At 47.7% G+C, this 70261-nt stretch overlaps 3 protein-coding genes across 3 annotated transcripts; 2 read left to right on the forward strand and 1 right to left on the reverse strand.

Annotated features, from left to right (window-relative positions):
• Window positions 1-2503: 2503 nt before the first annotated feature.
• Atp6v1b1 (ATPase H+ transporting V1 subunit B1) lies at window positions 2504-28157 on the forward strand. Its single transcript, XM_048352695.1, has 14 exons — window positions 2504-2729; window positions 9484-9539; window positions 20584-20682; window positions 20884-20977; window positions 21516-21593; window positions 22492-22631; window positions 23500-23601; window positions 24115-24212; window positions 25236-25359; window positions 25553-25703; window positions 25975-26057; window positions 27434-27538; window positions 27715-27844; window positions 27917-28157. Exons 1-14 carry the CDS (start codon window positions 2612-2614, stop codon window positions 28078-28080), a joined length of 1542 nt encoding a protein of 513 aa, XP_048208652.1. The 5' UTR covers window positions 2504-2611; the 3' UTR covers window positions 28081-28157.
• Window positions 28158-31304: 3147 nt separating this feature from the next.
• Window positions 31305-37144, forward strand: Ankrd53 (ankyrin repeat domain 53). The gene is made up of 6 exons (XM_048352211.1): window positions 31305-31464; window positions 31506-31753; window positions 31999-32198; window positions 33913-34077; window positions 34503-34623; window positions 36473-37144. The coding sequence occupies exons 1-6, from the start codon at window positions 31305-31307 to the stop codon at window positions 37142-37144; spliced, it is 1566 nt and encodes a 521-aa protein (XP_048208168.1).
• A 558-nt stretch (window positions 37145-37702) lies between these two features.
• On the reverse strand, window positions 37703-46555 carry Tex261 (testis expressed 261). Its single transcript, XM_048352696.1, has 6 exons — window positions 46377-46555; window positions 45409-45488; window positions 43794-43947; window positions 41683-41750; window positions 40495-40597; window positions 37703-40336 (listed from the first exon to the last, which is right to left on the reverse strand). Exons 1-6 carry the CDS (start codon window positions 46444-46446, stop codon window positions 40221-40223), a joined length of 591 nt encoding a protein of 196 aa, XP_048208653.1. The 5' UTR covers window positions 46447-46555; the 3' UTR covers window positions 37703-40220.
• Between the last annotated feature and the right edge of the window lie 23706 nt (window positions 46556-70261).

Consider the following 70261-nt stretch of genomic DNA (forward strand, 5'->3'; position numbering starts at 1 on the left):
CAAGTGGCAGAGTGCTAGCCTTGAGCAAAAAGGAAGCCAGGGACAGTGCTCAGGCCCTGAGTCCAAGGCCCAGGACTGGCCAAAAAAAAAAAAAAAAGTTCAGGGAAAGAGCCCATGTCTTGAGTTCAAGCCCCAGAACTGGCAAAAAAGAAAAAGTTAGGCACTATTAGCTTATACCTGTAATCCTCAGGAGGCAGAGGTCTGAGGATCCAGGTTTGAAGCTAGCCCTCGCAGAAAAGTCTGGGAGGCGCTTCTGGTGTAGTTCAAGTAGTAGAACTTCATCCCTGAGCAAAAACAACCTAAGGGACACTGACTGCCCAGAACCTGAGTTCAAGCCCCAGTACCAGCACAAAGCAAACAACTTAAAATACTTCAAGAGGGTGGACAATGCAGGGTGATAGCAGATTCCAGAGTGGGAGAGAAGATAGGTAAAAGGAAACAAACCCAGGCTCCAAAGTTTGCCCATTGCCAACACTGCCATACCAGTCACTCAAAAACTTTATTTTTGCTCAAGAGATTTTCTTTTAACTTTTATTGTGTAGATGTGCAGAAAGTTGCAAAGCTAAGGCAAAGGAAGAGACCTTTCACTCAATTTCTCCCAATGGCTACAACGCCACAAATAAAATACCAAACCAGGAAACATACCTTTGCATGGTATATCGTTCCATATCATTTTGTCATATGTTGATTTATGGAACCACCATGCAATCAGGATTTTTTTTCCTGTGCCAGGCTTGGGGCTTGAACTCAGGGCTTGGGAACTGTCCCTGAGCATTTTTTTTCCTCAAAGCTAGAGCTCTACCCCTTGAGCCACAGCTCTACTTCTGGCTTTTTGGGGTGCTTAATTGGAAATAAGAGTCTCATGGACTTTCCTGCCTGGTCTGGCCTAGTGCCTGGGTCTCCTGAATAGCTGGTATTACAGGGGTGTGCCACCAGTGTCTGGCAAGATGCAGAACTTTTGCTTCAACAGAAATACCACCCTAGTTGCATCCCTTCATATCTAACCCCTGCCGCTGCCTCTTTGCTTGCTTGCTTTCCTTCTTTCTTCCTTTTGTGGTACAGGAGATTGATTCAGAGCCTCTGCCTTGCTAGGCAGGCACTTTAGCTCTTAAGCCACACCCCCAGCCTCTTGCTTCAGTTATTTTACTGGATAGGGTCTCCCATTTCTTTGCCCAGGCTGACCTCAAACCTCAACCCTCCCAATCTTTGCTTCCTGATTGCTGGGTTTACAGACTGAGCCAACAATCCCAGTCATCAACAGATTTCTTGGACCTAAATCCAAGACCTAGAATGGGTCCTTGGCTGGCAAATCCAGGTGACACTGGGACTGTATGGTGGGAAAGCAAGCGTCAACTGCCCCAATGTGCCCTGGGAATACACAGCTGTCACTTGCATTTCAGATTGGCTTCCCCATCTGAGTCACTCAGAATGGAATTTTGGAGAATAGTGATCCCCATAGCTGTGCTGCACCCTTCCCTCTGCTCAGGTGGAATAGTTTGGGGAGGTGCTTTGAAATGCAGTGTAGCTGAGGCACAGGGATGGCTGTGGGACTGGTCCAGCCATCTCAGCACCCATTTGGCCTTGCTTGCCGCACCTGTGTTATGCTCCACTAGCCCTGATGAAAGCACACCTGATGAAAGTACACTGCTTTGGCTGCCCAGCAGGAAGAGGGCTCTGGGAAGCTGCAGTGAGGCCCAGGCTGCAGGGACAGGCACAGTGTGATCAGTAGTAGCTTGGAATATTTAGATACACAATACAAAGGCTGAAAACGTCAGCACAGGGGTCCTTGTAGGGAACCCAGCAGAGTTTTGTAAGTTGAGTCAGGGGAGAGAGAGAGAGAGAGAGAGAGAGAGAGAGAGAGAGAGAGAGAGAGAGAGAGAGAGAGAGACTAGAATTTTCACTGTCAGGGTCCAGATAGAGAAACTAGCCCTGCTTAGAAAGTTCTCACTAACACAAGGCATAAAGGCTTACAGAGATCCAGGCTGATGGGAGAGACACAGGTTCCACTTGGGGATCCACAGCCCAGTGGCAGACACCCGCCCTAGAGAGACCAGGGGCATGGTGAATTGGAGCTGGAGGAGGATCCAGGGAAGACTTCCTGTAGGAGATGATGGAGACATAGAAGCTGACCTGAGCATGCTCCACAGATGATGAAAAAGATGATGATTGAATAAGGAATACCCAGGTATTGGCAGGCAAAAGGGTGCAGAGGAAGGACAGGTTGGAGGACACTGAGGAGAGAAGGGGGAGGAGCTGCAGGGAGTTGTGGGCTGCAGGGCTGCCACACACAGAGGTTAAAATGTTACATTTCCCCTCTGCTCTTCTCCTTTGCCAGCCTCCAGCTGCCTGGTGGCCAGCTACCTCCAGTCTGTCCAGCCTGTGTGTGGAGGAAGCTTTGGAGCTGGCATGCAGCCCTAGGCTTCCCTGTTTACAGTCAACCTAGGGGAGGAGTGCAGGGGGAAAGGGAGGAGAAGGGAGAGAGGGGAGGGGTGGCCACAGGCACGCAGGCTGGGCAGTCTGCTCCAGCTCCAGCTGGAGCTTTAGTTATTTTGCTATAACTGCCACCAGCTTGCTCAGGCACCAGACACCGAGTCCCAGACCACCTCACACCATGGCCACGAAGGTAGACAGCAGAACGGGGGGCCTCCCTGGCAGTAGCTGTGATGTGGACATGGCCCGAGAGCATATTCAAGCAGCCACTCGCAACTATATCACCCACCCCCGCATCAGTGAGTATGAGACCAGCATGAGCTTGGGGTGGGAAGCTGGAGTGGAGGGCTGGGACACTCACTACTTGCCTCAGGAAGAAAAGGAGAGTTGAGGAGACCAGAGGGCTCTGGGACCGCCTGCACAATAGCCATCCAAGTGGGTTGAAGGGTAGAGGTCTCAGCCTAGGCTGTCCCAGAGAAAACTCCAATGAACATCCCCAAAGTGAAAGAGTGTATGTGCACATGCTCTTGAGTGTGCATGAGTACATGTGTGTTTGTATGTGGCGTGTGTGTGTGTGTGTGTGTGAGAGAGAGAGAGAGAGAGAGAGAGAGAGGAATGGACACCAGAACATGCAGCACAAGGAAGAGTCTGATCAAATGTGGTGCTATGTGGAACAGTGTAGGACATATAAGTGTTCTTGGCATGAGGAAATTGGTGTCCCGTGTGCCAATGGCTTCCCACTGTGTGTGGACAGGGAGGATGTCTGTGGGAAGTAGTGGGTGCAGGGACATGCACCTGCCCTTGGGAAGAGGAAGTATTGATAGTGCTTCTATATGCAGCATGAAGGGTCTATATCCAGTGTGCTTGGATGTGTGTGCAAGGAGAGACCATCTGAGCTAGTGGTCAGACAATACTGCATGTCTAAGCAGTGTGTGTGTGTGTGTGTGTGTGTGTGTGTGTGTAAAATTGGAATAAGTGAATGTAATATGTAGGAGCACCTATATGCTTACAATGCAATGTATAGATACACCTGTATGCACCCCTGTGTGTTGCTTCTGTGCCTGTTCTGCAGGGGTAGCCGAAGGCCAGATGTTTGGGGCAGAGAACACAAAATCATGACAAGGTCTAGAAGACTAAAGGGAGGGGAATTACCCCTTTGTGTCTCCTTGTCCAAGGTCACTCTCTGGCCTGGTGAATTCTGATGGTCCAGTTCACTGGAGTAAACCAGCCTGACCAGCTCTAGCTAAGCAGAGCCAGAGGCTCTCAATAGGGTTTGGGAATAGGAGGGAGTGGGCCTGAGTAGCCACCCTTCTGCCTCCCATAGAGATGGGGTGAACGTTGAAGGTAACACAGAGCACCCAAGCTGGTCCAAACAAAGGGAAGAAGAAACATGGGTGTGCATCCCCTGCTGAAACTGAGACAGGCACAGGAGGGCAGAGCAAATTCCAGTAAAGAAAAATAAGAGGGGGAGAGGGAGAAATGGGAGAGGGTTGGGCTGTGTTTCTCAAGAAAACGCAGCCTACAGGCCCTATTCTATAGAGGTGGGAAAAAGTCTGGACCCCACACACAGACACCTAGAATGGGGTCATCAAGTCCCAGTAGTAAGTGGTGATGAGATGGGGGGGGGGGGGGAACTCTGTTGTATCCAGAGCTCAGACCTGTAGTGAGAGCTGGGAGGCTGACCCCTGTGATAACTGACCCCTCAGGCTAGGTCTCCCACCCATGGGCCCCAGATCTCCTCCCCATGGGGGAGGGACATTGGATTGGATCTACAGGTTCTGCCTTCCTTCTTCTGGAATGTACCCTTGGATCCAGCCTATGCCACCTCACTGGCCCACCGCTTCCTCTGGGCAGAGTGCTCAGGCCAGGAGCAGCCTCCAGCCAGTTCCTCCCATCCAGTTCCCTATTTACAGTCAACACCCTGGATTCTGACCCCAGCTGGAACTCAGGGATTGGTAGTAACTCTCATCTGCAGGCCTCCTGCATGGAGGCTTCAAGTGATGGCTCCGTGTGGTTCCCACCCAGGCCCACACATGCACCCTCCACGGCTGACCCGGAGCAGAGGTCAGGGGGCCAGGCTTCACACTCTGCTCCACCCCCTGCCCCCGGCCCTTCCCTTGCTTAGTGTCCCCACAGCCCTCGAGGATACCTGCCCTTAGCTTTCCCAGGTAACTACTTCTCCAGCCAATTCAGGTAACTGCAGGACAAGTATGGAACTGGGCTGGGTCTGGAGACTCCCTAAAAATGATTTGATCCTACTTAGGATAAAAAGGAGGCTTTTTGTCCCTTTCTGACCTCTTGCCTTATATTCCCCGGCCCTCCTGGGAGTCTAAACACTCCCCCAGGCTGAGAAATCCAGGGACAGAACCCAGGAGGAGTGCTGCTGGGGGACCAGAGGGCCCGGCCCTAGCTACCTTGGGTGGAAGTGAGCCCTTGGCAGCTTGAGAACCCTGCTACTCCCAGAGAAGGTGGACTCACCTTAACAGAGGCTGTAAGAGCCTTGTCGCCCCAGTGGCCGAGGGAGAGGAGTGGCCAGAAAGGAGGAGTAGAATAGAGTTAAAATGGAGAATGGCTCGATAAATATCCATCCCAGAAAAGAAGGATCCTCTTTGTCCCCATGAAGTTTCCCCCGGGGAATTGAACCCATTGGGGAGAAGGTGGCTTGGAGCCTCATTTGGTGGCTGGACTGGGGGAGATGGGAAAGCCCAGCCTGGGCAAAGGTTCTGAAGGACAAGCTGGCAGCCTGGTTGGAAGCATGGAGCCAAGGCAGATTTCCTCGGGGCTGGGTACCATGCCACTGGCTTTGTTGTCCTGCCAGATCCCTACACTGAAAGGAGAGGAAGTTGCAGACCCCCAGCTTCCAGTGCCTGTCCTCCTTCCCCTAATCCTTCCAGCTGAGAGGAGGTTGAGGACCTGCTGCCCCCAGCTCACCCCCACCCTGGCCTCACGCAGGGGTGCCTGCTCCCAGACGCTGCAGGTGTGGCTGGGCCTGCGCTAATTAGTGGGCCTTGGAGGAGCCCTGCTGGGTCTTTGACAGGGAAGGCGGCAGGGAGGTGGGGGTAGGGAGGCCTCCACCAGCCAGCAGCCCAAAGCACAACCTAAAATGTCAGCTAGGACAATGGAGAGGGGGTGGACCGAGCAGCTGGGAGGAGTGTCTGCTAAGTCTGGAGAAAGCCCATTGAGGGAATGCCCCTTAGGTCATTTGCCCAACTCTCTGCCGACAGCTCTGCACCCTCCCTTCCCTCTCTGAGGTCAAGGGGGACATCCTGGGGGCTGGGCAGTGACTATAGTCCCTTAATATCACAAGATACTGTCCTGAATTATGGTGTATCATAGGAGGAAGCAGTCAAATTTCCAAGCCTAGGTTTGCCTCTCCATGCAATGGACACAATCAGAGTCAAAGTTTTACAAATAATCAACTTGTCTGTGTCCAACGAGGTTGGATAAATATGAACCTGTGTCAGTTAGCTGACTGTGTCTATGCTCATGCTCCTGTTCTTCTAGGGTACCAGGCTGTGGTGCTGAGGGGTCTTGGGAGAGAATAGGGAAGAAAGGCTGCAAGAGGCAGCTCAGTGTGAGGACTTAAAGTATGTGGACAGGCCAGTGCTGAGAAGAAACAGGCCCAAGACTGGGGTTTCTGCAACAAAGGCTCCAAGCAGTGGAGCAATGGCCTCCTCCAACCACTCTGTTTCTTGTTTGTTTGTTTGTTTGTCCAGTCCTGGGGCTTGAACTCAGGGTCTGAGCACTGTCCCTGGCTTCCTTCTGCTCAAGGGTAGCACTCTGTCACTTGAGCCACAGCCCCACTTCCAGCTCTTTCTGTTTATGTGGTGCTGAGGAATTGAACCCAGGGCTTCATGCATGCTAGGCAAGCACTCTACCGCTAAGCCACATTCCCAGCCAGCCTCCAGCCACTCTGAGTCCTACCTAGAGCTGGGCACTGGGCAGCTGAAGCTGGGGAAGGCAGCTCGCAGAAGAGCACCTCGTGCTGGCCACTGTGTGGTCTCGGCTGGTGGAGGCATCGACCTCCCATCCTGACTCTCATTTGGCCTAGCCTGACCACCAGCACCAGGCAGCAGCCTTTGGGCTCCTGCAGGAGCAGCCCTTCCTCCTCCCGAGGGAAGGGTGTGGATCTTCTAATCCCATAACCTCCACCACCTCTCCCCTGCGCCCAACCCCCCCCCCCACCACTTGCTGGGCGGCTGGGTGAACTGGGATTTCACATGACTGGGGTGGGGAAGTGGAGGTGCAGCCTTGAGGGAAGGGGAAAAGTTGAAAGACCTGTCTCCCTAGGCAGTGAAATTGGAAGTGATTTCCTGGGGCCCTTTCCCCCTCCCATTCGGCCCTCCTTCTGGCCCACCCACCCTGTGTCTTTTTATCCGGGTTCACTGCTTTCTTCCTCCACCTCCTCTTTCTTCTCCTTTGGCTGGAATTTCCTCTATGAGGCCAGCAAGAAACCATTTCTTCATGATGCTTTAGAACATGCAGGTCTCTCCTGAACTTGTGCCCATCCCCCGTGACACAATCTATTTCCTAACCTGCTTCTTCTGGTCCTGTCTCTGCCAGGATCACTTGCGGAGTCTTCAAAATCCAGGCAATCTGATCAAAATACCATGTATACAGGAGGTAATAGATGGAGCCTGGTGATTTATTCCACCTTTGGGATCTAAGGACGCCCAGTCTATGTCAGCCATTTCACCTCATTGGAGATCTGTTGATGCCTGCTCCCTGCCCTGGCACTATGCATTCTCTTTCTCATCTCTTCCACCACTCTGTCACAGAGGGGGCAAGAAGTAGGTGTGTGGCTCCATGGGCTGGCCCTCAGGACCTTCATTTGGCTTGGGGACCAGGAAAGAGGGGGCACATATTCTAATGGGATCTAGGGACCTGAGCAGAGAGAATCAGCTAATGCCTTCCATAAGCCATCTGAGTGTTCCCTGAGTGCCTGCCATTTGCCAGCTGTGTTCTGAGAGGCTGGAACAGCAGTAAGCTCCACAGCACATCTCCTGACAGTGTCTTTTTCCAGCACTGAGGCTAGGCTATGTGTATCATAGGCGGGTCCCCCAGGGCACCAAGTGAGGGGTTCTTTCACCTCTCTGTTTCCTGTGCCCTTTCCCAACTCCCTGGGCCTTCCAGGAGAACTCTCCTGAAGGAGGGCACTCATGAATGGAGAATGGCCTTCCCATCCAAAAGTTTCCCTTCTGGAACACCCAGCTTTGTCCTGGGCCCATCTCTCACCCTCTCTGTTCTTTCTCTTCTTGGCACCTTCTGCTATTTTCTCTATCTTTTTTTTTTTAATTGAAAGCTCGGCATTTGATGTATCACTTTTATTTCATCCCACTGCCTGAAGACAGGAAGGGAGGAGGAGGGAAGAAGGAAAGCAGATCCCAGGAAAGAATGGGAAGTGAGGGGAAAAAAAGGAAATTAGAGGATGTTACAGAGGGATATTGGGTAGATCTTCCATGGAGCCTGAGGAAGAGAGAGGCCTCCCCAGAAGAGAAAAATGCACCCAGCCTCAAGTGGAATGTCAGGATCACTTTAGATGAATCCATTGGCTGCCTAGAGAGGTCCTGCCTAGAAAAATCCATTGGTGGCCTAGAATGCAAGCAAGCCTTGGAAGCCAAGAGTGGAAGGGGCTGAGGCTAGGGTAGGAGTTGGGGAAGGGAAGAGAACCGTTAGAGACCAGCCAATGCTGGGGAAGAACTGGAGCTGAGAGGTTTGGGGAGATGAGGGAACTGAGAACTGGCTGGGTGGGAAAAACTGGTGAAGCCTCCTTCTTGGGCATCAGGAGGGAGGAGAGAGTGAGGCTGAGAGCACTGGGTCTCTAGGTAGATGTCTAGGCAGGGCAGATCTCCCTGTCCCTTGGCAATCCTCATAGAGCTCTGCACAGGGATTGCCTTGCCTCCTCTGGTTTCATGGTCTGTATCCCAGGGAGGATGTGAGTTCCTAACAGAGTGGCTTGGGGCCAGGTATGCTCAGAAGCATGAGAGCGATGGAGCTATGGAGTCAGTATGGGCTCATGGGAAGCCAGGATGGGCACCCAGCTCCATCTCTACCATCAGCTGACCCTGGGCCAGGCTAGTGCTCATTTTCCTTCCCTTTCTTCTGTGGTGTTGTGCCTGTAAAAGGACCCAGCTCCCTCACAGCACCCTGCCTGTCTCCCCTCTGTAAGTTCCATTGTTTCAGTTGTGTCACTGGTAAGCTATAAAACCCTAAGGAAAGACTAGGGGATCCCAGTCCTACAGGCAAAGGACCATGCCAATTCCCTCAGCTGGTCCCTGGCAGAACCAAAGCTTGGCGTCTTGACTGCCAACCCATGGCTGCCTCTCACAGAGTAATGTTTCTTGATATCTAAGCTAATCCAACATTGTAAGCTGAGCTCATTTCTCATGTGTGAGTCTCTCCAGACACTGGATCTGTGGATATTTCTTCCTCCTTCCTTTTCACTCCCTCCCTTCCCTTCCCCTAGCTGGGGAAACCCAGTGAGCCAGGGAGTCTGGGAGCTTGCCCCCACTGCCTGACCAGGGCCTGGTGGTGACAACAGAGGCCCTGCTTATGTATCTCATCCCCTATGGTGCATGACGAGTATAGGGTGGAAGGAGGATCTGGAGAGGGGCAGAGGAGGCCACTTCTCGGCCACATCTGGGGCCAAGAGGCTTTTAGGAAATATGAGTCAGAGAGGCAATTGGGGCTGCGGTGCTGAGGCCAAAGGGGAAACCACAGGAGGAGGAGAAGGGCCTCAGCCGGACTGGGGAAGACTTTGAGGAGGCCTCTGCCCTTGTCCGCCCTCCCCCAGCCTCCTGCAGGTGTCCAGAGGCAGCAGGGGCCCTGCAGGCAGGGGCATGACCCTTACAGCAATGGTGGCTGGCCCTGTCACAGCTAATGACCCTGACGGCCCAAACTAGGGAGGAGGTAGGGGTGGGTAGAGGAAAGGCAAAGGATGCCTCTCTCTCTTTCCCGGGGGGCGGGGGGGGGGCACACATGTGCATGTGCTCATGAGTCAGAACCTGAGGGAATGTAATAGGTGAGACCCTCATTACCTTTCTAATCTCTCAGCCTACAGGACCGTGTGCAGTGTCAATGGGCCTCTGGTGGTGCTGGACCAGGTCAAGGTAAGACTCATGCCACTTTGCTGATCCCAAGGCTGAATTCCAAGACTCCCTGCCCTCCATAGGCGTTCCCCTAACTAAGCTCCCCCTGGGTAGCCCACAAGGCCTGTCTTGCTTTTTCTGGCTGCAGTCACATCTCCAACTTCCACTTTCTCCTGCCCTTCCTATGCCCCCAGGTAACCAAAGTGTCCCCTTCCTGCCTTTGTGGCTAGAGAAGGACTGTGAAAAACACAAACAGCCGGGTGTTGGGGCGTTTATGCCTAAAATCCTATTCAGGAGGCTGAGATTTGAAGATTATGGTTCAAAGCCAGCCCACACGGGAAAGTCTGAGACTCTTATCTCCAACTAACCACCAAAAAGTCATAAGTGGAGATGTGGCTCAAGTGGTAGAGCACTAACCTTGAAAGCGGACATTCAAGGACAGTGGCCAGGCTTTGGGTTCAAGCTCCATGACTGGCATGTACAGGTGTGCACGTGCACACACACACACACACACACACACACACACACACACACACACACACACACACCATAGGAGATAAATAGCTCTGGGTCTTGGGAAACATGCTTCTACCCTGATGGGTGGGCCAAGCTGGTCTAACTGTGCTTCATTTAGAGTAGAGTGCTTGTGCCTGACTTTTCCTCCAGGGCCGGGCTCTCACCGGGAAGAAGGGGCTAAGGCCAGTCTACGTCTCAGGATCTTGGTAGTCTTGGCCTAGCTCAGTGTCACAGACAGCCCTTTGGGTGGGAAGTGAGGACCTGTTGGATGAGGGCTATTTCCTTTCCCTCAGGAACTGCAGGGACTGGCAGACATCAGCAGTATTTTGAATCCTCAGGTTGGGGACTTAGGAGTGATTAGGAGCCTGGCAGAGATCAAGGATTGTCAGCACACTTCTTTCTTTTCTTCCTTGGCCAACTGGTTCCAAAACCCAGGCCTGCCACCTCATTCCCAGCTAAGTAAACCAGAAACCTAGGTGCCACCCTTGAACTCTCTCATCCTGGAGCCTATGCTGCCAGTGCCCAAGTTTTGTCAGCTCCATCTCCATCTCTGTCAACACTACTTGTCATGGCACTGGCCTGCGGGTCTCAGTCCCATGCCCTCCCATCCTCTCCATTCAGACCTGAGCTCTTGGACTTTATTCCCCCAGCCCCTCCTTGCAAGCTTCCTCTCACAGTCTCCAATCTCGCTTTCCATTTAGATAGCCACAGGTCTCTGCCTAGCACTGCCTCGTGATGCCTCTGGGCCTTAGCACTTTTTTTCCCTCGGCTTCCTGCATCACCTTGACCCTACTTGATCTCTGCCTTATCCTTGAGAGCTCCCCTTCTCCTAGGTGCCTCGCCTCCTCAGCACCAGCCTTCCTCTTCTCCACTTTCTGTAACTTTATCGACAACAAATATTTGAGGCTCTGGGTCGGTCATGAGCTCGTCACAAGTCTCCTCCCTACTCTTCACATTGTACCCCCTTGTTGGGCACTGCATTTTATTTCTTAGTTTTAGGACCCAAGATACCATATTTTTAATGAACATCTAAGTCATAATAGGTGCTCAGTATATTAGTTTAAAGGAAGAGTGAATGGCCTGAGATGAATGCATGAATAAATATTAGCTTGTCTTGATATAGATCATAGCAAAACCTGAGTGAACTACATTAGAAAAAATAAGCCCCACTTATTGCTAGAACACAAATTCCCAGTTGAGATGGGCACTACTGTCCTAGAAGGAATTGTAGTGGAGTAATAATTTGAGGATACACTAGGGTCAGGGAGTCAGACTTTTTTTTCCCTATTGGTAATGGGTCTCTCTCACTTACCAGCCCCACTTGTTAGGCAGTGTTCTACCTAAGCCCCTGTATCCTCCTATTTCTGTCCTCCTCTATCCTCCCCATCCTCCTATCTGTGCCTCCCCAGAAGCAGGGATTATAGGAATATAACTCCACAACCAGCCCTGAAGAATCAGACCTCCTGAGTTTTGTTTTGTTTTTGAATAGTTTCTTTTTTTTCAAATTTTTATTATCAAACTGATGTACAGAGAGGTTACAGTTTCATACGTTAGGCATTGGATTGTTTTTATTTTAAATATTTTTATTATTTAAATTGTGACATGGAACACAATTTGGTTTTTAGATCCAAATTGTTATAATAACGATTATAATTAATTATTGCTATTAAAAAGACAAAACGGTGGTTTTGTGTTTTTGTGGTACTGGTATTTGAATTCAGAGACCTCATTTTCACTCAACTTGCTTGGTTGCTTGGCTGGTACTCTACCAATTAAGTAATGCCTACAGTTCTGTTTTTTGCTGATTTTGGAGATGGAGTCTCTTGGACTTTTCTGCCTGATTCAGACCTTGATCTTCTATATTAGAGCCTCCTGTTATAGGTGCAAGCTGCAAGCTCCCAGCCAATTTTATTCTTATAAGAGATATAATATTTGGCTTTTTAAAATTGATGTATACAATTTGAACTTATTTAGAATTCAAAATGATCAAATTAGAGTAGGTAACACTTCAATTTCCTCAAATATTATCATTCCTATGTATTAGGAACCTCTGCACTCTTCTGCACCCCTCTCCTCTGCCCACCCGCTCTCCCTCTTTGAGGTCTTGGGCAAACTGTCATGGTTCTATCTCTCTAGCGCCACCTTCTGTCCACACTTAGTCACATGGGTAATTTAGACCTGTTTCAAATGGAAATTTAAGTCACCTTAGAGAAGAAAGAAAATGTCCATCACAAGTTCTTAGCCAGGAGAGTAAGGCTCTTGGACCTCATGCAAACTAACATTTTTGGAGGAGATATTTCTAGGGATTGTGACTCCCAGAAGTGTAGAACCGACCCTCTTGGGTCATGAGACAGCCACATCCCAGCCCTCAGCTCACAAAAGTACACATATATGCTCATTTATACACATGAACACACTCACATACATACCTTCTCAGAAGCCCACACACTTGGACACACACCCATACTAACACATCCTTCTATGCTCAAAGCCTCTCAAGCTCACATACCAGTTACAAACAAGCATGGAAGAGGGATCTGGAGGTCAGGCATCTAACTGCCTGGGGTAGGATGGAGAGATTTCATTAAAGCATTAGTTCTCAAGGCATCTATTAGAATCCCTGAAAGGACCTGTTAATATGCAGACTTGGCTCTACCCAAAGCTCTGATGCAGCATGTCTGAAGAAGAGCCCTAGAGTAACAAGTCCCCAGGTGTTGCTGCCACTGGTTTGCAGACCACACTTTGAAAACTACTGATACAGATGATCTTCCATCTCGTGTGTTCCACCATTTACACTGGTCCTTGTTGAAACTTGGAATAAATACCCATCGTATCTACTACATTTGATCCCAAGTATCTGAGTCTGATTTCAAGAAACTGGGCATCAGCCTGAAAGGTAGTTTCTAAAGAGAGATCTCACACGGTCCTGTTGTAGGCAGACGAGGCACTGGTGGCCTCAGCAACCTTTAACAGTCTTGGGAAGTTTGCTCAGAAAGCACACAGTCTCCCCTGCCTGTGTCCTTGCTGCCTGAGAAGTCAGTCATCTCCTCCTGCAGCGGGGATGGGCTACACTGAATCATCTTCTCTCCCTGAAATCTAGTAAGGGTAGCCAACAGTGAGAGCTGATAGGATCAAGCTAGCTCCATTTATGCCTGAGTAATGGAACTTCTTGGTGTATAAGCCCATTATTGCCACAGGAATTGTCCTCCTGCATTCACTGCTATAACTAGCAATGAACAATCTTTCGCCTACACACACACACACACACACACACACACACACACAGAAAGAGAGAGAGAGAGAGAGAGATTGACATTATCTTACTAAAAGATTCCAGATCCTACAGCTTCCATGACAGGAAGTGATAGGATAGATAGTTCTTCCTATAGGCTATTGAAAGCCTATTCCAGGTTGAGGGCATGACTCAAGTGGTAGAGCACTTTCCAGGACAAGGCCCTGAGTTCAAACCCTAATACTGTCAAAATGAAAAGTGTCATTTGCTTCGACATCCTCCTTCAGGGACACAGAACCTTTCCCTTGCTTCTATCAATGCAAAGATTCACATTTGGTCTCACCCTACTACTTAATTTAATTGAGCCCATTGTCTGATTTCTTTTGAGCTCACTCTGACCTATGTAATCCAGACATTTTCCTCCTAATGTTAATAGCCCACATTCACCTGCGGTGAGATGATAAATGAGGAGACCACTGGCAGCTTCAGATAGAATCCAGGCCCACAACAGAGCCGCACTCATTCTCCAGCTCTCACTATCATTGCTCCTGGGTTCCCCCTTGTGGTTGACAACACACGTTGGCTAGGTATTTGCAGCTCCTAGGAGCCAGACTCTAGAGGGTGTGTCAACTCTCGAAGAAATTAACCTTGTAGGGACTGGAGGTAGTTAAAGGGAAATTATGTAGTTAGAACATCTTCCCGATTTCTTCTTCCTAGGGCAAGAGGGCCCCAGGCTGGATCTTCCATCAGTGAAGTCAGAGCTGCATGCTAGGGATCCTAGCTTTAACCCAGCAGGAGTGGCCTAGGGGAATGGCCTGTAACCTGGTCACATTTTCTTGGAGAGTTAAGCCATCTACCCTTTCCCCTAGTCTGTGGATACCTGGGGTTATAATGACAGTAATGATGAGGATAGCTTCCTACATTTCAATTATATAAATAATAAATATTCCTGGTAACAAGTGGGATATAGAGCAAATGCATTTAACCACCTGCCCCTAGAATCTTAACCGTAGCCCCTGAGATAACATGAGCTCCTGCTGAATGGGATTAATACAGGAGAATACACACGTGCAGGGTGCACATTGGTGCTAGTTCTTGATGTCATGGGGTCCCTCCAGGTCCCTAGATACACATTGTACTCATTCTCTTAGGTAGTAACATAGTAGATTGAAGCAAAGTGTACTGTGGTTTGTTCAGTAGTCTCATAGTTGATAAATGCTCAGCAGATTTTGCTATTAGAAAAAACAATGATATGAAGTATATCTTTTGTATGTGGATTTTTTATTACTGTAGGAGAGATCTGCAGAAGCAGAATGGCTGGACGATTTAAAAATAGTTACTGGAGAGCCAGGTGCTGGTGACTCATGCTTGTAATCCTAGCTACTTAGGAGGCTGAGATCTGAGGATCCCCGTTCAAAGCCAACCCAGACAGAATAGTCAGAGAGACTGTTATCTCCAATTAACAAGCAAAAGCCTTACTGGGCGTGTGGCTTAAGTGGCCAAAAAAAAATAGTGGCTTAACCTGAGCAGGCAAGCTAAGTAGGTGAAAAGCCCTGAGTTCAAACTCCAGAACTGAAAAAAGTAAACAAAACAAATAAAATAGATATTGGAGCTGGACATCGTAGCTTATGTCTGTAAGCCTAGCTACTCAGAAAACTGAGACCTGAATGACTAAGATTTGAAGCCAGCCCAGGTAGGACTTTGAGACTATTTCCAATTACCCAGCAAAAGACAGCATTGGAGACATGCTCTGGTAGAGTGCCCGCCTGTCAAGCATAATGCCTTGAGTTCAAACCCCAATACCACCACTACCAAAACAAAAATGTGACTGGAGAGGTATCTCAGAGTATGTGCTTACCATACACAAGGCTGTAGATTTCATCCCAATGAAAGAGAGGGAGAGAGAGAGAGAGAGAGAGAGAGAGAGAGAGAGAGAGAGAGAGGAAGAGGGAGGAGAGAGAGGAGGACAGAGAGGAGAAGAGAGGAAGAGAGAGGAGAGAGGGAGGGAAAGAGAGAGGAAGGGAGGGAAGGAGGAAGAGACAGAATTTGGGCAAGCTTGCTTGCTCAGAAGGGTTGGAGTAATTCCCATTCACATCAGTGATGCATAAGAGGACCTACTTCCCAATACTTCTTCCAACTCTGAATATATTCTTTCCTGTAATGTTGCATATCAAGTAGATGAAAATGAGTTCTGTCTGACTTTATTTACATTGCCCTGATGACTAATGAAGATGCTTGCCTCTTTACCATTTATTTTTCTCTTCATTCTCCTTGAAATCTTTCCACATATGGATGCCTACATACTGAGTTGTGGCAGTTCCTCTTCATCTTCCATATCTGACTCTTAATTTTGTGGGGGTTTTGTGGGTTTGTTGTTGTTGTTGTTGTTATTGTTTGGCCAGTCTTGGGGCTTGGACTCAGGATCTGAGCACTGTCCCTGGCTTCTTTTTGCTCAAGGCTAGCACTCTGCCCCTTGAGCCACAGCGCCACCTCTGGCTTTTTCTATCTATGTGGTGCTGAGGAATTTAACCCAGGGCGAGCACTTTACCACTAGGCCATATTCCCAGCCCCACATTTATGCTTTTTATATAGCTATGGTGTAGTTGTGTTTATGATGTGATTATCTTGAAACCCAGTTGTGTTTGCATCATTTATTGCAATAGATTCTTTTCCACTGTAAGCTAACACAGCACATAAAACCTGAGCATTGTTCCTGATCTCTCTCATCTGTTCCACTGGTCCATTTGTCTACCTTAGAAAAATATATTGCTTGATTTTTTAAAAATTAGCTAGTTTTATTACCTGATCTGGCAAATCTTTATTTCTGATCTTTTTCATATCTGTTTTTTGCTATTCTCGGGCATTTATATAGACTTAAAAATCATTTTAATACATTCCAAAAGAAACAGTAATCCATGGAGGATGTATTTATACATTTTTGTTGTTTTTTTTTTTTTTTTTTTTTTGCCATTCCTGGGCCTTGGACTCAGGGCCTGAGCACTGTCCCTGGCTTCTTTTTGCTCAAGGCCAGCACTCAGCCACTTGAGCCACAGCGCCACTTCTGGCAGTTTTCTGTATATGTGGTGCTGGGGAATCGAACCCAGGGCTTCATGTATGCGAGGCAAGCACTTTTGCCACTAGGCCACATCCCCAGCCTATTTATACATTTTTGAAAGGATTCATATGTTTATGATAATAACCATTCTGCCTTGGAAGAAAATATTGTTCTCCATTTTTCACAGCTTGTTACATGCTCTTAAACAAGACTATTCTTTCGTGTGTCTTTCTTTGTTGTATTTCTTACCAGATATTTTACAGGCTTGGGCCCCTAAAATATGAGATATGCAAAATACTGGATATTATAGTTTTCTCTATTATCTCACCTAAAGATTATCATTGGAATAGGGAAGAAGCAACTCATTTTTATATATTTACATTGCATTCAGAGTTCTCAAATACATTTAAGGATGTGTGTGTGTGTGTGTGTGTGTGTGTGTGTGTGGTGTTTTAAGCACAGCTTTTTTCAATGTTTCTAGATTTACAATATCATCTACAAATAAAAGAGGTATGTCTTTTTTATATCATCATACTTTTATTTTGAGACAGTTTCAGGTTTTTATTTGTTTGTTGCTTTGTTTTGTTTGTGGTGTCAGAGATCTAACATCAAACCCAGCACATCACACAGCTATAGTCAAGTGTTCTGCCACTGGGCCACATTCTCAGCCCCATTATTTCTTCTCTATGCAAAAATAAAAACAGTATCAGGATGATCCACATTTTATCTTGCTTTCCCACTTTCTCTGTGTATGTATGTGAGTATACATTTTTTCCTGAATGTCTCACACATCAATTATACCCTGATACTCCAGTATGTATTTCAAAAAATAAAGCTATTCTCTTACACACGCATACTAGAGTTACCAACCTCAGGAATTTACACTTAATACAATATTCTTATCTACCACCCATATTCCAATTCCTAATAAATTTGTCATAGCCTTCCCCCCCCCAGAACAGGATCCAGCCTACAGTTACAGGTTGCATTTGATTACCAATATTTTTCTATGATTTATGAATCTTTTCCCATAGCCTTTCTTTGATATTTTCAAATAATATAGCCCCTTCCATCACTACTCCACAAAAATACAATATTTACATTTAACCTTATTGGCATATCCAAATGTTTTGTCTTATTATATAAATTAAGACTTCTAAAACAATGCTAACCATAGTGACAATAGTAACAATAGTGAAATATCTGTATTTCTGATGTGTGGCAGAATGAAAAGGGCTTCAGCATTTCCACTGTTTTGATAAACAGTGTGTAGGCAGTTGCTTCTTGTTCCAGTTCAACATAGAACTATATTAGAAACAGCTGCTTTGGAAATGTTATCAAAAGCATTTCTACTTCTATTCATATGAAGATATTCTTCTATTTTAGGGGGGTTTTCTTTCTATTTTTGTTGACCAACTCCCTATTGCTATGAATTATGTCAACTGTTGACAAATTTTCTAGCCTTACTTTATTTTTTTTCAGTGAATAATATTTATTTATATTATTTCAATAATGTCAATGTTCTCCAATCTACAATCCAAGACCTAGAATTGTGGGCTAGATTAAAAAGCAAGATGTGATCATTTGTTGCCTACAATAAGTTAATGCAATCAAACTCTGGAAATTAGTCTGGAGGATTCTCCAAAATCTAAAGATAGACCTACTTTATGACCCTTCTATAGCCACTCTTTTTTTTTTTTTCCTTTGTAGGTCGTGGGGCTTGAACTCTGGGCCTGGGTGCTGTTCCTGAGCTCTTCAGCTCAACTAGCCTTACTTTATTGAAACAAACTCTACTTACTCACATGTATGCTGCCTGACTAGATAAATAAAATTTCTACAGCCATATTAACAAGAGAAATTAGTCTCTGACTTTCTTTGGAATACTCTGTTTTTTGACTTGGGCACAGCAGAACTTTTAAGTACATAGGGCTTGGTTTTTTTCACCAAATGAGGTTTTTGTTGTTGTTGTTGTTGTTGTTGTTGTTGTTGTTGTTGTTGTTGTTGTTGTTTGCCAGTCCTGGGCTTGGACTCAGGGCCTGAGCACTGTCCCTGGCTTCTTTGTGCTCAAGGTTGGCACTCTGCCACTGGAGTCACAGAGCTACTTCTGGCCATTTTCTATATATGTGGTGCTGGGGAATCGAACCCAGGGCTTCATGTATACAGGGCAAGCACTCTTGCCACTGGGCCATATTCCCAGCCCCACCAAATGAGTTTTTATTAATATGTTAATTTTACAAAGGGAAATTTCATTATAACATTTTCATATGTGCATATAATTTACTTTGATTACATTCACCCCTCTACTATACTTTTTTTGTCCACCCTCTGACTTTTCCCTCTCTCCTTTTACATCCCTAATAGTCTTTCTTTTCCCAGCATGCCCTTGTCATTCCCCTGGCCCACCTCCAGATCCTACATAGAGAGAAAACATGCAGTCCTTGTCTCTGTGGGACTTAACATGATGATCTCCACTTTCATCTATTTTCCTGTAAATGATGCTTTTGTTTCCTTTTAATATTGATTCCTTTTATTGTCCAGAGCCATGCTTTATTCAAACAATGATGGCAGATGTTCTTGTTTGCCTCCTAATTTTAAAGGGAAAGTTTTATATATCATGTCATTGAAAAGGACATTTCATATTCATATTCAAAAGCATACATTCATGAATATTTATATTTAAAAGCTTCTGTAGGGAGCTGGGAATGTGGCTTAGTGGTAGAGTATTTGCCTAGTAGGCATGAAGCCCTGGGTTCGATTCCTCAGGACCACATACAGAAAAAGCCGGAAGTGGCACTGCGGCTCAAGAGATAGAGTGCCAACCTTGAGCACAAAGAAGACAGGGACAATGCTCAGGCCCTGAGTCTGACTCCAGGACTGGCAAAAAAAAAAAAAAAAAAAAAAAAGCCTTTGTAGGCTTTTTAAGGATACTCATTTTCTTTTCTTCTGGGTCTTGAGCTCAGGGCCTGAGCACTGTCACTGAGCCTCTTTGTGCCCAAGGCTATCTCTCTACCACGTGAGCCACAGTGCCACTTCAGACTTTTTCTGAGTAGTTTATTGGATACAAGGGTCTCATGAACTTTACTGCCTCGGCTGGCTGGCTTCAAACTACAATCCTCAGATCTCAGCCTCCTGAGTAGCTAGGATAAGAGTCACTAGTACCTGTCGATTTTTCTTTTCTTTCTTTTCTTTTAGGGGAGGGGGATCAAACCCAAGATGTTGTACTTGCTAGGCAAGCACTTTGCCACTGAGCTACATCCCAGCCCTGTTTTTATTCTTGATGTTTAATAATATTGAGTATCTTATTGGGTGTCTAGTGATCATTCATATATCTTGCTTGACAAAATGTCTATCAATCATTTGCTCAAACTTTTTATCTGGCTATAAGAGTTCTTTGTGTATTCCGGATATTAAACTGTGTTGTTGGCTTCCCCCCATCCCCCAAACTACTGATTCATTACACACAAATCAATCCTAGCTCTACTGGGAAAAGTCCCTACCTAGAGACATCTAAAAGCAGAGAGTCTTTCTCTTGGAGTTTGGGCAAAGGAAAGTGTTTTGTCAGTGTGCTTCCCATTAGCTAACAGAAGCACTGGGCCTTCCAGAAGATCTGGGTGCCTACAATAGCTATTCTATTTTATTAAGTTTTTACAAGGTGCTATGCTAACAGATTTATCTGTACTATCTCACCTCCTGACTACAGCATCCCTGTGAAGTAGGTCTTCTTCTTTTTATTCTCTCTTTTTTTTTTTTTTGCCAGTCCTGGGGCTTTGACTCAGGGCCTGAGCACTGTCCCTGGCTTCTTTTTGCTCAAGGCTAGCTACCCTACCTCTTGAGCCACGGCGCCACTTCCGGCTTCTTCCGTGTATGTGGTGCTGAAGAATGGAACCCAAGGCTTCGTGCATGCCAGGCAAGCACTCTACCCGCTAAGCCACATTCCCAGACCTTTTAATTCTCATTTTAAGGAAGAGAAAACCAAGTCTCCTGAGTTAATAGCTTAAATACTCAATGCTAAAGTCACTAGGCAATTCCCACAAGGCCATGCAGCTAAGTAAAAGAGCTCTCATTCTAACATGGTCTTTGACTGTAATTGCGTTGTCCTACTATCCCAAGCAGAATCCAAATGTCCTCTTTCCAGCCCTTCAAGCTTATTTCCACAATCTAGGCACAAGAGCACAGATAGTAGCTCGAAACTGGATCAAGGAGGAATAGAGGAGCTGACTTGGGCTTTACCTCTGGTCTCACTACCACTCTTCCCCTGCCAGTTTGCCCAGTACGCTGAGATTGTGAACTTCACCCTCCCTGATGGGACTCAGAGGAGTGGCCAAGTGCTTGAGGTGGCTGGGACCAAAGCCATTGTTCAGGTATGTGGTGTCATGGAGCTGTTGGCTGAGTGAATACATGGATGGGCTTACAAAATTACCATACTCTCTTATAAGTGCCAGTGGGAAGAAATGACCTATTTCCCTGTTGGCCTGCCCAAACCTGGACACAAAGAATGCCTGGAGTGGGGACCCAATCACTCCAGCAAGCTTTCATCAGAGTAACTATACCTTGTCCTCTAGGTGTTTGAAGGGACCTCTGGCATTGACTCCCAGAAGACAACTTGTGAATTCACAGGGGACATCCTACGGACTCCAGTGTCGGAGGACATGCTGGGTGAGGGACATGCTAGGCAAGGCTCTCTTGGCCTTCGTACACCACACTGCATTGCTTGTTTATATGCTTGTCGTACCTATATGCAATTTGAGGCCAGAGGCTCCATCTTCTCTCTTTGGTTCCCAACCCCCAGCTCAGGGCCTGACATACAGTAAGTGTTCAATGAGGAAAGCAAGTTCAATATACTACAGGTACAGCAGGTACCTTATTTGAGGTTAGGCTGAACTATGCTAAGCCTTCATATCCCCCAAAAAGTTATTTCAAGACCCACCTAACCTGAGAGTTCCCTCTTTCCAGCACTAGAATCCTCCCACTAGAATCAGAGTCCCAGGCCAAGGCCATGCCTATAGAGGTCTCCACCAGAGACATGAGAACTGTCAAGGCAACGGTTCCTACAGTCATCTTCCTGGGACAGACACTGAGGAGGTGGGGACAGTACAGGATGTTGGTAAGGGGATCCTGTGGTGATACAGGGGATGAGATCTGAGAGACCCCGGGCTGGCTCTGAGCAGACTCCTATACTCCCTCTCACTCTCAGGTCGAGTTTTCAATGGCTCTGGCAAACCCATTGACAAAGGACCAGTGGTCATGGCAGAGGAATTTCTGGACATCAATGGTGAGCGAGGGGAGGCCCTAGATGGATTATAGGACTTAGTCTCTAACCCTTCCCCCCTCCCCCTCACTGTTATCTCTGTCATTCTGCCCTTGGGAGTTTTACCTAGATACAAGTAAGAATGACTGGCTGGTGCTGCCCTTAGGGATGGTTGATCAAATAAATAGACAGATACAGTACAATGTCCAAGAAGCAAAGGCCTCTCTGTCTCCAAACATGTCACTGAAGCTGAATACTACTCAGCATGCCAGGTCTCACTCCTGTAGAATGTCATCTCATTGCACAGTATTCTGCATGTGCCCCCAAGACATCCCTCTCCCGCCTTTAGTTCTTGTGCCATCAGGAGAGCTGGGGTGACATGGTGTGTAGCAGCAAAAGTCCCACCCAGGCTCTAAGACATTATCATGAAGCTCTTCCTGAGTCCTCCACCTCCAGCTTCTCAGTCTATGGAGGGGCTTGGAGCCCTATGGATGCCTGTGGCTTTCCCAAAGCCATGCAGAAAGTTGATGGTAGAGCACAGAACACACATCAGCTCAGAGAGGTGGTTTCTGAGTCACCCTGGGGTCCTCTGAACTGCACACAAGTATCTGAGTTGTGAAGAGAACTGTCTTAGCCCAAGGAGTCCTCAGCCTGAATTCCTACCACCAGCTTCCAAGCCCCAATGCAGCGCTGTCCAAGGTAGCACTGGTCCTGTCACTGTTTAAACTTAAACCAGTAGGAAAGAAAGCTTCATCTGGGAGCCGCATTTCATACGGCATTAGCCACATGGCTAGGGCTGTGCAAAGCAGTGCAATTAGAACCCAGTTCTAACATGGCAGAAAGTGCTCTGGAGATGGGGCATGAGTGGGGAAGAGAAAGGAAGGGCTAGAACTCCTGAGCATCCATGGTTGCTCCCTTTCAGGCCAGCCCATCAACCCTCATGACCGCATCTACCCGGAGGAGATGATTCAGACGGGCCTTTCTCCCATTGATGTCATGAACAGCATTGCGCGTGGTCAGAAGATCCCCATCTTCTCAGCAGCGGGGCTCCCTCACAATGAGGTGAGCTTGTGGGGCCAACATGCATAACTAAGGGGCAGGGCCCAGGTTGCTGAGCCAACAAGCTGGGTTCCTGTTGAGAACACGAAGTGGAAGTCACCAGCATCTAGACTAGCAGGCATCCCTGGAAGTTCAGGGCTTCAGGACTACATAAGACCTGACATGCAAGTGTCACTGCCCCAGACCAGGACTGCCAACTGCCTCAAGTGAGTGGGTTATTCATTTCCAGGACAGCACCCAAGTGTCCCCTAGTGTTGAAAGCCCTGCTAGGTCAGCTGCAGCCTCCCCATGCTAGTCCTTGTGCTCACTCATGCTCACGCCACTCCCACCACCCAGCAGGAACAGCAGCTTCTTAGAGCAGCTGATGTGTCAAGGTTTCTAGTCACTCTTTCCCCACTACTCTGAGTGTGCCCCCAGCTCACTCTCAAAATGGTCTTTGTGACCAGATGACTAAGTGCCTCCCCACTTCCATACACATATCCTGGTTTGGTACATGATATCTGGTAGCCCTCCCACTGCAGGCCTGGATCAACTGCACACAGAATCACAGCAGACTGAGAGGGAGGTGCAGGTCTGAAAGGCTTAACTGCCCTGAACTAAGTTGCTTGAAGCCATACTCAGGAATTTATTCTTGGGGAGCATTTATTCCTCTGCCCTGCTCCTAGTGACCTTTAATGGCCAGCCCCTTTAATAGGCCACCCCCACCCTGAGAAAGGCTGTAGGGCACAGGGAAGCTCCCTTGCCTCTGAGCTAAGGCACTAAAGGCGTGGGGGGTGGGGGTAGACTGGAGATTTCTGCCCATTCTCAGTGGTGTTCTGTGGTACTCTGGGCTCTGCTCTAATGGACTCTCTCTTGACCCATTCTGCCACAGATTGCTGCCCAGATCTGCCGCCAGGCTGGGCTGGTGAAGAAATCCAAGGCTGTGCTGGATTATCACGAGGACAACTTTGCCATAGTCTTTGCAGCTATGGGGGTAAGGAGGCTGGGAGGAAAGGCAAGTTCTGGAAGCTGTGAACAGGCAAGCCTATCTCTCTCCAAGCCCCAGTACCACCTGATCAGATAGGGGAGTCACAGTCCTGCTTCTAGGTAACAACCCATCAGACTCAAGACAAGTCTTCTGTCTGGTGACAGAAATGAGAGCATGACCAAAGCGGTTTGGTCATGCAAGGCATCGCAAAGACTATGATAGATATATGATAAGGCCCAGGATGAAACCATGGGTCCTCGGGAGACAAGACAACTGCCGGAAGGGCTCTCAGAGGACTCCTGGGGACAACTGAGAGTTGTCAAGACAGTAGCTGGTCAAAGGAGGGGGCAGTGTTGACACTCAGACACTGAGTAGAACTTAAGATGAAGAAGTCTGACCTTCTCTAGAGGACTTGATGACCCATCAAGCCTGAGTCACCCAGTAACTATTATCCCCAGCAACTATTAGCCAGTGCAATCCACAGGGCACTGCCTCTAACCCTCTCTACTGTGTGTGCAGGTGAACATGGAGACAGCCAGGTTCTTCAAGTCAGACTTTGAGCAGAATGGAACAATGGGAAACGTCTGTCTCTTTCTGAACTTGGCCAATGACCCCACGTGAGCCCTCCCCCATGCTCAGACTGCCCTCAAGGAGCAAGCCCTGTCTCCTTCCTTGACTCAAACTCCAAAGGCTCAGGGTGACACAGTACCACCACCACGAGCCAGAGCTCGGATAAAAACTTATGGTTGTGCAGATGGGGGTGGGGGATGAGGCCTGGGAAGGGCTAGGGATAGCCCACTGAGACACAGGGATAGCCCACCGAGAGACCCAGGGAGCCAGAACATGGCCTTTCCTGCCACCGGTGGTGCCTCTGTGCCTCCCACAACCTGCCTGCAGCCACTGTTCTCAGGCAGGGCCCCTCATCCTAGGGCCAGTCCCAGAAAGTCATCACTGCTGTTTTCTTAGAGAAATCACTGTTTTGAAAACTTAGTAAGAGTTCAAATCTGGAGAATCAGGTGCAAAATTAACTCCAATTAACTGTCCTGGGTATTGAGGCTGCTGCAAAAACTAAGGAACAGAATTGTAGAGGCCAAGATTTGGTTCCTACTAAGTAGGATGGGAATCAAAAGCCTAACAAGCATAGGGGCTGAGAGTGCCTGAGAGCTTCCGGTGGGAAGGGTGCGCTGTGTGCCCTGGAGCAGACAGAAGACAAAGAGGGACCCGAACTCATGGTGCCCTGGGGTAAGAGGGAGCTAGAGCAGGTGCTTGTGCCTCATGCCATCTGTGAGGTGACACATTAGAGTCCTTCACCTCTCCCCTCCTCCCCCCCCCCCCCAAGCAAGGCCCCTGTCATCATGAGATAATTCTGGCCCTCTTAAGAGACTCCCATGTTGGCCTGGGCCTCTGTCCCCTCTATAATTTGTACAGGTAGTAGCAAGGGGAATCAGACTTGCTGGTGAGTGCCCACTCCCTGGAAAATGGCCCTGGCCTGGGGCTGGAGGCAAGGACTCAACTTCTGTGTTCTCCTGCTGCTATACTTAAACCAGCTTCCCAGTTCACCTTCTACCCTCCCTGGCCCTACAGGGGGCTCCAGGCCTGGGCCTCCGAGATCTCTAAACCTTGGTCATGCCTGCCTCCAGGATCGAGCGGATTATTACCCCTCGCCTGGCACTAACCACTGCAGAATTCCTCGCCTACCAGTGTGAGAAGCACGTGCTGGTCATCTTGACAGACATGAGCTCCTACGCAGAGGCCTTGCGGGAGGTGAGCTGGCTGACACTTTTGGCTCCACTGCTGTCTTCCTAGGCTTCACAATCCAGGGGTTCACTCTGAAGAAGGAAGCTCACCTAATGGGCCCTGCCATTCCTCCCATCCCTCCACATCTTCCCCCCTTCCTTGTCCCCACCTCTTATCCCTAGTCTTACTCTCAATGTCCGTGGGTATTTGGGTATTGCAGGTCTCAGCTGCCAGGGAGGAGGTGCCCGGCCGAAGAGGCTTCCCGGGATACATGTACACAGACCTGGCCACCATCTACGAGAGAGCAGGCCGCGTGGAGGGCCGAGGCGGATCCATCACACAGATCCCCATCCTCACCATGCCCAATGATGGTAGCCTTCCTGCAGCCCCCAGCCTCAGAGTCCCCTTTCCCTTCCTCACTCAGATGTGAGATACAGGGAATGAGAGGGAATGAGAGTGAAAGGGAGGGGACATGTCGCTTTGTAAGGCTGAGCAGTAGCTCTGCTCTTCTTTCACCTCCCCTCCCCTCCCACCCCCACTCCCACCACCCTACCATTCTCACAAGTGGGCTAAAATCCTAGTGACCCTGAGTGGGTGGGGACCCCAACCCATCCCCACTAAGACCAGTGCCTTTTCTCCTAGATATCACTCACCCCATCCCAGATTTGACAGGCTTCATCACAGAGGGACAGATCTATGTGGACAGACAGCTACATAACCGGCAGGTACTGTCCCCTCCCTCCCACTTCTGTTCTCTCCAAAGGCCATGAAGAATAAATGTCTACCACCCTTGTGCTCCAATGGGGAGGGGTGATATGCACCAGGGAGGACTGGCTACAGCTCGGTAGACTCCAGCCCACCTCATGGGACCCTGAGAAAATAATCCCATTTCTTTGAGCCTAGGGTTCTTCTTTGATGATGGGGGAATGATAGCATAATTCATACCTGTACATTGTGGAAAACAAAATAAATTAGCATACAAGAAGCATCTGTTGCTAATTAGTAGGTATTAAAGAACAACATTTCTCTTCCCTTTCCAGTTACTTGCTTTAATGAGTAGAAACCAGTGGATAACACAAGTAAATTGTGAACAAAGGGCCAAAGGGTTAGAAAATATCCCATGCCAGGCACAGGTGGCATCTATAATTCTAACTATTTAGGAGGATGAGATCTAAGGATCAAGGTTTGAAGCCAGCCAAGCAGGAAAGCTGGACATGGAGCTGTGGCTCAAGTGGTAGAGTGGTAGCCTTATGCACAAAAATTCAGGCACAGCATTAAGGCCTGGAGTTCAAACCCCAGGATACACACACACACACACACACACACACACACACACACACACACACACTTAAAAAGGCTAAAGGCTGTAGTTAGGGGCAAGGTGCAGAGAGGCTCACACCTCTAATCCTAGTTATATGGTTATAAAGGAGATAGGAAGATTGTGCGTTGAGTACAACCTGGAGGAAAAAGTGTGAAGAGAATTTAGGCAGATGGCTGTTTGAGGACAGTCTAGGGGGAAAATGTTAGCAAGACCCTATTTCAAAGAACACACCAAGCACAGTGATTCACATTTGTAATCCCAGCTACTTGGAAAGCATAGCTAAGATTAAAAGAATCTCTATCCACAGCTAACCAGAGCAAATCCAAGAGACTGTATCTGGAAAATTAAAGCAAAAAGGACTAAGTGGCTTAAGTGGTGGAGTGCCTGCCTAGCAAATCTAAAACTGACTTGAACCCCTTCCCCTCCCCCCAGTACTGCCAGGGAAAAAAAGAAAGAAAGCTACACCTTTCCCCTCCACCAGCAGATTCTTTCCTCACCGCTAGAAAGCATCAACTTGGTTTGTCCACAGTCAAATGTTTCGAAATAGTCTTTCACTAATGTTTTACCATCTCCCCATCTACAGTCCTGCCTAAGGATGGCTACCTGTGGAGACTCCTAGAAGCTGCGGGAAATAAAGGAGGGTGGGATGGGATTCCCTCACTTCTCCCCAGACTCTTCTAGGAGGGTCCCCAGAGCCAGGGGCCTCGCCCTTGGCAAGGGCGGGGGTCGAGGAGGCTCAGCTTGGGGCCTGCTGTGCGCCATGCCCCTCCTCCGCTCTAGATCTACCCACCGATCAACGTGCTCCCGTCCCTGTCGAGGCTGATGAAGTCCGCCATCGGGGAGGGCATGACGAGAAAGGACCACGGGGACGTCTCTAACCAGTTGGTGAGGAGAGAGAGGGTCGGGGTGAGGGGGTGATCTCTTTTCAGAAGCTGGAGTTCCATAGCACAGGCTGCGCGGGGTGGGGGCGGGGCACCAGGCTTCCTGGTCGGTCCCTCCGACGGCCCCGCCGGTCCCCTCTGTCTCCTCTGCCCCCGGACCCCCATCCACCGCCCCTCCAGTACGCCTGCTACGCCATCGGGAAGGATGTGCAGGCCATGAAGGCCGTGGTTGGGGAGGAAGCGCTCACCTCCGAGGACCTGCTCTACCTGGAATTCCTGCAGAAGTTCGAGAGGAACTTTATCAACCAGGGTGAGCCGCGTCCCCTCCCTGCCCCGCTCCCGCCGCCCCACGCAGCCCTGACGCCCCACTCCCGCCCCCCAGGCCCCTACGAGAACCGCTCGGTGTTCGAATCTCTAGACCTGGGTTGGAAGCTGCTGCGCCTCTTCCCCAAGGAGATGCTGAAGCGCATCCCGCAGAGCGTGATCGAAGAGTTCTACTCCCGCGAGGGGGCTCCGCAGGACCCCGCGGCCGGCACCGCGCTCTAGCCAGCTCGGTCCCCGCGCCCCCCCCCCCCCCGCGCTCTCCCTCCGCTACCCAGCCCCTAGCTCCGCACCACCCCCAATCCACCGCTTGGGCGCTCCTCCCAGCCCCCTGGAGACCACGCACTAGAAGTGGCTAAGCCGGTGGCAGCGTCATATTTGTATTTTAATTAGGAGTTGGAGACCTTTTTTTTTTCTTTCTATTTTTGGAGGTGGTGGGGATGGAACTGAAGTTCTCCTTTACACTAAGTAAGCGCTCTATTTCTAAGCTACACCCCCCAGCCCTGTACTTTTTTTTTAAATGCACCCCTCCCCCCAAAAAAGATAAAGTACATTTTAGATGAAAACGAGATGGGCAAAAAATGGTAATTGTTGGAAGTGCGGATGATGGGGCAGGTTTAACCATTTTCTCTTTATATCTTAAAAGGCTACAATGATGTCGTAACAGTTGAGGATAGAATTCCCCTGATTCTCTGTACTTCACTTTGGCAATAAAAAGGGAGGAAAAAAGAAAAAGAATCCCCCTGATTTCTTGATAAACTTAGGCTGCATTTGAACTCAAGGTTACGGAAGGGACAACTGTCCACAAAGAATGTGTTTGACTTTAAAGCACACTGCCAGAGAGATGCTAGGGAAGAAACTAGTTTGCTTCAGACAGGAAGGAAGAGAAGTGTCCAGGAGATGGCTGGAAGGGATATGAGGATTGGGGGTGCAGAAGGTAGTTAAGAAATAGGCGAGGCAGACACTGATGGCTCATGCCTATAATCCTACCCACCCAGGATCCTCAGATCCGAGGATCTTCGTTCAAAGCCAGGCAGGAAAGTCTGTGAGACTTTTATCTTCAATTAATCACCACAAAAGCTGGAAGTGGAACTGTGGTCTTGAGCAGAAAAGCTGAGGGATGGCTCCCAGACCCTGAATTCAAGCCTCAGGACTGACACAAAAGGGGGAGGGGGGAGAGTACTCAACAAGCATCTAGAAATCCAGAATGCCTGCTGCTCCTGAAGGCTGTGATGTCACCTGTCTATAAGGATATCCTGAACGCTTCTTGAAAGGGGAAACATGAGGAAGAGTAACAAAAAAAAAAAGTGCTAGGAATCCAAAACAAGTCCTTGCGCATGCTAGTTAAGCACTCTATCACTGAACTACATCCTTAGCTTTTCTTTTACTTTTTTAAAAACAGGGTTTCTTCTAGTTTTTGGAACATGCTTAGACTACTACTTTCAAGTGTTGGTCTAAAAATCTGATATCTGACTTTTCATGGCCAGTTTCTGTTGCCTGGTTTTGTTATTGTTTGCTTATGTGTTATAGTTTCCGGCTTCTATTGCATATCTCCTAATTTTTTGTTGGCCACTGGATTTTTTTAAGGTTATACATTTTCGGCAACTTTTCTCCCTGAGACTTTGTTCTATTTATGGGGTATTTGGGTGAAGTCTCCCCACCCCCCCACCCACCCCCACTGCCCCCATATGAAGCCTGAATGACCATCATAGGGTAGCAGTGCTTGAAGCAGGCTCTTCTATCTCTCCCTGGTGGTTAAATTGTCTGCCCTTGCCTCAGCTTTCAGTCTCCACTAATTGCCTGCTTATTGCTCTATTTTCTGATTCCCCAAGGAACAAACTGCTCCCTAGACTGATCTTGCAAGGTTATTTTTGTAGCTAGTCTTTAAGGTTTGTTGTGATCTAGCAGGGCTCTTCTAAGTTTCTCTCCTCATAACAAACTAGCTTGCCTACAGTTTAGATTTAATTGCTTTCTACTACAATCTCCATTTTCACAATAATATTAGCGACCCCACCCCACCCCCCCAGTGTTCCCACATTATTACAAATAAATCAGTCTTTGATGGAAATCTTTGGAGACTATTTTTGTTTGGAGACAGAATGTGACTATGCAGCCCAAGCTGACCTGGAACTTACTATATGGCCAAACTGACCTAGAATTTGATTTTCTTGCCTCAGCCTCCTGAGTGCTGGGATTATAGGCTTGTACCACTACAACTAGCTTGGAGCTCTAATGAATTAACTGGGCATAACCTTTGAGTACCTGGTGTAGGGCTGAGGACAGGGTAACCCTCTTATTGGGAGGGCTCTGAGCAGAGGTGGTAGCCTCTGGTCCTCTTGATTTGCCTCTCCTAATATAGAGCCTATGAATAAAGTGGCAAGAGTGATTAGGGCCCCAATATTCTCAGTATGTCATGCCTTACATGGAGTATGTGGCTTCTTATTAGGGGCTGGGTAGAGAAGGGGATCCCTCAATCTTTTAGCTATGCCTAGCAGGAATTTAGCCTGTAAAGCTCAGAGTTGACAAGAAGAAAGAGAAGCAGCTTGATTCTCCCAATAAAATAGCCTATCGCACAGGAGCTGAAGAGAGAAGCCCCAGTTACTCAGCCAACCACTCACATTGGTGCTTTGGCTATTGCTGTGACTTGAAGATAGGAGAAGGAAAGAGTGACTTGTGTGTTTGGTCCTAAGATCCTCATCTTGTTGCAACAGAAACCTATCAGACAGAGGTCAAGTGACTGGACAGCCTTGCTTCTGATGGGTGTCCTGTATCCTGCCTGCTTCATTTCTAGTGAAAGTGCTTGTAAAACCTTTCCTAGAGTGTGGATTGGAAATCTGAATCAATGGTCATCAGTTTCATAGAGTAATATTTTATTTTTGAGACCGAGTCCTCCTGTACAGCCCAGGCTGGCCTCCACCCTCTGATCCTCCTGCCTCAGTTTCCCTACCGCTGGGATTAGTCACACATCTCTTACTTCCCCCCATCCAATAATTCGACCTGCACAAGTCCATTCTAGGAAGGTCACCCGAGTGGAGCCATTGTGCTCTCTTCAGCACAGGTCAAGGCAGCCCTTTCATTATGATGTGGGCAGTCGTTACATCATAACGTATGTTTAGTATATAGAACGGCAACGAGAGCTAGCTCATAAAACAAAGCTAAATGAAAAAGAGATTTTAAAGATGTGTGGGGCGTGTGTGATCTCGCAGTAGACCCAGTTGCTGTGGGTGGCGACGGGGTGATAGTGATTTCTCTGTCGGGCTTTTCTGTTTTCTGCTTATGTGATCCGAATAAACGCCGAGCGGCGCGCGGCGCGCTTGCGGTTTCCCGGGCAGGGGCCCGCGCGGTGGGGGTCCTGGAACCGCCCGGAGGCGGGCTGGGTCGCGGGGTGCGCCGGTTTCTGTCCCGGCAGCGAGCCTGGGGAGCCGACTCCGAGGCCCCGGAGCCGCGGCATGGAGGAGGCGGGCGGCGCAGGGGCGCCCCCCGGGGATGCGACGGCGGTGGGCGGGGCGCTGGGCGGGAGCTCCAGCCGCCGGGCCTCGGCGCGGGCCCGGGCGGGGTCTCTCCTGGTGGGCTGGGACTGGCGGCTGGGCACGCGCGGCTCGCAGCAGCGCAGGTTCACCTGGAGCAGGAGCGACTCCGTGTCCCAGCAGCTCAGGTGGGCCGGCGGGCCCTGGATGGGGCTGGGGCCGGTGCTGCGCCCGGGGGCGGCGGCCGGGTGACCGCCCTCGCCCCGCGGACTCCCCGCTCACCCCCGCCCCGCGCCGACAGTAGCCCCAGCGAGCTGTCGGACCACCACACCATTGGGAGCTACTCGGAGCTGTTCGCCGCCGCCGTGGGCAATGTAGAATGGCTGCGGTTCTGTCTGAGTGACCGAAAGGAATTCTTGGCCGATGACAAGGTAAAGCCTTGAAGTGTGGAAGCAGGAACGAAGACCCTCCCGCACACTCCGGAAGAGTTCCTCCGACAATGGTTGCCGGGCAAAGAGCAGGACCTGGGGCACCCCGGTGGTCCCTATTCGCCTGGAAGCCCATTTTGGGGGTAGATGACCTGACACCCTGCAGGGGTGGGAAAGGCTGTGGGCCCTCAGGCCCCGGTCCTGCTCAGCCTCCCCCCCCCCCCCCACGCCCCATCCTGAATCCGCAGGGCTTCACGGCCATCCATTTAGCGGCCCAGCGCGGCAGGCTACCATGCATACAGGTTCTGGTAGAGGAGTACAACTTTCCTGTCGATCTACCCACCGATGATCACCGGACCCCACTGCACCTCGTTGTCAATAAGGACAACAAGACCACGGCTGTCCCCTGCATTGACTACCTGCTCCAGAAAGGGGCAGCCATCAATGCGTGAGTCCAGCCTCCTTCGGGAGGGAGGTTTGGAGCCTAGGCAGGCATGTCAGTGGGCAGGCCCATGCAAGATGGGGAATGGGGAGGAGAACAAGGTTCCATACAGAGCAGTGAAGCCCACAGTAGTGTCGTGGTTAAAAGACGGGGCTCTGGAGTTTGTATCTCCAGCTTTGCCATTCACTAGCACACAGGAAGACATGAGCCGAGTCACCCCACCAGTCAACCTCAGCGCTCTGGTTTCCAGACCCATGTGTACACTGGAATCACCCAGAGGGCCCCCAAACCTAAATGCTAGCCAGATGCTGGTGGCTTATACCTACAATCCTAGCTACTCAAGCGGTAGAGAACTGAGGGTCATGGTTCAAAGCTACCCTGGGCAGAAAAAGTCCATGAAACTATCTCAAATTTAAAATCTCCAGCAAAAAGCCAGATGTGTGGCTCAAGTGGTAGAGCTCCAGCCTTGAGTGAAAAAAAGAGAGTGTGAGGTGTGAGTTCAAGCCCCAGTACTGGTGTGCACACACACACACACACACACACACACACACACTAACCTAAAAACCAAGACAACAAGAACAAAAATCAATGCTGGTGTTTCATTCCAAAGGCTGTGCTTTAATGTTTTTACATCTTCGTGTCCTGGACTTTGGAACTCTTAAAAGAAACCCAGTGTTTCTAATTCCCAGTTAAGTTTGGGAACCACTGCTAGTGTCCCCAACTGAATTTACCTATCACACGAATTCTTATGATAACTAATACATGTCAGCTGTGTTCCTTTAAAATATTTATCAAAAAGGCCATTCTCACTATAGAGATAACCCATTGCAGTCTATTAATAAAGTGTATTCTTGAGCTAGGTGCTGGTGGCTCACATCTATAATCTTAGCTACCCAGGAGGCCTTGAGCAAAAAAATGCAAGGACCTGGACCTGGGGGGGGGGCATAACAAGTATTCCTAATAAACTGTCCTATCCCTTTCAAAAAATTACCAAAAAAAATATTGAGTGCACACTGTCCTATGTGCTAATAAACACTAATTCAGAAACAGGGATTAGCAGTTCATACACATAAATGGTCCCTGCTCTCACAAAGGGACATGGCATCCTAAGTGTAGGAACAGACAGAAAATTAGCAACAAATAAAGGGCAAGAATTCGCATACAACATGGGAAGTGGTCAGTGAGAGGTGTAAGTAGGGTGATGGAGTGGGGAGGATCTATTTTAGAAGAAAATCACCTCTAAGGAGATGATGCTTTAATTTAAATGTTGCATAAGCCAGGCATGCAAAGAACCTGGGGAGCATGTTCTGGGCAGAGGGAAAACCAAGTCAAAGGCTATGTGTTGGGAGGGAGTGGAGCATGATCTGAGGATGAAGTGGAGGAAGAAGCTGGTCTGCAGAATTTGAGAGCCAGGGGAAGGAGCAGAAGTGGCTGACAGGTTTGAGTGGATGAGGTTGGTAGCTCTAAACTAACCCAGCTCTCCTTCCAGCAGTTCTGAACTGTCACATGCCTCCTAAAGAAAGATGTTCACTGTGCATTTAGTCTCATCCTTCCTTCAATAGAGGAACTTGAGGTCTAGAAGGGTAAAGCAACATGGCCAGGGTCATCCAGTAGGTGGTGCTGGAGTGAGTCCTTAGAAGCTTGCTCACCTACCCATCTGATAAGCAAGTGCCTTTGTCCTTCTTTCTGTCCTCTCTCCTCATGGCGGGACTCTCCACAGTGTGACATGCAACAGCTCCACACCCTTGCACCTGGCGGCCTCTGAGGGCATGCTGAAATGCATGAAGGTCCTGGTGCAGAATGGTGCTGATGTCCATGCCCGAGATGCCACAGGCTGCAAGCCCATTGACTACTGCAAAATATGGAACCACCGTTCCTGTGCCCGGTGAGGGTGTGAGAAACACCAGCCTGCCACCCTTCCCTTCTCTCATAGCCCTTCTCTTCCCTTTCCCCTCAACCTAGGCTGAGCCTTTTATGAGGAGGGTCTGGAGGGCCACATGTGGAGGAAGTGGTCTGCCTGGGATATTGGCAGGACTCTTGCCTGGCTTCAAACCTTGGCATTGAACCTCACCCTCTGTCCTATTCTTAAGGCTCCTCCTTCGGAGGGGCCACGATCAGGCCATGAGACATTTTCATCTTTCCCTTCAAAGGATACAGTATGCCAGGGGGCCCCTGGTCAGGGGGCCATCTTGCTCATCCCTACTCTGGTAGCTCCTTCTGTACCATCCAGCCCTTCAGCAGGCAGCAGTCCTTGTAGCCAGAGTGGGAGCTCGATACCTGTGGGGTGACATGTCCTCACCCTGGCTCCAGGTTCTTGAAAGATGCCATGTGGAAACGGGATAAGAAGGATTTTGCCCGTGAGATGAAGAAACTGAAGCACCTCAAGGATGAGCTGATGCCCATGGAGCAAAACTACCTGATACAATACCAAGTAAGAGGGAGGCCAGGCAGGGTCAGGCACTGCTGCTATGCAGGCTTGTGGGCAGAGAGGCAGAGACCTACCTGTTCTAGTGACAAGAGCACTCATGCCCAGAGTGGGAGTTCTCTCCATCAAACACCCCCACCCTACCCCCTACTAGCTGAAATTCCCTTTTTCAGGTCAAAGGTCTTGTTCAGCGTTAGAAAGCAGCCTAATTTAGTAAGTATTAATGAGGCCTTTTTGGTACACTTCCTGTTCGAGATGAGAGACTCTAATAAGACCATGGTCCTGCCTATCACTAGAACTCATATTTTAAAAAGAAGATTCATGCTTCCTCTCCACAGACACTTAGCACTCACTCTAAACTCAAGAAGCTTAGAGGCAAGGGAGAAGGTAAGGCATGGTTCCCCTTCTGATGGAATGAATGGATGCTTACAGGTCTTTGAGCATAGGCAGCCATGTGGGTTGGCAAGGCCTGATGGAGTAGAAGGAAAAGCCATGTGGGAAGGCATGGGAGAACATGGGAATACAAGGTACAGTGAAAAGGGAAAACTTGCAGATCACATGGAACTTGGAAGCTGGCACTGGCTCACATCTGTAATCCTAGCTACTCAAGAGGCTGAGATCTGAGGATTGTGGTTCGAAGCCAGCTCAGCTGGAAAATGGAGCTGTGGTTCAAGTAGTAGAGTGCCAGCCTTAGGCAAAAAAAAAAAAAAAAAAGCTAAGGGACAGTTCCCAGGCCTGAGTTCAAGCTCCAGTATCAGCACTCACACACAGACGTGAGTTAGAGATGGACAACTAGAGATTGGGCAGGGATTCATATTAATGAAAGACTAAAATAACCAGAAAACCCAGAAAGATATATGCAGTCTTAAGTGGGTCTCAATGTGGAGAGGGCTCCAGGACCCTATGACTGTTCCCCAACTCCAGCTCTATTTTAGCTGCATTTCTCTGCCTGTGTTCTAAGTCCCTGTCACAAAATGCTAATAGTCACACACATGTCCAGAAGAGGCAAAGCCCATCTGTTTCCTGTGGCCCTAACCCTTCCCAGAAGCCCCTTGTAGATACCCACTCAGTGAATCTCCTTGGCTAGGGTATCTTTTATTGGCCTCAATCAGACCATGTGTCTACTCATTCCAATGACTGGAACTAAAGGAAAGCCTTATGCTGATTGACTCACGTCTGGGGCAAGGCTGATGGAATTACGATGATTGGCTTAGCCTAATCAGAAATTACTCCTGAAGCTGGGTCAATCTCCAAAGCGTTTGATTGCTTAGCAACAGTCTGGAAGTGAGATATACTGAGGCCATAGGGTGAGGAGGTTCTGGGACAGGTGGAAGTAAGGACAGAACTCTGTCATCACCACCCAGTCTGTGAGCAGCACTGACTGGATCCACCCCTACCAGACATCTCAAGGATCATCACTTCCCCCAACTCCAGGCCTTCCAAACCTTTTCCTTTCTCCTCCTGGGTCAAGGACATACATACATAGTTTGCACTTCTCATTTACTTCCCCCCACCTCCCATCATACCAGAATCTCTTGTTGTAGGACATGTCTCCAGTACCAGACTAGGAATTCCAATGTGGGGAGAGGACTACATATCCCACAAAGCTTCATATATTCTTAGGCAGGAACTGCTCCTCCTTCTTCAAGGTCAATAGAGGTCAAACCAGATGTATTCCCCATTAGGGTGAAAGTCTTCCCTACAGGAAAGGCTTTGTCTCCCCGTTGGCCCAGCAGCTTCCTTAGAGCAAGGGCTTTAGGCCAACAGTTCTTTCATCAAATTTAGGGCTCCCTATAGCCACAGGGCCTCCTTCACCTGAGTACAGGAACAGCCTTCCACCATTCTATTGCTGCAGAAAGAACAAAGCATTCGGAGAGAGACTGATTTCCAGAAGTGGCTCCATTCCAAGAAACAAAGCCAACCCCTCGTCTCCAGCACTATGCAAGAGGCTGGTGCCCAACCTTGTTTCTTTGACCTCTCCAAGACCTCAGGAACCAAGGGCTCCCGCCGCACTGTGGAGGCACGCCTGCAGAGTTTACTGCAGCCTAAGATACTGCCTAAGCCCTTTAAGGTAGCCACCATCTGTCAGAGGCCCAAGTTATGGAATGTTAGCAATAACCCTGCTGCATTTCCTACCACGGACATCAGGTACCCACAGGGCATCCGCCTGGGTGTGCATCCAGACCGGCACAGGGAACATGACTTCAGCAGCTACCTGGAGGTGACTCAGGATGCCTATGGACATCTGAGTCTGCACACCGTGGATGGCCACTGGGTGGCGCCCATGCCCCAGCTGCCTTTCAAGGTGATAGTCGGCTCGCTGTTCCCAAAGTCTCAGCCATACAGGATGAATGTGCCCGAGGGCTTACATGCCCTCAGCATACTTAACCTGGCCCAGAAGCGACACGTAGTTAAAGACACCTGGATTGACAGTGTGGCCATGAACATGCGTGAGACATTTGACGAAGCCTTCCTGCAAGCACTGCAAGCTCATCAAGTGCTCTTAGCCCTGCCCCCTCCTCCATAGTCCTCATAAAGCTATACTGGTAGTCTCTACCTGAGGCCGTGGAAATGTGGTAATTTACGTTGTGTGGGTAGAAAAATGGGCAGGAGTTCCCATTGGCTTCAGCCCCTTCTAAGCTCAAGAACAGGAGTCCTCCAACCCCAAACCCAGATTCCAGGCCTCCTTTCTTGAAAAATTAGGGCAGAGCTCCCACGTTCACACTGCATACTATCCTCCACCCCTCCCCCAGCCCAATGGGAACAAGGCTTCCAGGATTGAGGCACCATGGGAAAATTCTGCCCTGTGTTCAGGTTGTCCTTCCTGCTGTGGGCTCAAAGCCTCATTTTTCTTCTACAGATCCATATGGCATGAAGGACAACTAGTATGTTACCATGGCACCCCTGTTACTATGGGTGCCATCCCTTGCTCCCAGCTGCTATGGAGGGGTTGGCAGTAAGGGAAGCATGGGCAACATATGTGTGTGGGGGGGGGGGGGAATCTCTATTGGAGAGAAAGATGGGAGTGACTTAAAATTCCTCCAGGAAGCCATCCTGGAAACCCTGCAGTCCACATCACTGATCATTCATTAAACAAACATTTATTGAGTGCTTTTCATGTGCCAAGTAACAAACTAGGCACTGTTGATACAAAAATCCAAGAATAGTCCCTGCCCTCAAGGAGCTTACAGCCTAGTTGGGAGACAGATCATAAAGCAGGCAAACAAGCCTGGAATGATCTGTGGGGTGCAATGCAAGTGGGGAGAGGGGAGGAGATATTCAAAGCTTCTTGGAGGAAGTAAAATCTAATAACTTGAGAAAGTACCAATGTGATTAGTAGAAAGGAGAATCGAAGTGGCAAGAGAACTACAGTATCTCTGTATTCCAGAAGCTGAGACCCATAGCACAAAAAGGCAAGTGATGAGGCCAGAGAGGTTAGCAGGGTTGCTGCTAGGAGTCTCAAGCCACATCAAGGGGTCTGGACTTTATCCTAAGGGCAGTGGGAGCCATAGAAGGTTTTAGACTAGGAGTGACTTGGTCAGTTGTACATTTTAGAAAGAACTCCAGCTGGCATGGGATAAGTATAGGAGGTTGCCCAATAAACCAAGGGAAAGTTGATGACTGTGGGAATGGCTCAAACCAAGAGATGTTAGGATAGACTTGACAGTTTTCAGAGACTGGCTGTATGAAAATGAGAATGTGAGGATAGAAAGCAAATGTTCCATCTGGCTCTTGAATGATCCTAGGGCCAACGCAGGTTCCAAAGGGATAAGGTGATGGAGGACTGCAGCAGATGCCGTCTGGGCCATGGATGTGTTATTTGTGTACCCAGGAGACAGAACTTCAGAAGATAGGAGGGATGCTGGGGCTGGAGGTCAATGCTGTGTTCCTCCAGAGTCCCTGAAGCCATCAACATTGATGGGCTTCTCCAGGGACCCAAAACAGAACCCTGAGAGGCCCCAATGTGCCTGGGGCAAGGAGAGAAGCCTGCACAAGAGACTGTAGACAGCCAGAGGTAGAGGGCCAGCCAGCCACAGAAGTACCAGGAAAGTATAATTCAAGAAGCAGGCAGTAATAAGCCATGCCACCTGGTGTTAAGGGTGTGAGAATTCCACAGGATTTAGCCTGTGAAGATCCCTGGATGGTCCTGGGAGCACTGACTGGTGGTAGAGTGAAGGAAAGGGGTGAAACCACACCATCAGAGTAACAAAGAAAAGGATAGCACAGGAGAACTGGGGCCACTGTCAGCCATCAATGAGGACAGTGTTTTGTGCCCCTTACCTTATCTACCCATCTGCATAGCAGAAAAGGGCCTGGCAACCTCTCTCCCATGAGAAGACTAAAATGTGCCAGTCCTCCCAGGGAAAGGGGAAGGCTGACCTTTTTAAGAGAACAGAAGTGGAAAAGTAAATTGAAGGGCCATGAAGGACTTCAGGCATGTCACAGAAAGTCTTCAAGCACACGGGTCTTTCCAGTAGCATAGAGGTGCCACATGTGCAGTCCATCTCTGTTCCTGCCAGACTTACTGTGAGGTATAGGACATGGCAGGTGACGGCTGTCATGGAGATTTCATTCCAATATGTATTTGTTAAGCACTTGCAAGGCACTGTAGTTGGGAGTGCAGGGTCAACAAATGCTGTAGCCTGCCTTTTTAGGTGTCAGGAGCCAGGAGCACACACAACAGAGACCTCATGTGCTTAGAGTGACAGACAGCCTAGCCCAACAACCCCATTTCTTAAAAAAACAGGCTATAGCCCAGGCTTCCTGAAAGCCAATTTTAATTTTTCCTTGAGCTTGAGATAGAATTTTACCAGATACCACTCCTTTTCCTCAAATAAGATATTGTACATGTACACCTGAAAGACCCAGTCCTAAAATGACTCCTCTCCTATTCCCAGCGTGATAATCACAGAGCCTTGGGGAAAGAAGAGCTGGAAGAAGAGGGAGGTGCATGAGAAAGACTGCCTTCACCCCTACCCCACTCCCTACCCAGGCTCTGCTGCTCATCTCCGCTCCCTTCTCACTAAGGGCTACAAGAAGAGCTCCATTGGAAGGGAAGCCCAGGCCCACAAGAGGAGACCCTGCAGAATGAAGATGCTCAGTCCAGGCAAAGGTTAGCAGGAAGAAAAGATGAACTATTGGGGTATTAAGGCAAACAATGCCACCTAGAAACTTTATTCAAATGGGAACCAGCAATTAGACAAAAATCACAGTTCAACAGCAAAAAAACCCATTTCTCTTGGAAATGCCAAGCCATGGCTGTCCCTATGGCCATCTGCCCAGAGAAGTTATCATCAGCCTTCTCCAGCTTCACAGACCCTACCCTGCTGCCCCTACTGGAAGGGGAGAAGGAGGGCCAGGGACATGGCCTTCTGGCTAAGTAGGCTCTGCCACCCTCCTGGTGCCCTTTGAGGTCACAGCCCCTGGCAGCATCGGATCCAAGCCAAGCTGAGCCCCAAGGAGGGTGGGGATGGGGCTTCAGAACTGAGGGGAGGGAAGTCCAGGCCTGCAGTAGTGCCCTCCAGGTTCCTGGCCCCTACTAGCACAGAGGCGCAGGGGCCTAACTCTCCTGATCTTGTCCCCACATGCCCTCCCCAAGGGGGTCAGTATATCTTCTGACGACTGGGTAGAATAGCCTCTTTGATGAAGGAGAAGACAACGAGGATCCCTAAGCGTTTTCCCCGCTTGCCTTTGGTGAAGTAATTGGAGACCACGTCATCTGTAGAGACACAGGCAGGAAGATGAGTGTGCATGTGTGCCCTCATGGGCACAGTTCTCCCACCCTTGAGTCCCAGTGGTTCATCACAGGGTTGGGCTCGGCTTCCCCAAGCTGACTTGGGCCATGTTGTTGTCCCCCAGTCTGGAACCCCTTCTTACCTCCAGGCTGCATGGTTGAGGGCAGGATGTTCTCTCCAGCCGAAAGTGACACAAAGAATGCAAAGGGGATTATCCACAGGCAGAAAGTGAAATAGGCCAGGACCTGGCAACAAGAGCAGAGTGTGCCGAAGGTCAATATGGGTTTAGAGATGTATGGTGGGGGGCGGGGGGGTGCTCAGGTGTCACCCCTGATCTCTACAGGGACTGGGACATAGGAAGCAGGACGTTTTCAGGCTGTAGATAATTCAACAGAAAAAGATAGAGGATAGTGATGACTGAATGTGACCACATACCTAAAAAGAGAGAATTTGTTCTTGCCTGAGGCTTCAAACTGGAATAGGAAGGTGTGGGAAAAAATTCCTTCGCAGGCCACTGAGGGGAGCTGAGGCTCAGGACCATAGCCCAGCCTGCCCTGTCTGGGCGATCTGTGTAACAAACACCAGCCCAGTGACCCTACTAGGAGACCCAAAAGACTTACTGAGGTAATGGAAGCAATGTCTTTCCCATGTCAGACACCCTACTTTCAGAAATTATTTGTATATTTTCCATATTTTTAAAGACATGATCCTTATCTGGGCTCTGGTGACTCAGGACTGTAATGCTAGTTACTCAGGAGGCTGAGATCTGAGGATCCTGGTTCAAAGCCAGCCAGCCCAGAGAGAAAAGTCCATGAGATTCTTTTTGTTTGTTTGTTTGTTTGTTTTGCCAGTCCTGGGGCTTAAACTCAGGGCCTGAGCACTGTCCCTGGCTTCCTTTTGCTCAAGGCTAGCACTCTACCAATTGAGCCACAGCACCACTTCTGGCTTTTTCTATATATGTGGTGCTGATGAATCGAATCCAGGGCTTCATGTATACGAGGAGAGCACTCTACCACTAGGCCATATGCCCAGCATCTCCATGAGATTCTTATTTCCAATTAACTGCCAAAAAGCTGCAAGTAGGACTGTGTCTCAAGTGGTGGAGCACCAGCCTTGTGCAACGAAGCTCTGGGACAGTGCCCAGGCCCTTAGTTGAAGCCACAGGACCCCTCTCCCCCTCTCCCCGCCTACTCCATATATATACATATAATAAATATATATTTATATATGATCCTCAAATGGCCTGAGTTTCAGATCATAGCTAAGTTTTCAAGGCAAACCCCACTTTTCTTCCCTGTCACTGTTAGGTACATGTATTAACACACCTTACCTCTGAGAAAGGATAATATTCTTCTGCAAAATACTGAAATGCTAGGTAATGATTCACCACCACTAGTCCTGTAGAGGGAACAGAGGCAGTCAGTTTGGGAGAACCAATGCAAAGCTGGAATTGAATTTCAAAAGGCCCTGGGAGCTGGGACCCAAACCAAAGTATGGTTCTGTCAAGTACAGAACCATCTACAACTCAGTTCCCCATCTGTAAAGATGAGAGAATCAGCCCCAACCTGCCTACTGGAGAGTAAAATTTTATGAGTAAAACTACATGGTAGGTAAGAAAGCTCTAGCATGTTATAAACATGAAATTTCCTAGTTACATAATTCAAAGTGTTGTGATAATGAACCTACTTTTTATTGGATGTGAGCCCTAAATAAAACTATGGGCAGCAGATGCAGGAAAGTCACAGGCAAGCTGACAGACTCCACTTCCCCCCCCAACCTCTATAGGTTTCTACTCAAAACTGGGCAGCAGGAAGAAGGCTTCCTCAAATAAAGGGACTTTCATACCTTGGGAACAGAAGGTCCATTCTTAGGGTTTGTCAGAATTCTGGGGAGTACTTCCCCATACTACCCAGAGTGAGGCTCTGAATTGGTATGTTCTGGTCCCACATACCCCTCCTCAGTGTACAAGTTTACAAAAAGGAACAAGTGAGCAGATCCTGGGGACAGGCAGCTCAGAGGCCGCAGCCCTGCTTGTTCTCACAGCAGGATGAAGAGCAGGCATTGGGAAGAATGTGTCTGCTGCATCTGACCCCTCACAGCAATTTCATGGCTCACTTTTCTACTTGACTCAACCCTTGAAGACCACAGCTCTGCTATACCTAGCCACACACGAAGGCTAAAGGATACTGAAGCCATGTTGGTGAATGATGCTCACAAGCTCTTTCAGAAAAACTTCCTTAGGCATCTAAATGGTTGAATGACGAGAGAGCTAGGGGCTGGGTGCTGGTGGCACATGCCTGTTATCATAGCTACTCAGGAGGCTCAGATCTGAGGATCATGGTTCAAAGCCAGCCTGGACAAGAATATCTGTGAGATTCTGGAAGTGGCACTGTAGCTCAAGTGGTAGTGCTAGCCTTGAGCTGAAGAGCTCAGGGACTGTGCCCAGAGTTCAAGCCCCATGACTGACCAAAAAAAAAAAAGAAAGAAAGAAAGAAAGGAAAAAAAAACAGAAAAGAAAAAAGACAGAGCAAGAGTTAAGGGAGCTTGGGGGAGGGTACATGGGGCTCCTTCCTGGGAGGATGCAGAGGTCTAGTCTCCATGGGAGGAACTCCTACACAAATGTCTGCTGAATAAATTCCAAGATAAAATCACACTAGGCCAGCCTAGTGTGGAAAGAGGCCAGCCAAACTTTCAACTATAGCTTCCTGCCCATAAAAATTTTTTAAGGTCCCCCAGTCCCAGATAAAGAAAAGTATCTCTAAAACACCCTAACTCCATCTGATACCCTGCTCCATGGCTAGGATAGCCATTAGCTGTTAGCAAGAGAAAGGGCAATGTTGTGACCAAAGGTTTTCTGAAACCTTCACTATGAATAGCTACAAATATCTATAATCCTGTCAGAAACATCACCTTTGATATTTCTAGAGTAGCTAAGGCCTAGAAAGGGGAAATGGTATCAGAAAATGGTATCTGGACTAAAGCAAGAAGGCTGGGTCTATGCCTGAGGTAGCGCCAAGGGCTGAGAACTCACTAGAAAAAGCCAGCAAGGAGGTGTTTGCACCAGACCAGTGTCTGCAGGGGCCTCACAGCCCCATTGGGCTCTAGTTCTGACCATGACTTTGAACCAAAAGACTGGATGAAAAGCCAAAGGACTACAAATATTGTGAGTCAAGTGTTTTCCTAGAGTCTAGAACTAGTCAGCCAGGGACTGTGACTTCATCAACCCACAAACTCTTTTCCCTTCCCAAACTGGCTTTCTAGCCTGAGCCCCTCATCCCAACAAGTTCTAGGCAGGTGCTAGGATCCTCATGAGTCAGAAGTCCACCTTCCCCACCAGCCTAGCGGACTGCCTGGCATTGCCGCCACCTCTGTATCCCCTTCAGTGCCCAGGATGAGTTGACACAGCCATGTCAGTTGCCTCCCCAACTTTGCCCCTCTCACCGCACGACAGGATGAAGTTAGGCGAGGTCAGCATGATGAAGGGGAATGTCTGGAGAAGGCCAAAGTAGACGAGGTTGGTGAAGAGGCCCACACCAATCATGCTGGTGGGGAAGCGCTCAAAGACGTACAGGCCAATCAGCACAGCCGTGGAGAACTGAAATAACCAGAGGCACGAGGTACAGAGAACTTCTGGGAACCTGCCTACACTCCCTACCCGCTCCCACTCTGGTAGCACTAAGTTGGTTTCTGTCTCCTCTTCCTCCTCCCAGCTATAATCTCAGTAACCTATGGGAAATTATCTCCCCCCCCCCCACCCTGTACTAGGGTTTGAACACAGGACCTTGTACTTGCTAGGCAAGTAAGGGCATCTCCGAATGTCATTTTGTCAAGCTTTTTTTTTTTTTTTTTTTTTTTTGCCAGTCCTGGGCCTTGGACTCAGAGCCTGAGCACTGTCCCTGGCTTCTTCCCACTCTAGGCTAGCACTCTGCCACTTGAGCCACAGCACCACTTCTGGCCATTTTCTGTGTACGTGGTGCTGGCTTCATGTATGGGAGGCAAACTCTCTTACCACTAGGCCATATCCCAGCCCCTCGTCAAGCATTTTTGACAGCAACCGTAGTTTTGGAAAACATTTTACATAATGATCCCAACATACAACACACCCACATATATGTGATCAGAATTCAAATTCAATTCTAGTCATTTTTTCTTTCTTTGTTTTTGTTTCGGGTACTGAGGATCGAACCCAGGGCTACAGCATGCTAATGCTAACCTAAGCAGAAGCAACGCCACAGAGCTGCACCCTACACCTTATTCCACCTTATTCCACCTTATTCCATGCTGAACATGACTTACTGAATCAATTATATATCAATAATGAATTGTGCCTACAGTTTGGAAAGTACTTCTGAAGGACATACAGTCATCAGCACTTCATAAGGAAGGAACGCCTAATTCCAGACCCTCCAAGCTACTGTCTTGTCTCGCTGTTAATATCCAAATCCAGGCCAGAGTCAAAGTAGCTGCAGATACTATATGCATTGAGAGGTAATGGACGCTTTCTGTCCACCCGCACCGTCACCAATCCTTGGCCCTCCCTGAAGCTGATGGAAATGTCTGCCAGCAGTCAGTCCTGTGGCCTTGACAACATCAGCAAGGGGTATATACAGGAAGAGAAGCTGCTCATAAGGCTAAAGGAGAGCAGGGACAGAGACAAGGTGTTCCCCTTAGAATGAGCCCTATTAGAAAAACCCTATTAGAAAAAGGGTGATGAGCAAGCATTCAGAGCCGTCCTCATGGTTGCTATGAGCATAGGATGTGGGGGGACAACCAAGGAAAGGCAAAGCCATAGTCCTGTCAACAGAGATTGTACACTTAGCTGCAGGTTATGCACAGAGCATAAGGTCTGCAGCAGTGCCACTTGGGTAAGGAGGCCAGGAAGATCTAGGCCAGGGAGTGCAGATCTGAAAAACAGGGCTCTTGACAGGGGAGCCCTATCCCATAGCAGGAGGAAACAGCCCAGAAGGGTTCTCAGCATCCAGGCTAAACTGCATCCACTTCCTGCTTGAGGTAGGACAAAAGCGGGAGGATGAGCCTGAGGAAAGCTGCCACTTACCCAGATCATGTACTTTATGATTCTGCTGGTGACCACTGTGTATTCTTCTATTAGTTCTGCCAGGTAGTAGAGTCCAGCGGCTGGGAGGGATGGGGTGAGCAATGAGAACATCAGTCAGGGTCACTCCTTTCATCCTGGTCCTTCCCCCCTTAGGGAGCTGGATCCCCATCAGCTATTCACAGACTCCAGAAAGTCAACAAGAAACCGAGCGATTTCTGAAGTGCCTTTCCAAATCTGGAATGGTAGAACCTGGTCAGGGCAACTAAAGAAGAAACTTTTATAGAAACGAATGGAAGCCAGCTTTTCACTTCCCTACTCCAAGCGTTATAACCTCTGGTCTAGAAAGCTCGATTTTGTTCACTTGTTCAATCAATAGCTGCGGGGCACTTCGTGTGGGCCGTGTGGGTTGAGAGGACAGCACAGGGCAGGCAAGGCCCTTCCCCTTCCCCTCCCCCGGGATGGGTGGTGGGACCCAGCCGGGAGGGGAGTCGGGCACCCCAGAGCGGCAGTGCCACCCGGGAGGAGCGGAGGAGATTGCTGGACCACCACGAGTCCACGAAGGGCTTCCCGGAGGTGAGAGCTCCACTGAGAACGGATCGGGGACAAGTGTCCAGGGAGGCGGGGAGCCCAAGTACAAAGCACCCAGGGGAGGCGGTCGCAGGTGTCAGGAGAAGCGAGGCACGGGGGCCGCGAGAGGGGGAGCGGTTGGCGGTTCGCGGGCACCGGCTGGGCACTCGGTCCGCCTTTCCCGGGCACTGCCGGGCGGACTTTGTGACAGCCGGCAGGAGCCGCGGTCCGGCCAGGCTGCTGGGCTCCGTGGCAGGGGCCGGACCGGGTGGGGTGGGCCGAGCCCCGAGGCGCCGGCCGGGGGTCCCGACTCGCTCCGGAACGCCCGCGACGCGACCCCCGGGAAACACAGATGCCGGCCGGGGCGGGAGCCCGCGCGGGCCCGGGGCGCGAACTCTCACCGACAGCCAGCGTGATGAAGGCCACCTGGATGAAGAGCGACAGCCAGCTCAGCACGTACATGAACCACATGGCGCCCCTACCCCGCCCGCCCCCTGGCCGCCGGGACGGGCCTGCGCGCTCGGGCTCCGGCGACACGGAGCCGCCACCGCCGCCGCCGCCGCGTCCCCGCCCCACGGACGGGCGCCGGCCGTGCGCCGCCGCCGAGAGGAGCCCGGCCCGAGCGCCGCCCTCGGTCGGGCTCGCACTAGCGCCGCCCTCCGGCGCGGAGGACCAAGCGCTGTTGCCGGGTCTTGGCCAAATCCCCCCACCCCCCCCTCGCCCCGACGGGGCACGTTGCAGCCCAAAGGCGGCGTCCCAAACGTGGGGCGGTCCCCTGCGAGGAGAGAGGCGCTCCCACCGTGAGCCTCGTACCCGGGCTCTGTGACCCAGCTCCGCGCGCAGATTGCGCACAGGGCTCTCCACGGGCCTCACTGGTAATCTACGAGATTAGCAGAATACGTACGGCCTTGCCAAAGATCACACGCTAAGGACAAAGGAAATTCATCCGAGGGCGTGGATATTGTCCTGAGTAGGAAGCTGGCATCAAGGGAGATACTTGAAATGTCTTTTTTTTTTTTTTTTTTTGGTGCCAGTTCTGGGGCTTGAACTTGGGGCCTGGGCGTTGCCCCTGAGTGTTCTTGCTCAAGGCTGGCACTCTACCACGTGAGCCACGACTCCACTCCGGGCTTTGGGGTGGTTAATTGGAGATAAAAGACTCATGGACTTTCCCCTGCGCTGGCTTCAAACCGTGATCCTTGGATCCTGAGTAACTAGGATTAGAGCGCGAGCCTCCCGCAACGGGCTGAAGTACCTTTAATTGTCCGTGACTCAGTCCTATCTCTCCCTCTGGGCTGAGTTCAGTTAGGATGTGTCTTAGGCGCTGACAGCACCCCTAGGAGAGTTCCTGAGGAAGTACAAGGAAAGATCCGTCCTTGGTGAGAAGTCCCCCATCTAGTGGCCAAAGTAAGCAGTCAAAATACATATGACAGGATTCAGCAGGCTTATTTCAAAATCCTGTTTTGTTTTGTGCAGGGTACAGTAGTGTATGTAATCCAGCCTGATCTTGAACTGTAGATCCTCCTATCTCAACCTCCTCCTGAATGCTGGAATATGAGGTGTGCTTCACCATGCCTGGTCAGAATCATATTTTTATGCATAAAATAAATTCATATTCCTCTAAAATATTCAAGCATAGAAATACCATGTAATATTTGTCATCGCTAAAATACGGAACCAACCTAGATGCCCCTCAGTAGACAAGTGGATCAGGAAAATGTGGCACATATACACAATGGAATTCTATGCCTCTATCAGAAAGAACAACATTGCCCCATTCGTAAGGAAATAGAAGGACTTGGAAAAAATCATACTAAGTGAAGTGACCCAGACGCAAAGAAACATTGACTCTATGGTTTCCCTTATTGGTAATAATTAGTACATGTTTAGGATAGTCCGAGCAGATGATCACAATAGCTCAATAGCTAGTACATATGAACACATAAGATGATGCTAAGCAAAATGAACTCCAAGTTATGGGAACAAGTTGTTTATCATTGTTGTTGTTATGTTCAATATACCATGTGAAAACATGCTTTTTTTCTTTTGTCTTTCTTCCCCATGGTTTTACCCCTGGTGTCACTAACTGACTTGGGTACCCTGGATACTGTATATACCTGTACTGGAACTAGGGAAGGAAAGGGGAATATCAAAATAATAAAAAAGGATTTTTAAAAAAGCAATGCAACAGCAATACTTACAAAACTTTATGCTGTAAACCAACTGTACAATTCATGGGGAGGGGAGGGATATGGGAAGGGGGTGGAGGTGGGGCATAAATGAGGTAGGAGGTAACAAGTTGGATAAGAAATGTACACGCTGCCTTATGTATGAAATTGTAACCCCTCTGTACATAACTTTGACAATAAAATAAATAAATTTTTTTAAAATGCCATGTGATCCAGTAATTCAACTTCTGACTTTATAACTGAAAGAGTTGAAAAAGTAAACCAGGGTGGTGGTGTACAACTGTAACCCAGCACTCCGGAGGTTGAAGTAGGAAAATCCTAAATTTGAGGCTACCTGGAGGTACTAGTGGCTCACACTGTAACCCTGGCTATTCAGGAGGCCGAGATAGAAGGACTTGGGTTCAAAACCAGCCAGGACAGACAAATCTGTGAGACTCTTATGTCTAGTTAAAACCAAAAGCCAAGAGTGGAGGTTTGGCTCAAGTGGTAGAGCATCAGCCTTGAGCGAAAAAGCAAAGCAAGAGTATGAGGACCTGAGTTCAAACCCCAGTACCAACATGCATACACATAATGGAGAGAGTAGAGATATTTGCACACTAATGTTCATAGCAGCAATATTCATAATAAGCAAAAATTAGAAACAATCAAAAATCCATCAATGGATGAAAGAATAAGCAAAATTTGGCAAATAAATACAATGAATCTTATCGTTAAAAAGAAATAAAATTGTGACAGTAATAAAACACTGATCAAGCTATAGACTTTAAGTGGAAAGAACCAATTACTTAAGTGTTGAACCTTGAAAAGACTATGCTAAATGAAATAATACTGTATGGTTCCACTCACAAACGAGGTGGGTATCTGAAAGACTCAAAATTATAGGAACAGAAAATAGGATAATAGCTGCTAGGTGCAACATAGGCAGCAGCTAATGAATAGGGAGCTGTTTATCATTTAATGGATGCAGAAGTTTTCAGTTCCAGAAGATTAAAAACTTAACAGATGGTTGGGAATATACTTAATGTCACTACTCTATAAACCTAAAATCAATTCAGATGGTAAAATTATGTGTTATATCTACTTTCACACACACAAAAATATGTAATTACAAAGCTAAGCAATTACATTGAAATACTACCACCCAAATATTTTGGTAAACTAAATGTGTGCAGCAATAATGCGTGAATCTTTATTAATATATGCTGTAACCAGATTTAGTGAAAAAGCTAGTAACTACCATCCAAAGTGACAAATGAGGATGAGTATAATGAAACTTCAAAATCCCATCATCTGAGATGAAAGGGTTACAGATAGTGCAGACTGCTCTGAGTTCACAGTGAAAGAAATGTTAAAATCCAATTCGAAGTTAGCACAAGTAAAGATGGAAACTTTACCTTTCCCATGTTTCCAGGCATCTTGATTTGAGACTATTTTCCTCAATTCTGGGCTGGGGATATGGCCTAGTGGCAAGAGTGCTTCCCTCGTATTTTCCTCAATTCTGTATTTGTAATTTCTTAGAGGTATTCAGACTCACAGATAAAAATTTCTAAGGGCCCTGATGCCCTACAATAGATGAGTGGATCAAGAAAATGTGGTACCTATGCACAGAATAATAATATGTAATTTGCAGGGAAATGGATGGACCTAGAACAAATCATGTTATGTGAGGTAAGCCAAGCTCAGAGAGACAAACTAGATGTAACATATACCAGGACATGATTACTTATATGGGACTCTAGGCATTCACACACAATGAGACTTGGGAGGACATTCGTCGAAGGGGAACACAAAGGCACAATGCCTATGTGCTTCTGATCATATAAAATAATATTTATTGAAATAAACTCCAGGAAGTGGAAACAAAAAAGGACAAATGCAAATACTGGAATGGTAAAACCATGTCCAGTACAACAGTTGTTTAGAGACCTGGGCAGAAAGTGAGGCAAATGCAGTTGGAGAGAGGCACCCTGGGTTTCACATCTATGCTAATGGTCTATGTATCAAGCTAGAAAGTAGATCTGTGAGTGCTCATTAATTCTTTTATTGTCTGAAACAGTATTAAAAGTAACTTTGAATGGTCTTCCAGTAGCATCTCTAAGAGGTTGAAAGAGAACCAATAAATCATCTTAAACAAGGGAAAAAATTCTAAGGGCTATGTCTAAGGGCAAGAAGGACTTCAAATAGACCATATGCTCATTTACATGACTCTTCAATTCAACACCAAGAGAGACTGAAAACAACCTACATATTTATTAATAATAAACAAAAATGAGTGAGAGCTAGGTGCTGGTGGCTCCCACTTATAATCCTAGCTACTAAGGAGGCTGAGATCTGAGGATGACGGTTCAAAGCCATCTAGGCAGAAAAGTCCATGAGACTCTTCTCTCCAATTAGCCATCAGAAAACCAGAAGTGGTTCTGTGGCTCATAGTAGATTGATAGCCTTAAGCAAAAATGGCATGGACTGTCTGGCATGCCTGAACCCTGGGACTGTCTGCCAGCATCACAAATGAACCAAATGAAATGAGGATCATTTTATGTACAACTTTTTCTTAAAGAGCAAAGGAATGGGGGGGGGGGGAACTTGTGTATGTGTGTTTTTTATATAGAATATCCATGTCAGGATACATTAGAAAATGGTAACTTCTTAATTCCTAAGAAAAGGAAGATGGGCTTCAAGGAAGATGGTTCAAGAAAAGGAAGATGGATTTTAATAGCCTACAAATGTTGACTGGGGCTTGACTTCAGGGCCTGGGCATAGTTCCTTAACTTTTTGCTCTAGGTTAATATTCTACCACTTGAGCCACAGCTCCACTTCCAGATTTTGGTGGTTAATTAGAGATAAGAATCTCATGGACTCATGAAGTCTCACAGACCTTCTTTCCCAGGCTGGCTTCAAACTTGGATCATCAGATCTCAGCCTCCTGAGTAGCTAGGATTACAGGCATGAGCCACTGACACCTGACTTGCACTATCATTTTTTTTGGCCAGTCCTGGGCCTTGGACTCAGGACCTGAGCACTGTCCCTGGCTTCTTTTTGCTCACGGTTAGCACTCTGCCACTTGAGCCACAGCACCACTTCTGGCTGTTTTCTATATATGTGGTGCTGGGGAATCGAACCCAGGGCTTCATGTATATGAGGCAAGCACTCTTGTCACTAGGCCATATTCCCAGCCCCTGCACTTTCATTTTGATCCAGCCAATGTTGTTATTCTGTAGGTGAGCACTGTCACTGCCTCATAGGTTTAGTGCCCTTCAGCGCCAGGGCAGAGAACTTGACATTCCCAACAGCAGGAAGGGAAGCTACAATTTCCTGAGAGCCATGAGAAGCCAGCAGCGAGAAGGGTGACAGGCACCGGCTCCAGTCTACTTCACCCAGCCTGGGACAGAACAAGGTACCAGATGCTCCTTGGCATTATGCCTAGCAGGGAGCCAGGGAGGGCAGGGTCAAACCAGGCCAACTTTGAAAGCAATGTGGGAGGGAGCATAAGGGCCCCATGCTCCATTTGAGTATATAATTTCAAGAGTGAGCCTGGAGGGCTGGGGATATAGCCTAGAGGCAAGAGTGCCTGCCTCGGATACACGAGACCCTAGGTTTGATTCCCCAGCACCACATATGCAGAAAACGGCCAGAAGCGGTGCTGTGGCTCAAGTGGCAGAGTGCTAGCCTTGAGCGGGAAGAAGCCAGGGACAGTGCTCAGGCCCTGAGTCCAAGGCCCAGGACTGGCCAAAAAAAAAAAAAAAAGAGTGAGCCTGGAGCAGAAAAAGCTTAAGGGCAGTGAGTGCCCTAAGTTCAAGCCCCCATACTGTCACATACAAAAGAGAAAAAAAAATCAGAAGACTGGTCTTTTACTACCCGAAGTTTATTTTACCTTAAATCATGTCAAAATATCCCTACAAAACAAACTGATTTTATGATGAGTCTTGTGCAGCGAGGGAGGAGAGGAAGAGGACACTGCTGACTTCCTGAAGCTACAGCACAGTGTCAGATCACTTGCCTAGTACATGTGAAGTATGAGTGCAATCTCCAGCACCACCACCAGCAAAAAATGTGAGTCTCCATAGCTCACAGCAACCAAATGTATTTCTGTCCTATAGTAACTGACCAATTTGTTATCCTCTCTGCTTTGTTTCATCCTGTTAATAGAGCCATACATATTTCACATGTATGTATGTTATCTATGATAAATACATATCGTCCACACACAAAAAAAAGAGTGAAAGGGCTGGGCACTGATAACTCATGCCTGTAATCTTAGCTACTCAGGAGGCTGAGATCTGAGGGTCTCTGTTTGAAGCCAGCCCAGGCACTAAAGTCTATGAGGCTCTTATCTCCAATTAACCAACCGAAAAGCAGACATGGCACTATGGCTCTAAGTGGTAAAGTGGTAAACCTTGAACAGAAAAGCTTAGAGTTCAAGCCCCATGGCTGACAAAAATAAATAAATAAATAAATAAATAGTGAAAGGGTTTGTGGAGTCAAAGGTGGCTGGCTGGTCAGATTGTTGATGTAATTATTGGCAGACATGGGTAACTATACATCTCATTTCAACATTACACATAGTCCTTTAACTTGTACTCAAGCACACATTCATATGATGCCATTTAAATCCTCTGTATATAGGGACCAGTTCCCAAGTGTCTCACAAGGAAAGTCTTGGGGAAGCTAGCAGCTATTTCAACAACGTATGGATTTGTTCCCCAGAAATCAATGACTGTACTTTTTCTTGGCCTTTTATCTATGATCAGCAACAGAAGACATTAAATGTTATAAGTCTGTACAAGACACTGCTCTAAGGGATTTGGATAAATTGACCCATTTGACACATTTAGTGTTGGAGCAGTACTATTACTGTCTCAATCTCTGATAAGAATCCAAGGCACAGAGAGGCTTAATATTTTGTCCAAATCCACACAGCTGACACTTGGAAAAGCTGCGGTTTGAATCTGATCAGCCTGGCTCTAGAAACCATAAGGTTTGCTCTGGTGTCATTCAGTGAACTTTGAGGTCAGGGAGATTCTTCCTGTTCATTCACCCTTTGCCTTTTGGCCTTCTGCTTTAGCTCCATACAGACTTCCTGGTCCTCTGGGCTTTTTCTTTTCCCCTTCCAGGGATTATTGAATACACCTTAAGGTTCTGGCTTTGGTCAACTCTGGCCCTCTGCAGTGTCTTCACTAACTCACCTTATCACAGACAATGCATTTACCATGCCCAAAGTGGGGACAGACAGTTATTCACATTTGCAATGCCAGTGGCACATCTGGCTTGGGGACCATGAATTATTTGAGGCTAGGAAGTGTATGAAATAAGACCCTTTGCAAGACTGTGCTGGCTGCTGCCCTCTGGTGGTGACCAGAGCTGCTGCAGAAGATCCCAGCCAAGAGCAGTATCATAGCCTTTTGAAAGGAATTTTGAGACACAATTGAGTGCCTTATTCCAGTCTTACAGTGAAGGCCAACCAGGGAACACACACACACACACACACACACACACACACACAAACACACACACACACACACACACGCGCGTGCTCCACACATCACAATCAATGCGCAAAATCGTAGGCAGGGTCTGTCTCAACCTCTGGGCTTTTGTTGCCCCCTGGCGAGACATGCTGAAAACAACAGTTCTTGCAGGAGAATTACCACGAAGGCTGACATGGAAACCAGGTTTTTTATGGAAAGAGGAAAGGGAGACCTAGAGACCAGGCTTCTCCCCCTTTGAGTGTGTCAACTTGATCTCCTTTCCCTGGCAGTTCCCCCAGCCTCATAAAAGCAGTATTGAAGTAGGAAGACTTATGTTCCTATCCACTCCACTCCTTATATATATACCATATCAATGTAAGATGTCCTGTAAAGTCCCTACAGCATGGGGGGTGTGAGTGGGAATTCACACCGTGCACTTCGTCTGCAAGTTTATTGTCCAGTATTCTCTAGCAAGATGGCCAGAGCAAATCCTAGTAAGAAACAAAGCACAAGCCATAAGGAACAACTGCTTCTGTGCCCACATGATCTGTATGTACAGCTTCCAGACCCTGTTTCTTTCCTCCCCCTTAAAATTAGTATGCATTAGTTATATGAAGAGGATGATTCACTGTGATATTTCCACTCCTATATGCCATGTATTCCAATCACTCTCACTTTCTCCTTCTCTCTTTTTCCCATTCCTCTTTCCTTAAATAATGTCAACTGGCTTCATTGTTCTATTTTCATTCATGAAAACTACCCTATTCTTCCTCATTCACCCTTTCTGTTAGTCCAACCCCCTGCCAGGCTCTGTGTCTACTGCATGCTCCTGCCTTGTCCAAGCAGCTGCTCTGATGCTGTTCCTGGCACCCTACCCCTATTTCTGTCACATGTTTGGGGCCCTAGCTCAGGTGACTGAGCTAAGAACTTTCTAGTGGCACATCCTCAAAGGCTCTATTCATTGTCCCAGAATTGCCTTCAGCTAAACTGCTAGGCCTGACAGGACTACATAGGGTGTGATATGGTGATAAGAGTGACAAGAAAGAACTAGGCAGAAGGATTAAAACCCTAGCATAGGGGCTGGGAATATGGCCTAGTAGCAAGAGTGCTCGCCTTGTATACATGAAGCCCTGGGTTCGATTCCTTAGTACCACATATATAAAAAACGGCCAGAAATTGAGCTGTGGCTCCAGTGGAAGAGTGCTAACCTTGAGCAAAAAGAAGCCAGGGACAGTGCGCAGGCCCTGAGTTCAAGGCTCAGGACTGCCCCCTCCCCACAAAGAAAAACTATAGCATATTGTTAAATCAAAATTCTAGAACATGGCTGGGAATGTGGCTTAGCAGTAGAGTGCTTGCCTAGCATGCACAAAGTCCTGGGTTCGATTCCTCAGTACCACACAAACTAACAAGCCAGAAATGGTGCTGTGGCTCAATAGGTAGAGTGCTTAGCCTTGAGCAAAAAGAAGCCAGGGACAGTGCTCAAGCCCTGAGTCCAAACCCCAGGACTGGCAATAAACAAAACAAAACAAAATTCTAGAACCTAACATATATCTGAAGTAGCTTAAATCACCAGATAAGAGAGATATCAGGTCAGGTGCCAATGACTCATACCTGTCATCCTAGCTACTTGGGAGGCTGAGATTGGAAGGATGTCCATTTGAGTCAGCCCTAGCAGAAAAGTCAGTGAGACCTCTTCTTAATGAAGAGCTAGATGTGGTAGCACACACCTGTTATCCTATACAGGCAGGAAGCCGGCCCTATCTCAAAAAGAGCCAGCAAGTAGAAGTTAAATCTAAAATACAAACATACACAATAGCATATACAGGGTTATGTGCTTATGAGTGCAAACAAATTAAATAAAAATGGAAAGCCTAGGGGAAGAGAACAATGACACAACTTAATGAACCATTTAACAAAATGAATATTATGTTCATTTTGAATAAAATGTGTTCAGAGAAGACAATGAAAGAGGGGATGCACAAGTGGAGGATGGAAAGGTGAGCAAACACAGGCATTATTTTCAGTGTACACTATGTAAAAATTGAACTATATAACTTGAGGATAGGGATGGGATGGGCAAAGATGGGAGAGAACAATGCATGGCATTGATCAAGATGCACTGTGCTTGTAGCCTGACTTGTGAAATTGAAACCTGTTCGTACAACTAAATTTCAAAAAAAAAAAAAGGAATTTCTAAAATGAAGAATTTCTTTGAAAAGCATTTATTTAAAGAAAGGTGAAGTGCAAAAAGAGATGAAGGTTTAAAAAAAAGCAGAGCTGGAGGTGGTAATAACACCTGCCTAGAAACTTCAAGGCCTTCAGTTCAAACCTCAGTCCAGCTAAAAAATGAAAAGAAGAGACACTTTCATATTTATGTTTAATGTAACACTAATCACAATAGCCAAGCAGCTGATTCAGTCTAGGTATATAGCAACTGATGAATAGATAAAGCAGATGTGGTATATATAAATAATAGGGTATTGTTCAGCCATAAAGAAGAATAAAAAGGTGACATTGTCCAAAATGAAATGATCTCTATACCTGATTTATGGAACTGTAACCTCTCTGTATATCACCTTTATAATAACAATAAAAAGTACATTAAGTTCATATAAAATTGGATGCATGTGCTTAAAAAAAAAGGATGAAATCATCTTGTTTGCAGGGCCTGTTGCGAGTGGGAGTTAGTGAGAAGATGGGGGTGGGGAGGAACAAGAGGGTCCTGGAAGATGAAGAGAATCCAAGTATATTACAGGTACATAAAGATAGCACAGTTTGAAAAAGAGGAGGGAAGGAAGCTTAAGAGAACATACCAGGGCTGGGAATATGGCCTAGTGGCAAGAGTGCTCGCTTCATATACATGAAGCCCTGGTTCCCCAGCACCACATATATAGAAAATGGCCAAAAGTGGCATTGTGGCTCAAGTGGCAGAGTGCTAGCCTTGAGCAAAAAGAAGCCAGGGACAGTGCTCAGGCCCTGAGTCCAAGCCCAGGATTGGCAAGAGAGAGAGAGAGAGAGAGAGACAGAGACAGAGAGACAGAAAGAGAGAGAGAGAGAGAGAGAGAGAGAGAGAGAGAGAGAGAGAGAGAGAGAGAGAGAGAACGTACCAGAGTGAGCTTGTTCAAAGTATGTTGTATGTAGAGATGTAACTAACATAGTGAAACCTCCTTATGTTACTAGTTTATTCTAATACACTGGTTAGAGGGTGACTGTGGTCTGTGCCTGTTTCTGTTCTTTCTGCCTCCCATCTTTGGATGCTACAAAGCAACACGGAGTTGCTGATTCTTGCAACTCATGAATTCTAACTGACCCAGAGGAGGAGGCTCTAGGACTTGGCAAATATTGACTTAAAATGTGGGCCATACCTGCTCCCTAGTTGGCTATACCAACTCATGTCCAATTCCTAGCTTGGTGGCCCTGGCTGTACATCAACCAACTCAGCAGACTCTCTGAGATGCAGTCCAGCATTTGCAGGTGCTCAGGTCCCCATTTCCATAGGACACTCAGGATAGAAACCATTCTCTCTCACCTCGGGAGAGAGAATGCAAGAGGCCACTGGGATCCTGAGCCCTGCATGTACCTGCTCCTCTTGGGGAGAGGCGCAGATGTGTTTTTGGAGAGATGTTTACATACATGAAATCCCTGCCCAACCTGCCCTTTTATGTCTTCCTTCTAGCCCCCCCCCTCACTAAGACAGCCCCTGGAGCTTTCCTAGCCCCATGTAAGACATTCTGAATCATGGCTTTGAAGCCCCAGGTACCCTGTCCAGCTCAGACACTGCCTCCTGCACAAGCTCCTACTCTACCCTCATCCTTACTTCACTCAAAGGGCCCTTCATCCTTTGTCTCTGCTTACCCAATTCTTACCAATCTCCTTTTTTCCCCTCAAAAGTACTGAGGATTAAACCCTGGCCTTTTTATGCTAGAGAAGCACTCTACTGCCAGTTTACTCTCTTGCTAGTCTTTCAGTATCCAGTTACCATCTCTGCCTTCAGAAAGTCTTCCTGGTTGCTCCAATCCATTCTAATCCCTTCCTTCTCTGGTTTCCTATTTACACTGGGTCCACTGCCCTTCCTGGACTCACTCGTGATCTCCTTGTGATTTCTCTTGCATCACCAGCCACTGTGGGAGACCCCATGTCACTCTGGCCAGACAGCAGGATAGGCTCAAGAGTGATCTGAGAAGTCAGTGCACTGATGGGGAAACACAGATTGTGTGAGTGTGTGTGTGTGTGTGTGTGTGTGTGTGTGTGTGTGTTGGTTCTAAGGCTTAATTTCAGGATTTCACACAGTTGCTTGGCTTTTTTTAGATCAAGGTAGCACTCAGCCACTTGATCCACACCTCCATTCTGACTTTTTGCTGGTAAATTAAAGATAAGAGTCCCACAGACCTTTCTACATAGGCTGGCTTCAAACCTCAGTCCTCAGAATTGAGCACCCTGACTAACTAGAATTAAGGTGCAAGCCACCAGCTCCGGGCTTAGACAAGCTGGAAATATTGGAGTGGGGAGACAGTACTTGAGTTTGAACTCAGAGCCTTATGCTTGCTTGCTAGGCAGGCACTCTTCCACTTGAGCCACACCTTGAGCCTTAGATGATCTCTTAATTCCACTGAAATCTGACATTTCTGTGCCCAACATATCATCTGAGCTGCCTACCCCAGCCTATTGGCTGGCCTGTCCTCACTACTACCCTCCCTGTACCCTCAGTGTGGATGGCAGGGATGTGAGTTTGAAACCACAGTCAGAGGTCGGTAGGAGGCCAGGGGCAATGTGTGAGTGGTTTTAGAGCCTGGCCTGCTTAGCTGTATGCTGTATGGCAATGTGTGTGTGTGTGTGTGTGTGTGTGTGTGTGTGTGTGAAGGTAACTCTAAGTGCAAATCTGCCAGCCACCAGCACAAAATAGCATCTCCTGAGAGCTGCTCATGTCTCCTTGTTGTGGCCATGCAAAGCCCTGACAAGAGTGGAGCCGGCAGCTTCTCCCTCAAGAGCCTGCGGGTCAGCTAGGGAAGAGGGTGTTACAGACTTCACAGGCTGACAGGCGACAAACTTCAAGACATTCCCGTACACTGTCTCCCAGAAAGGCACGTACACAGAGAGCCACCCCCTCCCCCACCCCACAGCTGACAGTCCAAGGGACACAAGGATTCTCCGAGAGCCACAGATGCAGAGGTACATGGGACTTCCTCATAGACTTAGAATCCATGAAGATGCCACTGGACCATCCTGGCATACACAGGACCCAGCCAGACGCATAGGCAGGGGTTTTACTTCTGAAATGTAAAGTGAGTCATTCAAATCAAGCTCTAGTGGAAGGAAGCCTTTGACTGGCTTGGCACAGTGACATCCGTTTCCAGTAGGCCACCTGTCTTTCCTAGTAGCTATCTACCTTTCCTTGAGACCACCTGAGACGGGACTAGCCTAGCTCTCTCTTGTCCTTCTTTGGACTTAAGAAGCTCTCCTTTGCCAGGTACTGGGGACTCACACTTGTAACCCTAGCTTCTTAGGAGGCTGAGATTTGAGAATGGCTGCTCAAAACCAGCCTGGGCAGGAAAGTTCATGAGACTCTTATCTTCAATCAACCACCAAAAATCCAGAAGGAGTAGAGTGCCAGCCTTAACAGAATAAGTCAAGCAAGAGCATGAAGCCTTAAATGCAAGCCCTAGTATCAACACGTGCACACAGAGAGAGAGAGAGAGAGAGAGAGAGAGAGAGAAAGAAGGAGGAGGAGGAGGAGGAGGAGGAGGAGGAGGAGGAGGAGGAGGAGGAGAAGAAGAAGAAGAAGAAGAAGAAGAAGAAGAAGAAGAAGAAGAAGAAGAAGAAGAAGAAGAAGAAGAAGAAGAAGAAGAAGAAACAGAGGAAGAAGAAGCTGTCTGTCTATAGCTACTAAGGATTGGGAAACAGAGGTCAAAATCAGAAGCTACTTTTCCATGCTTTTGCTAGGGGCTGGAGCATGACCTTCCATGTGTAGGGAAAGGTGGGCATGAGGGCAGGCAAAGCCTCCCAGCTTTCCAAAGGCCTAACTCTGACTGTTGCATTTCCTATCAGGACTCTGGCTCCTGAGGGGAACTCTGAGCTAAGAAAGCCTGGTTAAGGGTCTCCAGAATCCCTTTCATAACTGTGAGTGACCTATCTAACCAATTGCCAGTGGCTCCTATGAGTCAGGGCTCTTCTGGCTGCCTGTAAAAGCCCTGGTTGCTCTCCCTGGGTATCCATTGTAGTTGTGTGTGGTGTGCATGCAGCTGGACCCACATAGTGGAGGGTACCCACTGGGGACAGTCCAAGTGCTCTGAGCACCTGGTCTGAGCAGGGATAGTCTCTGTGTGCTGGGTAGTAGGGCTGGGTTTATGGATGGGATGAGAGCTGGCCCTCAGCACAGAGCTGGGTAAGTAGGTTCTTACTGAGGAATGTCCCTTTGGGCTGTCAGAAGTGGCACTGATTCTACGGCATCTTCCTTCCCTTCTTGTCTGCAGTATACCCCAACAGAATAATGCAATTCTGACTCATTGCTCTCTGGCCTTGTCTATAGCCTTCTATCTCCAGATATCCAACAAGCATCCCCCCAATTCTGGCCAAGATCACCTCTTCAGAGATGTCCTCCCGATTACACTAGCTAAATAGCTAACCCCTGCCCCCCATCTCCATCTCCAGTATTACCTTTCTCCCTGGATCCATGTGCGTGTGCATTTCCTATCTGTTCCATGAGACTGAAAGCTTCACCAGGGCAGCAACTTTGGCCTGTGTAGTCCCAGATTTTGCAGTACATGCAGCAGGCATGCACTAAATGTGCTAACTAAATGCAAGTCCTACCTAAGCAACAATTGTATGCACAAACATAAACTCAGCACATACTCACACATGCACTTGTGAGCAGGCACACGTGTAGTCGACTACATGCCTCACATGGCTTAGCTCTCCAGAGCCCAGGAGAAGTATTATCACCCACATTCTCCCATCCCAGCAGCCTCCAGCTGGACTCCACTCAGCCCTCCTGGTGCTAACTTGGCCTGACATGCTGGTTGCGCATAGGGCCTCCTGTGAAAGCCAAGGCAAGCCCACCACCATTGTGGTGGTTGCTAATTGGCTCTGTGTTGGGCCATGGGTCACCGCTCGGTCAGCCATGGCTGATACCTTCTTCCCACTTGTCTCAGGAAAGGCACTGCTGTCCCTTCTGCTTAGGCTTCAGCAGGCCACTGAACTGTACATGCCTGGCCACGTGGGACCAACTGAGCCAGTGAGCCCTTCTGATGGTGGTCTCCGCCCCACCCTCTCACTGCCCCACCCTCTCACTGCGACAGCAGAGATAAATCAGGACTGGCCTCAACTGAGCAGTTGCCTCAACTGTGGTGTGGTAACAAGGGTCCGAGGTAGGGCTAAGGCCCAAATCTGCAGAAACTTCACCTAGTGCTTGACTTACCACTTTTAGAAGGACTAGTCCTGACTCCCTCAGAGTTTCCCTTAAGGGCACTCTCTCCTCTACCGGGGGGGGGGGGGCAGGACAAGAGAGAGTAGGGTTCTGAAGGGCAGGGAAAGGAACATCAGTAACTGGACTCTTACCATTGATCCTCACGTATGGTCATCTGTCTGTCAGGTCTGTAAGTCTGATTCTCTGGTACCTCTCAACTCTGGTGGCCAGGCATCAGTGGATTGCTTCCAGAGTAGCGGCAGCTGCCTCTGTGTCTCTGCCATTGCACTTATCTCTGAGAACCAGCTTCAGGGAATGTAAAGTGACTCTTCTTCAGCCAGGCCTCAGAATCTTTTGACCCCTGATGCTTCTGGTTTATCTGATTGACTTTCCAGTGAGGTTTGAGGGTACCCAAAGCCTGGGCCTTGAGAAAGCTCAAGGCTTAGTTGCCTGCAGGGGGTTGTGTACCCTATTCTCACTTCTCGGTCTTTGGACTCTTACCAGGGTCCAAGAATTTTAAGGGCTGAGACTAGAAAAAGGTATGTATGTTTTCCAAGCCATCCTCAAAGCCTGCCTCCTCCAGGCAGTCTCCCCACTGCTGTCCTTGTTATGACATTGCAGACCAGCCAAGATCATGACCACATTTTAGAGAGGATAAAGACATTTATTGCTGGTGACCCCAACCAGGCTAGCATCAAAAAGAAGTTCTGATTCCGAGGAAGGGGAAGCCCTGGATTTTATACAGGTTATACAAAACAGGCATTAATCACATAGACACAAGATCAGACTGGGGCTGGGAGTATGGCCTAGTGGCAAGAGTGCTTGCCTCCTACACATGATTCGATTCGGTTTGATTCTCCAGCACCACGTATATGGAAAACGGCCAGAGAGGGCACTGTGGCTCAAGTGGCAGAGTGCTAACCTTGAGCAAGAAGAGGCCAGGGACAGTGCTCAGGCCCTGAGTCCAAGGTCCAGGACTGGCAAAAAAAAAAAAAAAAAAAAGATCAGACTGGCTGACATCAGCTTCTGCCAGGGTGATCAAGTCCTTTCTAGTTGTCCAGAAGTCACATCATCCATCCTGTTACTACTTCTGAATTTTTTTTAAATAATGAAATAGTGCCTGTGGGTTTCCCCACAATCGATTCAGATAGCCCACCTAGTCTGCCCCAACCCACACTCCAGCAAAAGCCCCAGTGGTGGCATGCTTCTACCCCCCATGCCTACTGGGCATCATGAGAAAAACAAACCCAAACAAACAAGCAAACAACCCCAACAGTGCCCTCCCTTGATATCTGCTAGAGGACTCACACACACTAGAGGCTATGATGACATACCAGAGGCTATGATGACACCTCCTGGGCTTTGTCTGGTTCTTTCTCTGGGTCTGGAGAGCTGAAAACCACTTTTCTCTTCCTCCCTAAGGGACAGAAAAAGTGGAGGCAAGCCGAAGTCTTGCTGACACAGGACCTGTGGTATGATTCCGGTGGCCTCTGGGAAGAAAGTAAGAGGAAGGAGTGGCGCAGGGTGTCCACCTCATTCTCTGCTGCTATCAGTCCTTGGGCCTCCAATAGCAATGTGTTGGTTTCAGAAGTGGACTCTTAGCTGCTGTGGTTCAGTCCAGAAAGAAAAGAAGTCCAATCCTGGGGCCTCAATGTAAGGTACCTGGAAACTTAGAAAGTTCCATGGCCTTTGTTCTGTTTTTGTGATTGTTGAATTGGTGCAGAGAGAGGTGGCAACCCCAAAAGGGTCTCTCTCCCTAGTCGCTTCCAAGAGTGTCTGCTTGTCTTCCCCTACCACATGCCTGAGGGTAAGAAGCTCCCGTTTGGGACATGAGTCTGCCATCAGCTTGGTTTATCTCCTCCCTCCATCCTGAGGTCACACCCCATTATTCAAAAAGTAGAGATCTTTTCTCAGTAGACTCTCTCTCATGGCAGAGGGATCATCACCCACAAAGCTCAGGAGTTGGTACCAAATGATTTCTCCTCATTTTCCAGATAATCCTAGCTACTCAGGAGGCTGAGATCAGGAGAATCTTTGTTTGAGGCCAGCCCTAGCAAAAAGTTTGAAAGATCTCATAATCAACAGAAAAGGCAGGGTGTTGAACCATGCCTCCCTATAGCAAGAAGCATTTCCCTTTATTAAGCCCATAACCTCTGCAGATTTCTGCCTTTGTAAAATGGGCATACAGATTATTGGGTATTTAATAGCCAGGTGATATAATGTTGCTTTCATTTTTTTTGATTCCTGGAAGGAGAGCCCAGGAGCTCAGGAGAACAGAGACACACCCGGCCATATAAAAAACCTTAAATTGCATCAGAAATGTCCTGAGTTTACCTGAGATTAGATTAAGCTTTCTATTGCTAGGGAGAATGAAATATTGATCCAGAAATCAAGGTTAGTGGCAGGAAAATAGTTACATCTTTGCAGCAGCGTGAGTTTGTAAAGTATTTTAAAAAATTGACCCCACCTCTAAGATTGAAGGGCTTGTTGCTCCAGTTTTTCTTTTCTTTTCTTTTCTTTTGCCAGTCCTGGGCCTTGGACTCAGGGCCTGAGCACTGTCCCTGGCTTCTTTTTGCTCAAGGCTAGCACTCTGCCACCTGAGCCACAGTGCCCCTTCTGGCCGTTTTCCATATATGTGGTGCTGGGGAATCGAACGGACAGCTTCATGTGTTGGAGGCAAGCACTCTTGCCACTAGGCCATATTCCCAGCCCTACTCCAGTTTTTCAAAGACAGAGGTTTATGGCTATAGGTACTTGGGCTGAAGGCCTAGTACTCTGACTTTAACCTGAGTGGTGTGGGCACTTGGCTTCTAGTAGCTTTGAGAAACCAGCAGCAGTGGCTTCTAGTGATACAGTTCTTGGGCAGGCCTTCCTTGGCTGTTGGCACTCTCAGCTCCAATAGTGGTTGGTGTTCCCACTCTTGAGCCTAGCTGTTAGGACCTCTGCCTCTCAGAAGCTAGTACTATAACTCTCAGATCTAGGATATCAAAATCCTTGGTACCTAAGGCTTGACTGCTCCTAGAACTCTTCCAGTGACTGGCCCTTAAGTCTTGGCTCACTTGCCTTTTCTTGCCTAGGCCCTCTCTCACCTCCCCTATACTTCTCTCCCTACTGTCCTTGTTGTCTGATCACTTCTACCTCCAACCACTGGAAATCTTCAGTCAGTCCCTTGCAGCTACTGCAGCCATCATGCCCAAGGCCACTGCTGCTGCCCCCACTGTTATACTATTTGGCTGCTACTGTCTCCCCTCCTTGTTGCTAGCTTAGCCTACTGTAAGGATGAGCAAAAGTAGACCAAAAAATACCATTGGAGAGAAAACTTTTTTGTGTGTGCCAGTCCTGGACTTGAACTCAGGATATGGGTACTGTCCCTCCGGCTTTTTTTCTTTAGGCTAGAACTCTACCACTTGAGCCATAGCTCCACTTACAGATTTTTGGTGGATAGAAGTAAGAGCCTCCTGGACTTTCCTGCTCAGGCTGACTTGGAACTTCCATCCTCAGATCTCAGCCTCTTGAGTACTTAGGATTACAGGTGGGCCATCTGGTTCTCAGCTGAAGAGAAATCTTTTTTTTTTTTTTCACATTTTCTTTTTTTGCCAGTCCTGGGGTGCCTGAGCACTGTCCCTGGCTTCTTTTTGCTCAAGGCTAGAGCTCTACCACTTGAGCCACAGTGCCACTTCTGGTTTTTCTGTTTATGTGGTGCTGAGGAATGGAACCCAGGGCTTCATGCCTGCAAGGGAAGCACTCTACCACTAGGCCACATTTCCAGCCCCTGGAGAGAAATCTTTTAATGGGTCCAATCTTGCAACAGCAAGCAGCAGGAAGGTATCTCCAAGCTAGCCCAACAAGAGATGAGTCACAGCCTGCTTATATAGCTAGGAGTGTGTGGCAAGGCTGCACCAATCACAGTCCCTGGTACAAATAAAGGGCTGTGTTGGTACCAGTTACAGGCCTTCTGCTGGGCTACAGGAGAAAATGTTTCGCCTTTGGCCTGGGTAAACATGCCTTCTAGAGTGCACAGAAAGTTATGATGGCAGAAAGTCTATCCCAGATGTTTTAGAGGGAATTGTGATTTTGGCAGCAAGCTTCTATGGTTGCAGTGTAGTTTCCTAAAGGCACCTATAGTGTTCAAAGCATCAGGGCTGCCCTGAGTGCAGGTGAGCCAGCTAACAAAGAGGTGCTGCTTGGCTTATAGTTCCTCACCCTAGTCTGTTAGACAGCTTACTCTCGGCCTTTGTAAGAATTCACAGACAGGATTCAATGAGTATTCACAGCAAATTTTTTTTAAATTAATTAATTTATTGTCAAAGTGATGTACAGAGAGGTTACAGTTTCTTACGTAAGGCAGTGAGTACATTTCTTATTAGCTGTTACCTCCTCCCTCATTTCTCCCACCTACCTTCCTCCCCAATCTCCCCCCCTCCAGTTGTCTTGTAAATATTGCTGTTGCATTGGTTCACCTTTTACCCTTTGTCTCTCCATGTTGATGTTCCCCTTCCCTTCCCTAGTTCCAATAAACATACATATAATACCCAGGGTACCAAAATCAATTACATCAGGGATAAAACCATGGGGAAGAAAGACATAACTAGACTGTATCTGTATTCAACTGATAGTGTCAAAGGGACTCATTGAGAAATCCTTTCAGTCCAGATCAATGTAATTGAAAGGACAGAGTTGTTCACTGGTTACAACTACATATAATCCAATTCATGAATCACAATACCCCTTCCCCAACATAAAAAAGCAGAGATAGAAAGGGGAATAGCTGTCTAACACAGCAAAGATTTTTAAAAAGCACAACAGAGAACTACAATTCTAATAGCACTTAATGGTATTTAACAGTACTTAAGAGGGCTCTCAACTCTTGCTCAGTACCCCAGGGAAAGGGGGAGTACACTCTTTCATACAAGTACTCATGCACTGGTATACACAGACACAGAACACTCTCATGGACATAAAAGCTATCTTTACATTGAACAGAGTGAAAGGTGATTGTAGTCCCAGAAGCTCAGGAGGCTGAGAGAGTACTATTGCTTTAGACAAGGAGTTCAAAGCCAGTCTGAATGACATAGAAAGACACTTGCAAATAAATAAATGAATAATCTCAAAGCAACATATCCAGTAATATGTCGGCTAATGTTGAAGAGCCAACTTTCTTGAAAATATGTCCAACAAAATATTATGTGTATGTTTAGGATATAAACATTTGCCCCATATTTATTAGTAGCTACTGGTATGATGTCGGAATGGAAGGTGGAAAAGCTATGGCGAGGTTGGGTTTTGATAAGGTGATGTGAGTCAGCTCCATCACTGCGCTGAAGCTTCAGCCTGTTATGTCTGTACAATTATGCATGCACCTGCCCAAAGGTAAGTAGATGTGCAGGATTGTTTAGATTCCCTCAAGAATTAGAATGCTGAGCTGGGAATGTGGCCTAGTGGTAAAGTGCTTGCCTTGCATGCACGAAGCCTTGGTTGGATTCCTCAGTACTACATATACAGAAAAAGCCGGGGGGGCTGGGGATATAGCCTAGTGGCAAGAGTGCCTGCCTCGGATACACGAGGCCCTAGGTTCGATTCCCCAGCACCACATATACAGAAAACGGCCAGAAGCAGCGCTGTGGCTCAAGTGGCGGAGTGCTAGCCTTGAGCGGGAAGAAGCCAGGGACAGTGCTCAGGCCCGGAGTCCAAGCCCCAGGACTGGCCAAAAAAAAAAAAAAAAGAAAAAGCCGGAAGTGGCGCTGTGGCTCAAGTGGCAGAGTGCTAGCCTTGAGCAAAAAGAAGCCAGGGACAGTGCTCAGGCCCTGAGTCCAAGCCCCAGGACTGACAAAAAAAAAAAAAAAGAATTAGAATGGTAATTCTAATTCCGTAGACATGTTAGTACATAAAATACATAAAGGCATGATCTGTAGAAAACCTGTAGATACATCTGCAGAAACATTCAGTCACTTACAAGCAAAGATAAGTTCAAATATATATATGATGTGCACAACTACATATTGATTGACAACAGGCCAAGACACCCATATGAACTCACACATGCTTAGGAAAAAAAGAGGAAATAAACTGACTTGATTTGTTATGGTTGCTGCACTAGCCTGAGGCCCACACTTTTCAGAGCAACTTCAGATCAAAGCAGCAAAGCCCCCCCACCCCCCGCCTTTCTTTTTCTTCCTCGAGGAGACTTGAAGGGCAGACTATTTATGCCACTTAGTTCCATATGCAACTGGACTCCAGCAACCCTATGAAACCAGAGTTTTAGACCCTAGGCCCCAAATCCAGGAGTCTCAAGTTAGGTCTGGCCAGTTGCTCCCATCTGCCAAATAGGGCAGAGAAAGGAGATTTATTCCATGGAAGCCATGGAAAGACAGCACTTTAGTATATCTTCAGCCATCTTCCAGGGTGCAGACATTGGCTTCAGGTTAAACAGGGAGAACTGGAGGCAGGGAGTAAGTAGGGTAGGAATAGTTAAAATAATTCCAAATTACAGGTGTGGTTGACAATTATCTCAATCTTTGTCCTGGGAGGGGCTTTGGAAAATTGTTTTCTGTTTGACCTTGGAGTGAAAACTGGAACAAGTTATTTGTCAGGTGGACTCTTAAGTTTCCTTGTTTCCTTTAGGAAGATAAGAAGAAGATATGGCCTGTTTGAGGGGAAGATTGCCTCCCCCATAGAAAGCTTATCAGTGAATTTTCTTTCTTGTGACCCAATGTAATTGCAAAGGGATGGCAGCTGAGGCTAGCTCAGATCAAAGGGCACAGATATAAAGTTGGGGGACTTTCAGTTAATTCACAGAACTCAACAAAAGCATCTTTTAAGTTGCCTCTTGCGTCTATAAACCTTACCCCCTTCTAACGTTTTTTTTTTTTTCCTAAATACCTCTTCTTGTATTTCACAGTTAACAGCTCAAGGTCCACAACTACCTTCAGTAAGCCTTATCCCGTTCTTCATTCTTGTCTTCCTTACCCAAGATCAGTAGTGATCATACATCCTAGATCAGTAGTGATCACACATCCTAGATCAGGTGTCAGCATGATTCTCACTTTCATCCCTCTCCCCTGGCTCCAGATCTGCCTCTTTGCTCTCTCGCTCTCTCTCATCTCTTTATTCATTTATGTTTAATATTTTTATTTTGTGAATCAGGGGCTTGAACTCAGGGTTTGGGCACTGTCCCTGAGCTTTCCAAGCAAGGCTGGCACTCTATGTAGCACTCTGAGCTACAGCTCCACTTCCTCTTCCTTCCTTCGCTTACTTTTTTTCTGTTCTTTTTTTTTTTTGTCAATTGTGGAGCTTGCTCTTTGGCCCAAGGCTAGTACTCTACCTCTTTGAGCCACAAAGACACTTCTGGTTTTCTGGTGGGTTAATTGGAGATGAGTCCCATGGACTTTTCTGCCTGGGCTGGCTTCAAACTTCAATCCTCAGATCTCAGCCTCAGCAGTAGCTAGAATTACAGGCGTGAGCTCCAGGCACTAGACACCTTTATCACTCTTGTTCAATTCTATCTAGCCTGGCGCTATTGGCCCAGTCTTCAGTTTCTCAGTTCCAGGACAGCAAATGTACCAATATAAGAATCTGCCAGATTAATTCTTCTAAAGCATATTGCTAATGTCATACATGTACTGGCAATCTTTCTTTCTTTCCCTCCTTCTTTCTTTCTCTCTCTCTTTCTTTCTGTCTATCTTTCATTCTCATTTCTTTCCCTCTTTTTTTTGTACTGAGGATTGCATTTAAGTTAGGGCCTAGAACTTCTGGCTCCCAAGTACCTGGGATTATAGCACATTCGATTATGCCTGGATGTCAGTACAACTTTTACAGCTAGATCCCTTTGAGGTCCCCCGACTACATGTCTGACTCTTGCCTCCTCAATTTATAATTTTACATATTTATTCCATGTCTTCCTTGCTCCAGTAAGTTCAGCAAATTGTCTCTGCCATGGCATTTGCTTGCTCCCTCCTTCAGATCATAGTGAGGCATTTGGCACTCCTTGTGTGTGGCACAGTGCTTTATGGCATGACATTAGCTATCAGCATTCTCAAAAGAAGCTGGAGGTGGTGAAGGATACCTGTAATCACAGCACTCAGAAAACAGAAAACAGGTAGAAAGACTGTGGACTTGAGATCAGCCTAGGCTACATAGATCTTGTGTAAAACACACACACACACACACACACACACACACACACACACGAAGCTTCTACCACATGTCTGGTCTTGAAATTAGCTCAGGAAATAGTGGTGAGAGAAAAAAAACAGACGTGTCTGTTCCATGATCTAAACCAATACACATTTTGAAGACTTTGGAGCCACAAGTTGTGTCCCCAACTCCTAAGTGACTTTGGCATGGTAGATATTTTTCTACTGTCTCTCCTACCACTCCCATCCTGCCTCCCTTACAACTATGGCTTCCTGCGGTCATGGGGCAAAGCAGGAAAGGCAACTTGAGCTTGCAGATTCTTAGAGAACATTACCTACCTCGTGAGTATCATGGGAGCAGCCGCTGGGATATTGCAAGCCCAGTGCAAAGGGGCATTAAACATCTACAAAGCAATTTAGAGGTCATGACCAACTTCCTGTATTACAACATCTTTACTTCCTTTCCTTCCCAGTAACTATCCATATCCATAATAAGCAACATCTATTATCTGTTTAAGTCTAGGCTAACTGCTTTGATTTCAGAAACTCAGAATCTCTTTTGTAATGTGTAGTTAGTATATCTATCATTCTTACCAAGTTTATAGTGATACAGGTACAAAAAGCTTTAAAGAATAAGCAACACAAACATATACTGTTATTATTAATCTCTTATTCTGTGCTAATTTCTTCTTTAAATCAATCACACAGCCAATATTTATTTCAGATGTGGTACTCAGTTATGTTTATTTATTTATTTATTTTTGCCAGTCAGTCCTGGGGCTTGAACTCAGGGTCTGGGCACTGTCCTTGAGCTCTTTTTGCTCAAGGCTAAAATCACTCTACCACTCCAGCCACAGCACCACTTGCGGCTTTTTCTGTGTATGTCGCACCAAGGAATTGAACCTAGGGCTTTGTGCATGCTAGAAAGCATTCTACCACTAAGCCAAACTCCTGGCCCGACTCAGTGACTTTTAAATATTCTGGTCTGGATAGATCAGAGACAGAACAATGTGGTACAATAGACACATGACATGAGTCACACATACATATATACATGCTTTTTAGGTCCCTGTATTCCTAAAGCAAGTTTTAAGAATATTT

The sequence above is a fragment of the Perognathus longimembris genome, chromosome 8, assembly GCF_023159225.1.
Source record: "Perognathus longimembris pacificus isolate PPM17 chromosome 8, ASM2315922v1, whole genome shotgun sequence".
Classification (NCBI taxonomy): Eukaryota; Metazoa; Chordata; class Mammalia; order Rodentia; family Heteromyidae; genus Perognathus; species Perognathus longimembris.

Coding starts and splice junctions, on each gene's coding strand:
- Ankrd53 (XM_048352211.1), top strand. CDS start 31,305: ATGGAGGAGGCGGGCGGCGCAGGGGCGCCCCCCGGGGATGCGACGGCG. Junction 31,754..31,998: donor AATTCTTGGCCGATGACAAG/GTAAAGCCTTGA, acceptor CTGAATCCGCAG/GGCTTCACGGCCATCCATTT. Junction 34,624..36,472: donor ACTACCTGATACAATACCAA/GTAAGAGGGAGG, acceptor CTATTGCTGCAG/AAAGAACAAAGCATTCGGAG.
- Atp6v1b1 (XM_048352695.1), top strand. CDS start 2,612: ATGGCCACGAAGGTAGACAGCAGAACGGGGGGCCTCCCTGGCAGTAGC. Junction 20,978..21,515: donor AGTGTCGGAGGACATGCTGG/GTGAGGGACATG, acceptor TCTCACTCTCAG/GTCGAGTTTTCAATGGCTCT. Junction 25,704..25,974: donor CCTCACCATGCCCAATGATG/GTAGCCTTCCTG, acceptor CTTTTCTCCTAG/ATATCACTCACCCCATCCCA.
- Tex261 (XM_048352696.1), bottom strand. CDS start 46,446: ATGTGGTTCATGTACGTGCTGAGCTGGCTGTCGCTCTTCATCCAGGTG. Junction 43,948..45,408: donor TCATAAAGTACATGATCTGG/GTAAGTGGCAGC, acceptor TGGTTATTTCAG/TTCTCCACGGCTGTGCTGAT. Junction 40,598..41,682: donor AATATTATCCTTTCTCAGAG/GTAAGGTGTGTT, acceptor TCTTGTTGCCAG/GTCCTGGCCTATTTCACTTT.